Genomic DNA, 70,838 nt, shown 5'->3' with positions numbered 1-70,838 from the left:
ACTAGCTAGCTAACTTAGCTGATTCGTTTTTGCCCATGCGAGGAAGTTAGGCTAGCAAGCATTTTAGCTAGGTAGCCTATGAAAACTAAAACAAAAAACATACTGTATGACAGAGCCATAGACCGTTTTGCCAACATGAAAGAGAGGAGGATGGCATTGGCGTTCAACTAGTCTACAAGTAGGTTGAGTCACCGTATTTGTTTTTACTTGCGCGTGCACGCACGCAAGCACGCAGGGACACATACACACACACAGACAGAAATCAGTACCATGGTCAGCCACTTGAGATTTAGCAACATTGATTGGACTAAATTGTTTTTGGTATCTTTAAGTTTGTTTTCAGTGTATTAAACTAAGCATACAGTGCATTTGGAAAGTGTTCAGACCCCTTGACTTCTTCCACATTTTTCCACATTAAGTTACAGCCTTATTCTAAAACGGATTAACTGTTTTTTTCTTTTCATGAATCTACACACAATACCCCATAATGACAAAGCAAAAACTGTTTTTTATACTTTTTTTGCAAATGTATTACAAATAAAAAACAGAAATATCACATTTACACAAGTATTCAGAACCTTTACTCAGTACTTTGTTGAAGAACCTTTGGCAGCGATTACAGCCTTGAGTCTTCTTGGGTATGACGCTACAAGCTTGGCACACCTGTATTTGGGGAGTTTCTCCCATTCTTCTATGCAGATCCTCTCAAGCTCTGTCAGGTCGGATGGGGTGCGTCGATGCACAGCTATTTTCAGGTCTCTCCAGAGATGTTGGATCGGGTTCAAGTCCGGGCTCTGGCTGGGCCACTCAAGGACATTCAGAGACTTGTCCCGAAGCCACTCCTGCATTGTCTTGGGTGTGTGCTTAGGTTTGTTGTCCTGTTGGAAGGTGAACCTTCGCCCCAGTCTCAGGTCATGAGCGCTCCGAAGCAGGTTTTCATCAAGGATCTCTCTGTACTTTGCTCCGTTCATCTTTCCCTCGATCCTAGTGTTCTAGTCCCTGCCGCTGAAAAACATCCCCACAGCATGATGCTGCCACCACCATGCTTCACCGTAGGGATGGTGCCTGGTTTCCTCCAGACGTGATGCTTGGCATTCAGGCCAAAGAGTTCAATTTTGGTTTCATCAGACCAGAGAATCTTGTTTCTCATGGTCTGAGAGTCCTTTAGGTGCCTTTTGGCAAACTCCAAGCGGGCTGTCATGCGCCTTTTACTGAAAAGTTGCTTCCGTCTGGCCACTCTACCATAAAGGCCTGATTGGTGGAGTGCTGCAGAGATGGTTGTCCTTCTGGAAGGTTGTCTCATCGCCACAGAGGAACTCTGAAGCTCTGTCAGAGTGACCATTGGGTTCTTGGTCACCTCCCTGATGAAAGCCCTTCTCCCCCGATTGCTCAGTTTGGCCCGGGCGGCCAGCTCTAGGAAGAGTCTTGATGGTTCCAAACTTCTTCCATTTAAGAATGATGAGGCCACTGTGTTCCTGGGGACCTTCAATGCTGCAGAAATGTTTTGGTACCCTTCCCCAGATCTGTGTCTCGACACAATCCTGTCTCAGAGCTCTACGGACAACTCCTTCGACCTCATGGCTTGGTTTCTGCTCTGACATGCACTGTGGAACCTTATATTGGCAGGTGTGTGCCTTTTCAAATCATGTCCAATCAATTTAATTTACCACAGGTGGACTCCAATCAAGTTGTAGAAATATCTCAAGGATGATCAATGGAAACAGGATGCACCTGAGCTCAATTTCGAGTCTCATCGCAAAGGGTCTGAATACTTATTTAAATAAGGTTTTTCTGTTTTTTCTGTTTTATAAATTTGCAAAAATTTATAAAAACCTGTTTTCACTTCGTCATTATGGGGTATTGTGTGTAGACTGATGAGGGAAAAAAATGTATTTAATAAATTTTTGAATAATGCTGTAACGTAACAAAATGTGGAAAAAGTCAAGGGGTCTGAATACTTTCCGAATGCACTGTAATTTAGCTAATGAAGTTAGATAATGTTATTGCTGGTTATGTAGATAGCTATCTTTTGATAAAGAGAGGTAGGCTCTCTAACGTTAGCCTCCTCATTACAACATAGTTAGGTCATAGCTCATACAAGTTTATTGTGTATTGTCTAGATACTGCTGGTTATGTAACGTTATCATTTGATAATGCTAGCGAGGTAGGCTAGCTAGCGCAAAGCACAGCAACACTGCCTGAATGGGGAGCTGTGGCATTAATATGGAGTTGGACCCCCCTTATAACAGCCTCTACTCTTCTGGGAAGGCTTTCCACTAGATGTTGGAACATTGCTGCGGGGAGTTACTTCCATTCAGCCACAAGAGCATCAGTGAGGTCGGGCACTGATGTTGGGCAATTAGGCCTGGCTCGCAGTCGGCGTTCCAATTCATCCCAAAGGTGTTCGATGGGGTTGAGGTCAGTGCTCTGTTCCACACCAATCTCGACAAACTATTTCTGTATGGACCTCGCTTTGTGCACGGGAGCATTATCATGCTGAAATAGGAAAGGGCCTTCCCCAAACTGTTGCCACAAAGTTGGAAGCACAGAATCGTCTAGAATGTCATTGTATGCTGTTGTGTTAAGATTTCCCTTCACTGGAACTAAGGGGCCTAGCCCGAACCATGAAAAACAGCCCCAGACCATTATTCCTCCTCCACCAAACTTTACAGTTGGCACTATGCATTGGGGCAGGTAGCATTCTCCTGGCATCCGCCAAAACCAGATTTGTCCGATGGACTGCCAGATGGTGAAGAGTGATTCATCACTCCAGAGAACTTGTTTCCACTGCTCCAGAGTCCAATGGCGGCGAGCTGACTTGTTGGAAAGGTGGCATCCTATGACGGTGCCACGTTGAAAGTCACTGAGCTTTTCAGTAAGGACATTCTACTGCCAATGGTTTCCTATGGAGATTGCATGGCTGTGTGCTCGATTTTATACACCTGTCAGCAACGGGTGTGTGTCAGAGTGGTGTGGGTGGATAAGTAGGGAATCAGGCGCAGGAAACCAGGAGGACTCCAACAGAACTTTAGTAAAGTCCAACACAATAATAAGTCGCCAACCCAACCGGGTGGCGCGAACAATTACGCACGAAACAAAGTGCGGAAAACAACAAGAAAAGCGCACGCAGTGCGAACTCTCGAAAAACACAATGACGAGAGACACAAACTCCTAGAGGCAGGCTGACAAAAACAATCACGCATAACACCTGACCCAAACACACGAAACTAAATAGGGAAACAATTAAGACACAAATAAGGGACAGGTGTTATGAACAGACAAAACCAAATGAACATGAAACATAGAACGGTGGCAGCTAGTACTCCGGAGACGACGACCGCCGAAGCCTGCCCGAACAAGGAAGAGGAGCAGCCTCGGCCGAAACCGTGACAGTGTGGCTAAAATAGCCGAATCCACTAATTTGTCCACATATAAAGGGATTAATACTTATTGACTCATTTCAGCTTTACATTTTTTATTAATTTGCAAACATTTCTAAAAACAAACTTCCACTTTGACATTGTGAGGTATTGTGTGTAGATCAGTGTCGCAAAATCTCAATTTAATACATTTTAAATTCAGGCTTGTAACACAACAAAATGTGGAAAAGTCAAGGGGGGTGTGAATACTTTTTGAAGGACCTGTAGGCTTTCATTAGTTCAAGAGACAATTCTTCTTATGAATAGCTTTAGAATGCAATTTATTTGCTACATATCCTGAATGTGCAAGTGTGTGTTCTAAAGTTGAACATTTGTTCATTGATGTATGCAGAAAATAAGTAGAACTGTCTCTGTTTATGTTTGCCATGATAGAAATTTTTAAAATTTTAAAATTTAGAAACATTGTAACAATGTTCTAACTGGTAACTGATTTACATGTTTGCAATATTAGAAACATTGCAACAATGTTTCAAAATGGTACTCTAATCCTGAGTGGTCAATTGCAGCACAGATTATACATTATATTCGATCTTTATACTCTAGTGGCCGCTCTAACAATGAAAATACATTTCTTCAAAAATGGAAGGCAGTCGGGAGGAGGCAAGATCAGGTGGGACCATTCTAGCCAATGAGAGGGCAGATACGCATGTAAAAAGAGGCACAATGTTTTCCACTAGTTACCACAGCCATTTAATAGGATCTCTGTGGGCCTAGTCGTAAAGACTTGTCATAACACACCCAGTCATTATGTTTACATCGGACTGTCAAACAGACTTCAAAAGGTTTCCTTTACTAGGCCACCCGTGCACTTTCATCCACTGGCATCCAATTTCCAGCCTCCAAACAGTGGTGAATGGAAAGAGACATCTGCTACACAAAACACCAGAAAGTGTAATGACGTTTGGCGATTGTAAACCGACCAGAATTTATGTGTCCGCCACTCACCCCCGAGAGCATTTCAACCCTAGCAACTAGCAAGCAGGCAGCTCAGTGTTGCCAACTCCTCAGTAAGGAAAGTAGCTATTGGCTGTCCTAAAAGTCGCTAAATGGCGTCATCGCCTAATTTGCATAATTACCCATGTGCATGTAATTGTGATGGATGCTGTAGGAGAGAGGAATAATGTCGTGGGAGAGACAAAAAGTGGGTAAAAAACACCCTACATATGTTTACAACTACAAATGAACTTTCTTCTGTTTTTTTATTTCACAATTCCCACCCTCCTCCTTTATTCGGGCTTGGGACCGGCAAAAATGACCCAAAATAGACACTTTTTGTTTCGTTTTCTTAAGTTTGGTTTGGTTTGGTTTTTAACCTTATGGTCCACTTAGGAGCCTACAACAAGTCACAGTAAAATATGAACATTTTTAACCACAACATCTAAATGGACCAAAAAGAGACAATAGAAAAAACTGTCAATGGCAATGTGAGAAAATGATAGTAACTAGTCTGGCCCTAATTCAGGCTGTGCTGGCTCACAGAAAGAGTGGGTCATCGTCATTTTGGTCAAGGCTCTCTATGGCAGGTTCAGCAACTGAGGGAGCTGACTTAAATGAGTAAACAGCTGATGTGCCAAAAAGCTGCAAAACATTATCCGGCAGCTGGTGCTCATAGCAAGCCTCACCAGACAGCTTCAGTCCATATCGAATGTACAGGATGGAGTTAAGGACAAGGACATCTGATTTCTAAGTTTGCTTTTTACCACACTCATCTGGCTGAATACTCTCTCGACTTCAGCATTCGAGTGAATGCGGGATGTAGCTCATTTGATAGAGCATGGCGTTTGCAATGCCAGGGTTGTGGGTTCGATTCCCACGGGGGGCCAGTATAAAAAAATATGTATTCACTAACTGTAAGTCGCTCTGGATAAGAGCGTCTGCTAAATGACTAAAATGTAAAAAATGAGTGTCGCAAGGACAACACAGACACAGCAGCCATGGCAAGTTCTTGAAACGGGTTGATATCAGCTGCATCCCTGAACTTCCAAATCTCACTCCAGAAGCCCAGTGTGTTTTTTGTCTCATTCCATTTACTAAGATGGATGGTACGCCATTGCTGGACAGTCTTGTCTATCTCTGCAGGGGAGTAGCCAAGGAGCTTGGCTATTTTTTATATTTCTCCAGGGCTCTTATTGTGCTTTAGAGTTTCCTCCACATTGAAAACTGACATGTACTGCAATGCTTCGATGTTGTCCGGCAGTCTCACCCTCAACTCATTAGTGAGGGAGATGGTGAAGGATACACACCGCTTTCGGACATTGTTTTCATCCTCAGGCGCAAGGTGGAGCTCAGCTGCCTTTGAATCAAAAAAGGTAACCAAGGTACGGTTTGGGACTGATGTATCCATCTATTGGCCCTTTGAGTACATCAACATTTGCCAGTGGATTCAGCACCCTGCTGCTCACAGACTTGATCAGGCTAACCAAGCTGTCAAGTAGCTTAAGAGGATCTACTTGCTCTCCCTCAAAAGCCTATGTTTTGAGGATCACTGTACATGGAGTATAAAACCTCAGCCATGTAGCAGTGTTCACTGGACTTGGTGACTGCGAAATGCAGCCTAAGCTCCTCCCACTGGTCCAGAATGCGTGAAACCGCGGGTTCAATGGAGAGCCAACGTGTGGCACACACCTTGGTTATCTGTAAAGGTTTCTCCCCACAGTTGATGGTCTCATATATGGCCTTGTAGGCCTCCCTGCGCTTTGGAGACACTGAAAACCAGTTATAAGTCTCTCGTACCAAGTACTCCACACTACGGGGGATGGTGTCATTGGAAGCATGACTTACAGCAAGCTGCAGAGAGTGGCACACACAGCAAATAAGAACCAGATCTTTGAGGCCATACTCCTCCTTCAGCACTTTATGGACCCCATTGTTAATCCCCGTCATAACAGAGGCATTGTCAGTCCATATCCCCAGGAGTTTCTCTTTTTTAAGACAACACTTCTCGAGGAAACCCACATCAGCACAGGCTATAGATTTGGCATCTCCTCCCTCCAACTCAACAAGCCCCAAAAACGTTGATACAATTGTCTGCTTGGTGTCACTAAAGTACCTTATCACAACCCCCAGGAACTTAGAAACACTTACATCCGTGGACTCATTGAGGAGGAGGCTGAAACGCTGGTCACCCACATCTGCGACCAACTTTTTCAGAATGTATGGTGCTAGAACACCATTAATCATTTCTGTGCACTTTGTCCTGTGCATTTTGAAGTGGGTAGCAGCAGTGGAGTCTGAGAAAGCAGCTCTACATGCTTCTCCAATGTGATCACATGCCAGCATGGAACAGTGTTCAGCGATAGCTAATGCCATGGTGGCCTCTTTTTTGCAGAGTCAATTTTTTTAACCATAAATGGCAGCTTGTTTTGGGTGGAACTGTTATAAGGCTTTGCCTTTTGAGTATGTTTTTGAGTTGTCATGTGTTTTTTTACATCACTAAGTTTGGCGTAGAAATCAGCCTTACAATACAGGCAGTATGCCCGTGTATCATCTCCAATAAACGGCTTCAACCAGTCTTTGAATTCAGGGTTTGATTCCCACTCCTTTCTGTATTTTTGAGTGTACAGTTTAGACTGGGACATGATGAGCTAGCCAGCTAGATGTTTAGCTTATGTCACAGAGAGGCACACACACAGTGGATGAGGTGAGTAAGTAACTGAGGCTGTGTGAGTCAAATGCAGTGATTTATTTTTGTGCAGTGATTTATTTTAGACAAAGAACATTTAACATTTACATCCCGCCCTGAATGTAAGCCAAGAGGTTTATTTATTTGATGGAATAGATGTTTTGTAATGCTTAAGTTGTTACGAGTGTACTTTATTTTGGAGTTGTCTGGAGATGGCAATGCATATTCATGGCATGAGGCTAGTAGCATAGCCTCTCTCTCCATTGAATACAGGCGGTTGACATCAACAACCCTCATCAAATATTCAAAAAAGGATTACAATAATGAGATGTATCCATCAATCGAAAGTAAGGATAGGCGGGAGCTAGACAGGCTGCCGTGCCGCTTTGTGGACAACACCTCTCATTGTTAGCACGGAGACACATGTCTCTTGTCAGTATATCCATAATCTTTGGCTTTTCTCAACTTTGGTCCCACCCTGTTCACGCTCCCCTCGCACATGCTTGCGTCCCTCAACAGTCCCCCCCCCTTACAAAAAAAAGATTGCAGTTTAGAAACTGCAGTAAAAGTGCAGTAACTGCAGTCGACTGGTATTTTGGACACAGTATTTGCAGCTTACTGCAGTTATGCTGCAGTGTACTGTAGTTATACTGCACTCCACAGGAGGTTGGTGGCACCTTAATTGGGGAGAACGGGCTCGTGGTAATGACTGGACCAGAATCAGTGGAATGGTATCAGCTACATCAAACAGTTGGTTTACATGTGTTTGATGCCATTCCATTTGTGCAGTTCCGGCCTTTAATATGAGCTATTCTCCCATCAGCAGCCTCCACTGCTGCCCTCTGCAATCTTTTTTTCGTAAGGGCTGCCCACTTCACTTCATTGAAAATGAATGGGGCTCTGTTGTGACGGCATAGAAGTGAATAGGATGTCGGACGGAAAAAAGATGACGGAAGAGGATGATGAAGTGGATTCTGAATCTAATGGCGGTAGAATCAAGGAGAATTGGATATTGTCCAAAAGAAAGGAAAACAGAGCAAAGTAGAGTATAGTGATGAGAATGTCACTTCGTATCTTGTAGGAGTACGGTTTGTACAGTGAGGGAAAAAAGTATTTGATCCCCTGCTGATTTTGTACGTTTGCCCACTGACAAAGACATGATCCGTCTATAATTTTAATGGTAGGTTTATTTTAACAGTGATAGACAGAATAACAACAAATAAATCCTGAAAAACGCATGTCAAAAATGTTATAAATTGATTTTAATTTTAATGAGGGAAATAAGTATTTGACCCCTCTGCAAAACATGACTTAGTACTTGGTGGCAAAACCCTTGTTGGCAATCACAGAGGTCAGACGTTTCTTGTAGTTGGCCACCAGGTTTGCACACATCTCAGGAGGGATTTTGTCCCACTCCTCTTTGCAGATCTTCTCCAAGTCATTAAGGTTTCGAGGCTGACGTTTGGCAACTCGAACCTTCAACTCCCTTCACAGATTTTCTATGGGATTAAGGTCTGGAGACTGGCTAGGCCACTCCAGGACCTTAATGTGCTTCTTCCTTTGTTGCCTTGGCCGTGTGTTTTGGGTCATTGTCATGCTGGAATACCCATCCACAACCCATTTTCAATGCCCTGGCTGAGGGAAGGAGGTTCTCACCCAAGATTTGACGGTACATGGCCCCGTCCAACGTCCCTTTGATGCGGTGAAGTTGTCCTGTCCCCTCTGCAGAAAAACACCCCCAAAGCATAATGTTTACACCTCCATGTTTGACGGTGGGGATGGTGTTCTTGGGGTCATAGGCAGCATTCCTCCCCCTCCAAACACGGCGAGTTGAGTTGATGCCAAAGAGCTTGATTTTGGTCTCATCTGACCACAACACTTTCACCCAGTTCTCCTCTGAATCATTCAGATGTTAATTGGCAAACTTCAGACGGGCCTGTACAGTGAGGGAAAAAAGTATTTGATCCCCTGCTGATTTTGTACGTTTGCCCACTGACAAAGAAATGATCAGTCTATAATTTTAATGGTAGGTTTATTTGAACAGTGAGAGACAGAATAACAACAACAAAATCCAGAAAAACGCATGTCAAAAATGTTATAAATCGATTTGCATTTTAATAAGGGAAATAAGTATTTGACCCCCTCTCAATCAGAAAGATTTCTGGCTCCCAGGTGTCTTTTATGCAGGTAACGAGCTGAGATTAGGAGCACAAACTTCAGACGGGCCTGTATATGTGCTTTCTTGAGCAGGGGGACCTTGCGGGCGCTGCAGGATTTCAGTCCTTCGCGGTGTAGTGTGTTACTAATTGTTTTCTTGGTGACTATGGTCCCAGCTGCCTTGAGATCATTGACAAGATCCTCCCGTGTAGTTCTGGGCTGATTCCTCACCGTTCTCATGATCATTGCAACTCCACGAGGTGAGATTGACAGTTATTTTGTGTTTCTTCCATTTGCGAATAATCGCACCAACTGTTGTCACCTTCTCACCAAGCTGCTTGGCGATGGTCTTGTAGCCCATTCCAGCCTTGTGTAGGTCTACAATCTTGTCCCTGACATCCTTGGAGAGCTCTTTGGTCTTGGCCATAGTGGAGAGTTTGGAATCTGATTGATTGCTTCTGTGGACAGGTGTCTTTTATACAGGTAACAAACGGAGATTAGGAGCACTCCCTTTAAGAGTGTGCTCCTAACTCAGCTCGTTACCTGTATAAAAGACACCTGGGAGCCAGAAATCTTTCTGATTGAGAGGGGGTCAAATACTTATTTCCCTCATTAAAATGCAAATCAATTCATAACATTTTTGACATGCGTTTTTCTGGATTTTTTTGTTGTTATTTTGTCTCTCACTGTTCAAATAAACCTACCATTAAAATTATAGACTGATAATTTCTTTGTCAGTGGGCAAACGTACAAAATCAGCAGGGGATCAAAAACTTTTTTCCCTCACTGTAAATGAGGAGCAGCTGATTGAAATACCTATCTTGAGGAATCCATTTGAGATATCCAAACTGGTGGAGAGAGTGCTGGGTAGAGTGAAGGCTGTGAGGATCACGAGAGGCGGGCTGGTTTAGATTTTTTTGTGCTTCTGAGGATCAGAAGAAACGTGTTCCGATTTGATACGTTTGAAGTGTCGTGTGTGTCTCTTAGGAACAGGGCACCCCTCAAGGGGGTTATATTTGGAGTCTTGTGGGAAGTAGATGTTGAAGAGATGAAAAATATTATTGGAGTGATTGATGCACGTCGGATGAATCTTGTGGTGAATGAAGAAAAAGTGAAGAGTCTATCTGTTCTTTAGTTTTTTGATATGGAGTCTCTCTCTACTCAAGTGCAGTTAGGGTATATTAACTATAGATTCAGTGCATTTGGTCATGTTTCAAGTGTTTGCAGAAGGGAGAAGCCGAGATGTCCAAGTTGTGGAAAATATCATATTATGTGTTATAAAAGTGATGAAAATGTAACATGTTGCAATTGTGGTGGGAACCATGAAGCCACGTCTTTCGAATGCCCCACAAAGGTGAAAGAGAATGAGGTGGCCAAAGTCAGGGCCATCCAGAGCATATCATATGCAGCAGCTGTTAAAAGGGTTGAGGAAAGTGGAAGGGGGAAAAAGTAAAGAACTTGTCTGTCGGCCTTGTATTAAAGAATATAACTGGTTAAAGAAAATTGTGATAAATAAAAAAGTATACCAGTTTCATTTAAGGACCAAAGGATTGACAGCCGTCCCATATAGATTGCAAAATAGTTGGGAAGAGATTTTTGACGTACCGATTCCATGGCATAGTATTTATGAATTGATACGCAAAACGACACCGGATTCAAAACATATAATTTTTCAATTTAAATTATTATATAAAATTCTTGCTACCAATAGAATGTTATTTATATGGGGGATACAATCTTTCCAGCTCTGCAGATTTTGCTGTGAAGAGACAGAATCATTAGATAATTTGTTTTGGTACTGCCCATTTGTAGCTTGTTTTTGGACACAGGTCCAGGAATGGCTAAAGGATTGCAATATTTACCTGGAGCTAACCCTGCAGATAGCACTACTGGGTGATCTGAAAAGTCATAGTCAATCGATCAATAATATAATAATACTTTTAGCAAAAATGTTTATTTTCAATTTACGATCTGTAGAAACAATGAGAATAGAAAGGTTCAGAACTTTGGTAAAACATCACAGTACAGTTGAAAAATATATGGCAAATAGAAATCCAATATGGATGGTGTTAAGAGATAGATGGGAGGTGTTGAATGGAGCTGAAGGATGGGAGTAATAACAACAACTGATAACAACAAGATAACTAATGTAAAGCATACTGTGTCCATAATAAATATATAGGTTATAGGTTGAGAGCTTTTGTGAAAGCACAGTTAGAAAAATATGGCATATAGACATCATGAAAATGATTGGAGGAAGTTCAGGAGTAAAAACAAACAAAATATAATTATTGTGGAATTTGACTGTGTCCGTAAGGTGTATGTGGTATGTGTGGGCTGGAAGTGGAGGCCTGGGCGTTGTTGTTCACTGGTTTGCTCCAATTGGGGAAGGGGAATGACAGACCTCTACATGCTTTGTAAGTAGGAAAACCTGCAAAATCGGCAGTGTATCAAATACTTGTTCTCCCCACTGTATGTATATATGTATGTACAGTAGGGAGATCAAGTATTTGATACACTGCCGATTTTGCAGGTTTTCCTACTTACATCATTTTACATTTTAGTCATTTAGCAGACGCTCTTATCCAGAGCGACTTACAGGAGCAATTAGGGTTAAGTGCCTTGCTCAAGGGCACAACGACAGATTTTTCACCTAGTCGGCTCGGGGATTAGAACCAGCGACCTTTCGGTTACTGGCACAACGCTCTTAACCACTAAGCTACCTAAAGCATGTAGAGGTCTGTAATTTTTATCATAGGTACACTTCAACTGTGAGAGACGAAATCTAAAACAAAAATCCAGAAAATCACATTGTATGATTTTTAAGTAATTAATTTGCATTTTATTGCATGAAATAAGTATTTGATCACCTACATTTACATTACATTTTAGTCATTTAGCAGACGCTCTTATCCAGAGCGACTTACAGTTAGCGAATATTTTTTTTTTTTCATACTGGCCCCCCGTGGGAATCGAACCCACAACCCTGGCGTTGCAAACGCCATGCTCTATCAACTGAGCTACATCCCTGCCGGCCATTCCCTCCCCTACCCTGGACGACGCTGGGCCAATTGTGCGCCGCCCATGAGTCTCCCGGTCGCGGCCGGCTGCGACAGAGCCTGGATTCAAACCAGGATCTAGTGGCACAGTTAGCACTGCGATGCAGTGCCTTAGACCACTGCGCCACTCAGGAGTTCATACCAACCAGTAAGAATTCTGGCTCTCACAGAACTGTTAGTTTTTCTTTAAGAAGCCCTCCTGTTCTCCACTCATTACCTGTATTAACTGCACCTGTTTGAACTCGTTACCTGTATAAAAGACACCGGTCCACACACTCAATCAAACAGACTCCAACCTCTCCACAATGGCCAAGACCAGAGAGCTGTGTAAGGACATCAGGGATAAAATTGTAGACCTGCACAAGGCTGGGATGGGCTACAGGACAATAGGCAAGCAGCTTGGCGAGAAGGCAACAACTGTTGGCGCAATTATTAGAAAATGGAAGAAGTTCAAGATGACGGTCAATCACCCTCGGTCTGGGGCTCCATGCAAGATCTCACCTCGTGGGGCATCAATGATCATGAGGAAGGTGAGGGATCAGCCCAGAACTACATGGCAGGACCTGGTCAATGACCTGAAGAGAGCTGGGACCACAGTCTCAAAGAAAACCATTAGTAACACACTACGCCGTCATGGATTAAAATCCTGCAGCGCACGCAAGGTCCCCCTGCTCAAGCCAGCGCATGTCCAGGCCCGTCTGAAGTTTGCCAATGACCATCTGGATGATCCAGAGGAGGAATGGGAGAAGGTCATGTGGTCTGATGAGACAAAAATAGAGCTTTTTGGTCTAAACTCCACTCGCTGTGTTTGGAGGAAGAAGAAGGATGAGTACAACCCCAAGAACACCATGCCAACCGTGAAGCATGGAGGTGGAAACATAATTCTTTGGGGATGCTTTTCTGCAAAGGGGACAGGACGACTGCACCGTATTGAGGGGAGGATGGATGGGGCCATGTATCGCGAGATCTTGGCCAACAACCTCCTTCCCTCAGTAAGAGCATTGAAGATGGGTCGTGGCTGGGTCTTCCAGCATGACAACGACCCGATACACACAGCCAGGGCAACTAAGGAGTGGCTCCGTAAGAAGCATTCAAGGTCCTGGAGTGGCCTAGCCAGTCTCCAGACCTGAACCCAATAGAAAATCTTTGGAGGGAGCTGAAAGTCTGTATTGCCCAGCGACAGCCCCGAAACCTGAAGGATCTGGAGAAGGTCTGTATGGAGGAGTGGGCCAAAATCCCTGCTGCAGTGTGTGCAAACCTGGTCAAGACATACAGGAAACATATGATCTCTGTAATTGCAAACAAAGGTTTCTGTACCAAATATTAAGTTCTGCTTTTCTGATGTATCAAATACTTATGTCATGCAATAAAATGCAAATTCATTACTTAAAAATCATACAATGTGATTTTCTGGATTTTTGTTTTAGATTCCGTCTCTCACAGTTGAAGTGTACGTATGATAAAAATGACAGACCTCTACATGCTTTGTAAGTAGGAAAACCTGCAAAATCGGCAGTTTATCAAATACTTGTTCTCCCCACTGTATATATATGTGTGTGTATGTATGTATGTGTGTATGTGTATATATGTATGTATGTATATATATATATATATATATATATATATATATATATATATATATATATATATATATATGTGTGTGTATATTTGCGAGAGAAAAAAACATATATGGGGGATTGGAAGTGATGCAGACAATTACATTGATGGAAGTTACAATCTATCTGAAATATTAAAGCTGATCTACCCCCTAAAAAAAAAAGGGTTGAGGGTTTGAATGGTGCACTTGGAAGAGTCCATGGTGGTGGATAGGCCTTCACTGCAGGCTGCAGGGGTTGCCTTTCACCAGCAGGATCCTGACATTTTAAAGGTTAAGAAGGTGGACTTTGTGGCCTTTATAGAGCTATGGTGATAAATGGCACTGCCAAGGTGGAGAGAAGGTCCAGGAAGGTAGAAATCATTGTGGAAGTGGTGGAGTGGTTTCTGGGGCTGAAAGATTTCTCAGCAAAGGAATTACATGGAATATTGTCACAAGCCGTACCACCCTCTCAGGCCCTAGAGCCCAAGAAGAGAGATATGGAGAATTGAAAGAAGGAAGAAGTGGGAGTTTTGTTTTGTCAATGTACAATTTTATTTGGGTGGATTATGTTAGTTTCCCTATCATGTATAGATTTTATTTTTTACCTTGTTTTGGTTTCAACCCGTCCAGTTGGTAGCGGCAATACACCCTTTGGGGTTGTAGTCCGCCATAAAACCCACAGAAGAAGAAGGGGCTCCGTTATGTCATAGCCCAAAACATGTTAGATGGATTTCCGGTGTCATCTCTGCCTTAGCAAAATGTCTGTTTTCTCATCGAACCACATCGCATTTTGGCGCAGTAGGCTATACTGTACTACATGTTTTCAAATCAAATCGCAAATGTTCCATGCCTCTGACATGCGGTAATGATAAAAAGTGGTGTAATAGCCTACTAAAATGTTGTTTCAATTATTGTGATAGGCTCATAATTTACGCCGTACCCCCACTATGGAATTCTGAAATTCGAGCTGGGTCGACGGAAACCCGGGCCAGCACAGCCCAGTTTCATAACTGGTGCCAGCTCGATTAGAATTCGGGCTGGTGACGCCGTTACTATGCAACCACCAAGCTGATCACTGCTGAATGCTGACACAACGTTTAGCTAGCTCGTCTGGGGTTGTTGCTGTTAGCTAGTACATGGATAAGTAGTACTGCAGTAGTAAGACATTACACGAATTACCACCATAGCAGGATCCTTCATTCATTTTTGCACTACACAAACTTTTATGAGAAAAGTCAGCCCTCAAATGCTAGCTACCTATCATTAGCTAGCAAATCAGAGTTGAAACAAGCTAGGTAGCGAACGTGAGCTAGCATATATTTTAGCTGGCCAGGTCGTATTGAACGCTAGCTAGCTACATCATATCAATGATTGAATTGTGTTATCAGCTAGTAATTTTGCCCTCGTAGAATTTAGAGGACAGCGTCTAGAAGTCCGTTTATGGAGGTTCTGAGTACTGCTGTTTTTCTGTTCTACTTGATAATTATTGCACCCACCTGGTGTCCCAGCTTTACCAGTCCGTGATGAGAAGACTACAGAAACTATAGCAATGGAACTGAAGTAATGGAATAGCAAAACTATAACGTTAGCATTGGGAATATGGAGTCGAAGTCATTGGCTGCTTAGATTTCTTTTTTATAATTTTTTCCTTTAAAAACAACAAAAACAACTAAGTGGAACTCTTAAAGAGTGGAACCCTCGCTCTCCTAATATAAAGTTGAACCCAATCCACCCCATCCTCTCCCTTTTTTTGTCTTCTCTCTCTTTTGTCTCCTCACTGATCCTCTCCTTCCTTTCCCAAAAAATTCTCTCCTTTCTCTTTACCTGAAAAGTAAAAAATAGTGTCTGTGGATGGATATGTTAGACCTAGCACTTGTGGAGATGTTTGGATAGGTGTAAGTATTATGATAATGGATGATACAACCCTAACCCTTGTTTGATTGGTTAGTGTGTAGTCCTAGATGTTTTATCTGCTGTGTTTAGTGTGGTGTTTTGTATGTTAGGATGTGTTAATGATATTTACGTGTGTGTGTGGGATGTAGCTCAGTTGGTAGAGCTTGGCATTTGCAACGCCAGGGTTGTGGGTTCAATTCCCACGGGGGGCCAGTATTAAATTTTTAAAAAATAAATACACAAAAAACAAACAATTAAATAATAATAATGTATGCACTCACTATCTGTAAGTCGCTCTGGATAAGAGCGTCTGCTAAATGACTAAAATGTAAAATGTTAACTCCTGATGTTCCTTCTTTTTTTTACCTTGTTCCCAGCATCTGGGTTTTTGTACTTTTCTCCTCAGCCTCCTGTTCTGTCAGAGACAAACCACACCACAAATACAATAGGATTTGGAAAAAGTTTTATTTGTCAGAGGCCATATTGTAGAATGGAAATGTACCGTAGATAATCATAGAAAACTATCTTTATTTTGACAGTATTCTGGAATAAACTCATTGTCCACAGTATGGGCTGGTTTCCCGGACTCAGATTACACCTTGTCCTCCTGGACAAAAAAAGCATGCTCAATATAGATTCAATATAAAATATTGTATTTGTCCAGGACTAGGCTTAAGACAGGAGAGGAGAAGAAGAGGGTGAGATGGAATATACTTAGCTTAGGTACAAGCATGCTAGGGGGTGCGGGGAGTGGCTAGGGGTAGGCATGCCCAGGGGTCCTCAACCGCAGTCCAGGATCAGCAGCACGTCGAGGTAGGTTTGGGCCAGGCACGTCCGGGAGTTATCAGATGTAGAAAAGGACAAAAGAAGGGGGTTAGTGGGAGCATGCTTAGGTACATCAGATAAGACACAGTACAGTACACCAGATGAGACAAACTGACCATGGGCCCTAGGCAACTAGGCAAAAAAAAACTTGCAGCATAAACACTGGAGACTGGGACAGGGGGATCGAGAGACAATGTGGCCCCGTCCAACACCACCCGAGTGCAACAAGCCAGAGATTCAGACCCCGTAATAGAGTCAATGGTATGGAATCCTAGTTGAGAGTGGGGAGCCGACCAAGCAGAGACAGGAAGGATGGTTCATCAGTCCATACCTTGGAACCTGATGTCTCTCAGCATTAAGGAATTAGGAAACTAGCGCCCTGTCCAGGGGGTATAGGCTACTTGTACATCAAGCTGCCTTACGTGACAGAAACAGGAGTTAGGCTTCTGCCCATATAGGCCGTTCATGCTCAGACAATGATTATTTGTCCAAGGTTTAGCTACGTAACGTTACTTACTTTAATTTACAAGACTGAAACCAAGTCTGATTCTCTTACATAAAAGAGGAGCTCTGTAGGAGAAAGACCTGTATCCATCTGTTTTCTTAGATATTGGGGGAACAAGGAGTCCTGCATCTTGTGGTTCAATTCTGTTGTCCCTTTCTAACACATACCCTTCTCAACCTCTCACCTTCTCTCATCTCTCTGTGAGGTGAGGTTCTATTTTCTAATAATTGGATTGAAGTGATGAATGGCTTAGAAGGAATGCATTAATGAGGAGCATAGGTTTGAACTATACTGATATAAATTGTTTCACATAACAGGCTGTGATTCATGTGAGGAACGTTAGGGGCTAGGATGAGATAAAACTTGTATTTCTTATAGATAAGACTTGTATTTCTCACAGATACGAGCACTGCTTCATTGTGATCTGTGAACCTTCCAAGGACATGGGTACTGCAAAAAAAGTGCTAACTCCACAGGTTGTTATGATAAACTTATGCCTGGCAACAGTGTGCAACAAATGGAGCGCCGAGGGGTTGGGACCAACCCGTGCGCCAACGGATTGGCTGAGTAAGTCTAAACCACGCTCAGTCTACTCTGATTGGTCAGCAGAGAGGTGGGAACTCTCTCTCTCTGTCAGAGTATTTGAAGAAGAACCTGTAACAATGGATTCAGTTCTCTGTCTGCCCTGCGTGGTATTTCAGTGAGCCCGTATACGAACCTTCATACTTATCATACATACATTTTGCATATAATAAATTTAGCTTGGATTGAATATCTCTTGATTATGTTTTCTCTTATTCCAATACCAGATTTGAATTACGCAATTTCTAACATCTCCCTTCCTGACACACACACACCCTCCTCCCAATAGCAGTCAATCATAATGACCTTTATCGTAACATTAGCTAATTTACCATTTGTGTTTCCCCTCTTCTTATCACTCATATGTTTATCCTTGCCTTGGTGGCAGGCGTAGGTTCTCCTACCGACCACCAGGAAGGGGGTTCCATCATAGGGAACATATTTGAGTTCCCAATGCAAGTTTTTTCACGATGCGAAATCTGAGAAGTTAAACAACTGACACAAGTTAGAATAGCAGTCCATATCTATAGCTAACTTGATGGACAATCTAAAATCGATTAATAACACACACGTCTGTCTACTTAACGACCTAGATTAATATCACTCCTTGATTAAATTCGAACTCACCCTTCTGTCCAGACGCTTTATCATTTTTGTTTACAACAAAGCTGGTCCTTGTCTCCTGTTTATAATGGTTCAGATGGTCTTCAAAAGCTTGCAGGCTAGTAAAATACTATTACTGAGACAACTCTAGCTACGTCGGCGCGAGTGGCGCAGACCGGACTATGACGTCACTTTTACAAATTCGGTATCCCGTCTAGCCATGACCGTGCACCCGATTAGACAACGGATGGGGTGATTGTTGTCTTTATCCGGTGCATCATCGCAGAGCGCGGAAGAGAGAAATCCCAGCATGCTGCACTCTCCACCTAGCGAATAACGTTACATGGAAACGAATTGTATTCATCCGACATTTCACTAACTTGCAACCGTTCCGTCTCTCCTAAATCATAAATTAAAAACGGTGTTATTTATTTAATATTGATAAATTGAAGGACCATTACCAAGCTTGGGCAATATATTAGTAGCTTTTTTAAGGTACTCTTTTGACCGCAAATTCATTAAACCACAAAACAGGATAAACTGCGCAAAAAGATGTCGACCGAGGCAGCTACTCCTGAGAAACCAGGCCAGGGGTAACGTTTCGTTTCATTCATTTATTATTATGTTAACTGGCCGGCTAACTGGCTAGCTGGTAACATTTATTTTCATTATCCTGCTCGCTAAGGTTTTGTTAATTTGAATCCGTATTGTTTTGAGAAATGACCAACTAAATGGTTATCTAGCGAACTACCTGACTAGCTGGGACTACCTAGTAAATCACTAACTTTACCAACGCGTTAAGTAGGTACAGTAGCTAGCTACTGTAGCTAGTTACAGTGGAACTGACAGCATTTTAGCAACATTAAACATTATAAAAATGTGTTCATATACACCCCCAGGAAGATTTTTTTGTTGTACATTTTCTGACAAGCGAGCACTTAGATATGGTAATCAATTCTTAGAATGTTTGGGAATTACGTATACTAAGGCATTTGTGAAAATGTATATAGTAATATAGAGTTGGAAAGCAGCTGTGTGTTTGGACAATAAATAGACACTGCAGTAAATAATAATAATAATAATAATATGCCATTTAGCAGACGCTTTTATCCAAAGCGACTTACAGTCATGCGTGCATACATTTTTGTGTATGGGTGGTCCCGGGGATCGAACCCACTACCTTAGCGTTACAAGCGCCGTGCTCTACCAGCTGAGCTACAGAGGACCATAATAAATCCTCATAAAAACATCTCTCTGGTCCAGGAGTCTATGCAGACCCGTGCGCCACAGCCAATCAGAGCTACAGTAGGCCTTTATGCAAACAAGCCATTTGCCCCACAGGCCTGCCATCATTCACTTTGATCTGGACTGTGTAACTTTAGATCATTAGAACGCATTAGCCAAAAGCCACAAAATACCACAGGAGACCTCTTACATTTTGGAACTTTACAGTCCTATCGATCAAACCATGAAAAGGAAGGCTCTCTCCCTCAGTTATGCACATCAACAACAAGATCAACAACAAGATCAACAACTAATGCTAGCCAGAGGAAGATGTGCTAAAATCTAACGAAGGAACATTAGATAAACACTCTTAAACTTTTTCAGCTAGTTGACCATCAAAATTGCACTGATAAACAATGGGGAATTGTAACCTACTCGTCCTTCTGTAGCTTGCATGCCCTTGTCCCAACCAAGCACCCAAGCTAGCTGGCTAAAGTTGGCTGGCTTGCTAGCTAGCTACTTCCAGACACAAATGAGAGAACACCTCACTCTGACTATTTTACTCGCCCTAGCAGAGTTGGTTATCTAGAAAGTTTGTGACTAACTATTACTTTTTTTGCCTACATTTACTGACACTGGTCACATTCAGCGGGTGTTGCGCGTTCGTAAATTAATCCGTTATTCTGCGCTCTGGCACACTCAGACGAGTGCTCTGAAATCAAAGTAGCTAGCTAGATAGGCAGGGGGAATTTGCGAATGCAAGAGATATGCTAGCTAACTGGAAAACAGTCGTTGAAGTTCTTGCTAGCTACCCAAATGACACCTGCATCTCTAGCTGTGTATATCCACCAAAAAACGATGAGGGGAAAAAGTCAGTCACTCACCCACTACTCCCAATGACATCCTCCTAGCAGCTAGCTAGCTATCTAGCTAACGTAAGGCTCCATGTTTTTAGTTTGCTACATAAATAGATACGCTAGCCTATTAGCCACTTTATGACTGACTTGTGATCATTGCCCTTGCTAGTCTGATTGTATTGACATTCCCAGCCTTAGTTACATTTGTCAGTTTTTGTCCAAAATATTGAGTCATTGAAACTAAAACCGTGCATCCCGAATGGAGGCAGCAAACAATGTACCAGACCTGCTGTGATTTACAACCTCAGAAAAAACAGTAATGTAGGTAACTTTATTTAGGCCTTGGAGAGCTGTGGTGTCATTTAAAAACAAGGAACTGATTTAATAAATATCAGTCGCGGGGAGAGGACCGAGAGGCTAGAGCGGATGTAGCGAGGCGAGGAAGGGGGGAGCAGAGAGATGCGGGGAACGGGCGTAAGTGACGTACACACACTCAGCAGCAGCCGGCGGAGGGGGAGCCGTGGAGAGGGAGAAGACTGCACAGCTGAGCTGGCACACACACAAACAGGGATGTCGCTAAATCAACCAAAAGTCGCTGGGGCAGCCTTAAAAAGTAGCTACATTTGTCGCTATACAATTTTACCAATAGAAGGCGCTGGAGGGGTCTGAAATCTCACTAAATCTAGTGACAAAGTTATTAAGCTGGCAATACTAGTATGTTGAGTGGGAACAAACCAAACAGATTCGGTTCAGTCAGTCGTCCATAGCACGGTGTTAAAACATGTCAAATAAAGTTTTAATTTCGATGGGCAAGGGAGAAATAACTTGTAGTATTGGTCACCATCTCGATGTCACCATGACATGCTAATTAGCTAACGTAACGACAATCCGGTATGAATGACCAGTGCAACCAAAGATGGACCACAGCCTGTTGGTTCCAATGGGAGCAAATTAATCATAGTGGGTAGAACAAGCAAGGAGGTGGGCAGAGCCACAATCACGAGCTTGTGAGATCCTATTAGCGCGTTCTAGCATGTATTTACATATTTCCGGTAGGGAATGCCTACTCTGAAGTGTGCGTGGGCAATAAACCAATTCACCCTTGCACTCCTAAACAACGCAATTTTTTGAAACTTTGGCAAAGGGTAAAGTCTACACAATTTATTCCACTCTGTTCGTAACAGATTATAGTTTTGGGAACAGAACTCTATTGAAATCAAATCAAATCATCGATGAGAAAATTAGCGGAATGTAGGCCAAAATCCAACTCGCTCCATCTTCTCCCAATACCGGCCACTTGGCTTCCTCTCATCACAATATTTGGTGGTGAGTGGAAATGCCAACTGGACGCTTCAGATTTATACATCTGGTGAAACATCTGGCTGATTGTTCTATCTGTGGTACAACAGTGTTGTATTGTGGTGCTTCCCAGTTCCCACTGTTGCTTCCCACTGGGCAGAAGTTGCTTCACCTGGCAGGTGTTTCACATGTTGCTGGCGGTAGCTATGTGGCCAATCTCACTTAACTAGAAATAACTTGTAATATTGGTAGTATAGTAACTATCTGGATGTCACTGTGATACAGTCTAATGCTCAATGGGGAGAGTATTGTGTCATGTGTGGCTCAGTTGGTAGAGCATGGCACTTGCAACGCCAGGGATGTGGGGACCAGTACAAAAAAACAAAAAAAGGTAATAAAATGTATGCACTCACTACTGTAAGTCGCTCTGCATAAGCGCGTCTGCTAAATTACTTAAATGTAAATGCGAGAGTTTGTGCTGCAAGCCGGCAACACAACACAGGGCACAGTGTGTCCTTCGCTTCTGCTTGCTGAGCATTTTTGTCCTGCAGTAAGGAGAGGGAAGTAGCTAGATATACTGAACAAGTGTTGGTCCCATGTTTCATGAGCTGAAATAAAAGATCCCAGGAATTTTCCATATGCACAAAAAGCATATTTCTCTCATTTTGTTCACATCCCTGTTAAGGAGCATTTCTCTTTTGCCAAGATAATCCATCCACCTGACAGGTGTGGCATATCAAGAAGCTGATTAAACAGCATGATCATTACACAGGTGCACCTTGTGCTGGGGACAATAAAAGGCCACTAAAATGTGCTGTTTTGTCACACAACGCCACATTTATATTTTTGTTCAGGTGTAGTTTAGCCAATATCAGGCCAGGTTGACATCTAAAGCACATTTATTGTAGTGATTTTCAACTGCATTGTCAACAAACAAAAAAACTATTATTCAGAAAATTATTATTCAGATAAAGCACAATTATTCCGATGTTATTCTGAACACTGTCCAAAGTCCCAAATTTGGCATACAAGTTTCCAATTCTCGCTGAAGTTTCTAGCCACAAGCATAAACTAGCTAGCTGGTGAAGGCTCATTAGGACAACTGACTGAACTGAATCTGTTCGTCCCCCACTCAGCTCTCGCTGCGCAACATGCGTCATACATTTTCGGCACCAGGCAAGTTTTTAAACCCAGAGACGCAACATTGTGAGACTTCCGGAAACACTTGCGAAACAGACCAAGCAGGCCGGGGTTTGGGGTAAAGGTCTTCACTGGTCCAAAAAAGTTGGACCCGTTCCAAAATGGATCCGTGGCTTTCCCACCCTACCCGATATATGCATACATTTATTTTATTTTTAACGGAGACCCGTTCCGAATGGACCCGAGGACAGTCAGACCCGTTCCGACAAGGCCTGTGGAAAAACACATCTGTGCTGTTCGAATCCGAGAGACTCGTTCAGATCCGAGAGAGAGAAAGAAACCTGTGACTGGGCGCTGCCAGCGGCATCAATAATAGAGCGAAATTGGCCAAATGCTTGTTACAAATTCTAGCTAGGGGTTACGTTTAGGAGTTAGGTAAAAGGGTTAGGGGAAGGGTTAGCTAACATGCTAAGTAGTTGCAAAGTAGCTGAAAAGTAGTAAGTAGCTAAAGTTGCTAAAATGCTAAAGTTGTCCATGATGAGATTCGAACTCGGAACCTTTGGGTTGCTAGACATTCACGTTATATGCAGTAACCATCTGTCTTGTGTAACCATACCAAATGTAACATATCATACTAATTTGAGTGTCCCGGATTTACATTTACAATGTTACGTCTAGTCTGAGACCAGGCTGAGTATTGAAACATGCTCCAACATGCACTTAGTGAATGTTATTTCTGTGTGGTGTTTTGGGAAACAAATGTTACATCTTCGGCCATTCTAGGAAAGATGCATCGTTAAAACACTTGTAAGCCTAAATTCCAGGTAGCTAGCAAAGCGGTCTGATTTGTTGCAGCTACTCTTAATGAGTATATAATCTATTGTCATATGTTTTGGTAACTATAGATAGCTAATGTAATGTGTTCTTTCTTTCCAAAGGGAAATGATTGGCAAGGCCAAGCATGAACCTAATAATACCAGGAAGGAGAGGCCCCAGAAGCGTGGAGGTGGTCGCTTTGAGCCCTATGGAAACCCATCAAAGAGATACCGTGTGTTTGTCAGCAACATCCCATACGATGTGAAATGGCAGGCACTCAAAGATCTAATGAAAGAAAAAGGTAAGGTGTTAAGAGTAGTGTTGGATCCGCTATAGATATTAAGTCCAGCAAGGCTAATAAAGCCTCCCATAACGGGTCATTTGGGTTGAACCACTTCACCACGTTGACTGGAAGGCTTCTGGCCTGTAAAGGACCCAAGTCGCAATTCGTAGCTATGAGGTTCTTGGTATGCGGACTAGGCGGCAAAACTTGAAATGGCAGTGGCCTTTCCATGGATTGGCCTGTTCTGCTTACTCCCTGGGATGATTCAGATTTCAGAACAGTTCTCTGTGATTTCTGCCTTCAGCTAGGTAATTTTTATAGTGCTACGAATAGCATTATACATTTGTACTTTGGAGTGATGGATTTCTTCAGCTACGCTTGATTAGACAATGGGAATCTACAAAATAAAGGGAGCTCTTCAAATGAAATACAGTGCTTATAGTATATGGGCCATCAATTGCACTGTTGTGTTGGGTTTTGCGTGGTATATAGCAAATTGCATTTCTCACAGAAAAACATCCTAATTGCCTTGAGACAATGAATTGCTCTCAGGTGCTTACACTACGATTGTTAAAGCAGGTCTTGCTTATGTTTTCTGTGTGATCATTTTCTTAGAGATTGTCAAATTTAGAATTCTATCATGTTTGAATACTGGTGTTCTGTAATTGAATGTTAATTTGCAGCATGGGCCAGTTGTCAACTTCTTTTGTCTTAAATTTGAATCCTGCAACAAAAGGAACGGTGTACTGTTCATCTAACAGTTTCAACAGTTGTTTACATGGCTTTGGCAAAGCTATAGATATGTTAGAACTAATATAATAAATTAATAATGATAAAGCATAGGTGTTCTGAGAGGTTACCAATGCTTTTCAGAAACATAATTTAGTGTTTGGATATGATTGAATGTGGTGTTAAATTGCATTCTCTTTTTTAGGTTTGTTGTTTCCGCAGATGTTGTACCAATCACGGATGTGTGTTTTGGGATTTCTTGGGGTACAGGTCTACAAAATTAAGCAGCTTCTTACGCCTGTTCTTGTTTCAGCTGAGGATTGGTTCATGTCCATTTATGGTGTCGACTCATTTGCTGGAATTAGCTATGGTGGTCCCTCTGTTAGTTAAAAATGTGGACACTTGTGCCTCTCCGTGTCCAATGGATGTACATCTTTCCAAAAATGTTCTTCAGACATTGGAGTTAGCGGAGTTGGTACAATTTTAGTTTTTGTGTGTATTCATTCAAAGGTGCGGCAGAACAGTTGTATCAGTCAGTGGTTCTAAATACATTTAACAAGGAACGTGGATTTTGGAAGGGTAGACTCGTGGTTTCAAAAGCCTTTGCAAACTTTCATTCTGTAAAGTAAGTTTATCTTTACTTAGAAAAGGGTTCCTTCATGATGGCAATTCATCCGATTACAGGGCTGGTAGCTGTTTGACAATTGTTCTCTTCAATATATTGGTCTTGGTGTTTTTAGGGCCTTGGCAAGGACAGAACCAGAAGTCATTTTAAGATCCAATAACAGCTTGCCTTTTGTAGACCTGTACCAGAATTGGCTACTGAGGTGCTTGGGGGGAGGCTCTGGAGTAGCAGGCCCGAGCTCACGGTCACCAGCCGCTTGTGTGTCTGCTCTAAACCCCCATTGTTCTCTCGGCTTCTCTCCCTTGGTGTGTGTCGTCTGGAATCTGATTTGTAGTGGGTGAGGTAACGTACGTGGAACACTTAATGGATGGAGAAGGCAAATCAAGGGTAAGTGCAATAGTCAGCTTGAGTTTCCTTTTCTTTCATTGTGGGGATTTTCAAACATGGAGTTTTGATGAAAGTGTGTCAAGTGGGTGACACTGAACAGAAAACATGGTGCAGTCTGTGGCACTGATGCTGCTTTTCGACTGTAACATCAGTGTTACACTAGTGTATACACCCTGATGTCATACTAGGGAAATTGTTTCCATGACTAGGGCTGACGGTGAGGAATTGTGAAGAGCAGAATCAACAACCTCTACATAATCAAAACAGTTGCTTTGTGAGAAGGTGTTAACCGTCGAAGGTGTAAACCCATGTTCACACTTAGCCATTATGAAAAGCTCCAGCAGCCTTGCCTTGGCCCCAAGTCAGAGCAGGTCCACTGAGGCCATGGCCCAGTGAGTCCCAGGAGCCGGGCTGTGGAGGTGGAAACACAAAAGTCTGAGGCTTTTTGGTGAAATACCCGGGGTAAATCCTCAGTGGAAATGCACCATGAATGAAGTCATCTCCTGGGTTGGTGTCTTATTGGGAATTCAGGTTTCAGTAGCTGAGAAAGTACAGTTTGCTGCGGATTTGTTCATCTGGGACTTAATCTAAAATGGGGCCCAGCCCCCAACAGGTTGTTACATTGTTGTTACATGTAATAGATTTGAGTCTATTTAATTGTTTTTGTGGAACATATATTTCCAATTTCCATCAAGGGAGTCCATTTTGTCAATGGGACTTCTGCTTTTGATGTGGACAATGTTTTAAGGGTTTAGATTCACCAGACCTCTGCATTTGTTGACCAGCTTTTAAACAGTCTAATCATTTTTAAAGAGTAAATGACTGTTCAAGGCTAAGGCCATACAAGTGAGTAGAATGTGTGTTTAACCTTGTTATTGAATATGGAAGAAGGTCATTAGATGGCTTTCATAACATGAGCTATTCTGCCCCCTGAATAGCATTGTTCTCTACATTGCGAAGACTGATTACTAACTTGAACATTGTTTTTCTACTTCAATGATGCTGTTGTGCGGTCTTCAATCAACAAAGGGTTGCGCGTAAGTATTTTCTTCATTCAATCTTTATTCTAATAGATGTCTCAAAGTTCTTCTAAGTTCCATATATTCATCATGATGTTTGTCTCAACAGGGTTGTTGAGTTCAGGACTGAGGAGCTGATGAAGAAGGCTGTGGAGAAGGTCAACAAGTACAACCTGAATGGTCGGCCCCTGATGGTTAAAGAGGTAAGTAGTATTTTTTAAATCTAACAATAGGCTTGTATTTCCTGTTTAGTAATGTTGGCAATGTCTCTCTCTTCCTCTTTCCCCAGGACCCAGATGGTGTGATTGCCCAGAGGGATTCCCACAGGGCCCAGGGTGGTGGAGGTGGTGGCGGCCCCCCCGGCGGCCATGGTGGAATGAACATGGGGATGGATCGCATGAATATGGAGAGGATGAACATGGGCCCAGGACCGGGAGCCCCACCCATGGTCAACATCCCCCCCAGTCTCATGAACAACTCTAACATCCCCAATGAGATCATCCACGGGCTGCAGGCCGGCAAGATCGGAAGCACTGTCTTCGTAGCTAGCGTAAGTCGGAGATTGTAGTCCAGAATGCCAATATGCATAGTTTTATTTTGTATAATTTGAAATAATATATTGCAGTACACGTTATTGCAATAATTTTAACCATGTCAATGCCATGTTTTGTGTTTCCAGCTGGACTACAAGGTTGGCTGGCAGAAGCTGAAGGAGGTGTTTGGCATGGCAGGAGTGGTGGTGCGTACTGACATCCTGGAGGACAAGGATGGGAATAGCAGGGGCATGGGCACTGTCACCTTTGACATGCCTATTGAAGCTGTCCAAGCCATCAGTATGTTCAACGGTCAACTGCTGTACAACCGGGTCATGCATGTCAAGCTGGTAAGCAATATAATCTAGAGATTGTACACTCACTAAAATGAACAAATGTTACAATCTGTGTAAACATTTTGAATGTATTTTAAGCTGTGCTCTTGTTGGGTATTTCAGGATGAGAAGTCCTTGCCAAAAAGAGACTTTGCACCACCTGAGAGACCCCCAGCACTACCCCGTAAGTACACGAGAGCCCCCCCCCTGTAAACAGAAGCCAATGAAAAGCTGAAAGAAAACTGCCATCTCTGTCCAACACAAAAATATTGAGTATGTTCAAGCCTCGCTTCCACAGGCTCTTCAATAGAAGGGCCGGTAGTATTTCTTCTTTCTTTCAATCATCCATTGCTTTTCCCTCAGGTGGACTGAGTGGCATTGGGCTGGGACTGGGGCCTGGTGGCCAACCCATCGACGCCACCGCACTGAACAGAGGAGTTGGAGGAAGAATGGGCAGCATGGGACCTGGAGGTAAGGGGCTGTCTTTGTGATCCTCCTTCACATCAAACTTTAATTTGGCTTGGTTCAGTCACTCACTAATGTTTGTTTTGGTTTGTAGGCATGGATGGCATGGGCTTCGGTGATGGCATGGGTAGAATGGGAGGTATGTACGTTTTTGTACTGCATCCATTGATTGGGTAGAGTTAATCAAAAAATATTTGCATGGTGTTTTTTCTTATACATTTAAATTTTAATTTCCTCATCATAATTTCCCCCCCAGGTGCGGATGACTTCGGTGGAGGAATGAACAACATGGAGTGCTTCGGACCATCTGGAATGGGCAGGATGAATGGTAAGGAAATTAATTTCACACATTACAAATTCACGCTGATGTGAAACATTCACGTTTGGCTGGTCTTCTAATAGTTTCATCTCGTGTTGTCAGAGATGGACCGTGGGATTGGTGGTGCTTTTGACCGGGAGTTTGGTCGAAATGAAATGGGCATGTCTCGCAATAATTTTGGAGAGTCCTTTGATAGAGGAATGGGTTAGTACTTTAAGGATTTGCCAAATGTCTTGCTAACACGTTGAACATGACTGATGCTGATTTCTCACAGGACCTAAACTCTCTCACTAGTCGTGTTGTGTTTTCCCTCGACTTACAGGTAGCTCACTGGGCATGGACCGCATGAGCTCTGGCATGGATCGCCTGGGTGGTGGAATGGACCGTCTGGGCGGGATGGAGCGCATGGGAATGGAGAGGATGGACCGCGTGTCTGATCTGGACAGGCTGGGGGGGTCTGGCTTTGACAGGATGGGCTCTGGGCTGGACCGGCTGGGGCCCAGTATGGATAGGCTTGGTTCTGGCATGGATCGTATGAGCTCCAGCGTGGACCGCCTGGGCCCAGCTGGGTTTGACCGCCTAGGCCCGTCCAGTTTAGACCGCATGTCTGCCGGCCTGGACTTCGCCTCCCCCATGGGCATGGCGGACCGCATGAACACCGGCATGGAGAGGATGGGAACCAACTTTGACCGCATGGGGTCTGTCGGCATCGACCGCTTTTCCACCACTGGGCTTGACCGCATGGGCTCCACGATGGTCCGCATGGGCGCTGCCGGTGTTGGAGGCCAGTTTGACCGGCAAGCTGAGATGGAGCGTGGAGGCTTCGGAGGAAACAGCTTTGGAGGAGCCGGGGCTGGAGCCAACGCCAGGAAGGGTGGTCAGATCTTCGTCAGAAATGTAAGTGTCTCTTTAGAAATAATTATCTTACGTGTCCCCATTGGTGTGGTTGGAGCATATTCAGCATATTGATTTTAAAGGAACGTTCCACAGCTTGTCTCCACGACTCCACAGCAAGTTGTTAGTGGCCCTAGTTATCTAAATTGCCCGGAAATGTAAAAATAAATGCGCAAATAAGCGGTAAAATAGGCTTTTGTCGAACCAGGAAGTAATATGTTAGAATGAGATTACTACAGCTTCCATGGTGCTTTGCGTCTGGAAGGCAAGTACGGAGAGGTGCGTCTAACCTCGATATATTAACTAACGATACACAACTGCAATGCACACATCAGCACTGTGAAATTATGCCGATATAAAAACATTAGCTAGCAGCAGAGCATATGAGCGGAGTGGAGCGGTGAGAATCTCAGCTCCTCGCTCACGGAGCTGTTCAACCCTCCGCTCCCCCCGCTCAAAGCCACATCAGGCCAGTCCGCTCATTATCGCTCAGCGCTCAACGCAGTTTGCATCGCGCTCCACTCAAATCGCCCCCCGCTCACTCCAAAAAAGGAACAAAATCTGCATGTATTTCACTTTTAGCTTAAACCACAGCCTTACTTTATCTCCCCGAATTTGTTGCATACAGACTCATCTCGGATTATCCATTCTGTCTTGAAACGGGGATCTAACACTGACGCTAAAATGAGATGTTAATCAGTATAGTATATTCCATAGCGAATTGACACATTGTTTGCCAATGTTTCTGCAAAAGCAGCGATGCCCATTGGAAGTGCAGCGTGAGTGTAATCGGTGAGCAGGGATTTGATTTCTGTGACAGCAGAGAGGATCATCCCCAGGTTCCCCAGCTCCTTCTGCATTTTGTCTGTGAGGTCTGCTAGTGGTGTCAGCACACTGACAAGGTGCGTCAGCTGCCGTACTTGATTCAGGGTGATGTTAGCAACATTAGACTTGAGTTTGTTTTACCATAACGGGTATTTTTGGAACAACCGGATGAACGACTGAATCATCCGCAGCTGGCTGCTCCATCGAATGGCGCAGGCATTTGTGGGGCGGACACCTAATTGGTCGGTTTCCTCTGTGCTCTTGCGTACACTTTTCACCAGGTGCCCGACTTTCACTAACAGCCTATTAATGTTGTCGTGCTTGTTAACGGCGTTTTTGATCGCCAGCTGAAGCATGTGAATGGGGCATCTCAGATGTAAATTTGACAAAGTAAAGTACTAATTTATCATAGTTTCTTGGGGGGGTGTAGCCCGGTTGAGCTACGCTGGCGAAGTGTTGCATCCCTTCGCGTTCTCCTTTACTCAGCGGTTCATAGTCCATGAAAATCATTTAAAAAAATGCTACATCCAGCTCTCTTTTTCTCTCCCTTGTTATGGTTGGGCCTTTACGTGCAGTGAATAAACGTTTGAATTCCTCAACCCTTTTCTCTTGTTGCTGCTGCTGCTCCTCTCGCTCTATAAAATACAAATTCATGGACGACACAAATTAAAATTAAACAGATGGATTCTGGGTCAGGCTTGAGCATGCTTCAGACTCGTGGTGTGAGCGAGCGAAATTGGAGCGGGACATAGGGCGACACTCCGTCCTTTTAAAAATGCCGCTCTGCGCTCTGTCAAAATCCGTCCGCTCACGCTCCACGCTCGCTCCCGCTCCACTCCGCTCATATGCTCTGGCTAGCAGGCGCAAAACACTTACTCCATTGTCATCTGTCCTCTTGGCCCCCCGGGTTTAGGCTGTTTATCTTCTGGATACTGAAGGATGTCTCCAACACAGGGTTGAAACTCGGATGATTAATCAGTCTGTCACCTTCTTGGCTGGAAGTGGCAATGGTAGACAACAACAACTGCGCCCGGTCCCACTCATTACAACAAACACAATCTGTCTCTGTAGCCATTAATGGGCTTTTTCCACATGGACACACTACCAGTCAGTGTTCGCGCTAGCCTCCCCGGCTTCACCAGCGGATTCATCTTCGGCAGCAGACGCCGCTGCATGATTAGCCAGATATTCCTCTCCTCGTCTTATTTACTCCTCGCTGTATTCTGGCTCAAAAGTTGTAATCGTCCAACTCTGTGGGGGGTCATCGCTTGCAGCACCCATTCTACACACGATCTGTGCTATAGGTTCTCTAACTGTAGTAATGAGAGCTCTGACTGACACAGAACTACAGTCTCAGGGCTGTTTAACTAGGAACGGCCACTTTTTCAAATTCCCTGTGTTCGGGGTGGGACACGTGGAGATCAGGAAATCAACCTCACTCCTCCCTTAAGCTTGTTGTAGTTTTCATAAAACACGTGATTACCCCCAAATACATAATTGAGGGTAAAATATGGGAAATAACCATAGCTAGCTATTGATCTACAGAATGCATTTAGAAGCTGTTTTCACAGACCTACATGTTCGTAACGTGATCTGGACAACGATTTTGAGGTCAATGGCCGGAACGTTCCTTTAAGACTAATCTTGAAGCTAGTATTCGACAGGCACCATTGTAAACTTCAACTGTTCAATTTGACTCTTCTCTTGTAGCTGCCCTTTGACTTTACCTGGAAGATGCTGAAGGATACCTTCAATACATGCGGTAAGAACATAATCTACTCATCTCTCTCTCTCTGTGTATGTGTGGAGGCTGCTGACGGGGAGGACGGCTAATAATTATTGCCGGAGCGAATGGAATGACATCAAACATGGAAACCATGTATTTGATACCATTCCACTCCAGCCATTATCATGAGCCCGTCTTCTCAAATTAAGGTGCCACAAACCTCATGTGATATATATATATATATATATATAGAGAGAGATACTACCAGTCAAAAGTTTGGACACACCTACTCATTCAAGGGTTTTTCTTTATTTGTACTATTTTTTACATTGTAGAATAATAGTGAAGACATAAACTATGAAATAACACATTTGGAATCATGTAGTAACCAAAAAAGTGTTAAACAAATCAAAATATATTTTGTATTTGAGATTCTTCAAATAGCCACCCTTTTCCTTGATGACAGCTTTGCACACTCTTGGCATTCTCTCAACCAGTTTCATGAGGTAGTCACATGGAATACATTTCAATTAACAGGTGTGCCTTCTTAAAAGTTAATTTGTGGAATTTCTTTCCTTAATGCGTTTGAGCCAATCAGTTGTGTTGTGACAAGGTAGGGGGGGTATACGGTAGGGGGGGTATACAGAAGAAAGACCTATTTGGTAAAAGACCAAGTCCATATTATGGCAAGAACAGCTCAAATATGCAAAGAGAAACGACAGTCCGTCATTACTTTAAGACATGAAGGTCAGTCAATACGGAACATTTCAAGTTTCTTCAAGTGCAGTCGCAAAAACCATCAAGCGCTATGATGAAACTGCCTCTCATGAGGACCGCCACAGGAATGGAAGACCCAGAGTTACCTCTGCTGCAGAGGATAAGTTCATTAGTTACCAGCCTCAGAAATTGCAGCCCAAATAAATGCTTCAGAGTTCAAGTCACAGACACATCTCAACGTCAACTGTTCAGAGGGGACTGTGTGAATCAGGCCTTCATGGTCGAATTGCTGCAAAGAACCACTACTAAAGGACACCAATAATAAGAAGAGATCTGCTTGGGCCAAGAAACACGAGCCATGGACATTAGACCGGTGGAAATTTGTCCTTTGGTCTGGAGTCCAAATTTGAGATTTTTGGTTCCAACCGCCGTGTCTTCGTGAGACGCGGTGTGGGTGAACGGATGATCTCAGCATGTGTAGTTCCCACTGTAAAGCATGGAGGAGAAGGTGTTATGGTGTGGGGGTGCTTTGCTGGTGACACTGTCTGTGATTCGTTTAGAATTCAAGGCACACTTAACCAGCATGGCTACGACAGCATTCTGCAGCGATACGCCATCCCATCTGGTTTGGGCTTAGTGGGACTGTCATTTGTTTTTCAACAGGACAATGACCCAACACACCTCCAGGCTGTGTAAGGGCTATTTTACCAAAAAGGAGAGTGAAGGAGTGCTGCATCAGATGACCTGGCCTCCACAGTCCCCCGACCTCAACCCAATTGGGATGGTTTGGGATGAGTCGGACGGCAGAGTGAAGGAAAAGCAGCCAACAAGTGCTCAGCATATGTGGGAACTCCTTCAAGACTGTTAGACAAGCATTCCAGGTGAAGCTGGTTGAGAGAATCTCAAATATAAAATGTTTTGATTTGTTTAACACTTTTTTGGTTACTACATGATTCCATATGTTATTTCATAGTTTTGATGTCTTCACTATTATTCTACAATGTAGAAAATAATAAAAATAAAGAAAAACCCTTGAATGAGTAGGTGTGTCCAAACTTTTGACTGGTACTGTTATTTATATATTAGGGACTTTCTTGCGCCCAAGAGACCAGTGATGTAGTCAAGTCACTAAACCTCGAGGTAGAGTCCCTAGTGTCCGAGTTCTTTATACTGAAGTCACGATTCGCGTCTCAATTCCCTAAAAGCTGTGGTCCAACCATTTTTAAAATCTGAGTTATGTTACATTGTTGCACATTGTAAGGATAACACGATAATACAGCTCTCTTAACATTTGCTGTTGTAGCTAGTATGTTAAATATGCAACCAAGAGATTTGACAGTCACTACTGGTTGACTTGGAGTCATAAAATTAATCTTAGACTCGAATACTACAACAATGCAAGAGACTATTATGTGAAATGTAATTCAACAGAATTGAGAAGCATGCTAATTGGATTGTTTTGAAGTTAGACCACAACATTTTCCCATTTGACAATGACACCATGGTGAAGTCTTTTTGACCCAAGATTCAATTGGAACTTTAATCAAAATATTTCTAACCCCACCAATGTGCTTTCTTTTGCAGGTCTCGTCCAGTATGCTGACATCAAGACGGAGAATGGCAAGTCCAAGGGCTGTGGCGTGGTTCGCTTCGACAACCCGGAGACTGCAGAGAAAGCCTGTCGCATCATGAATGGCTACAGGCTGAATGGAAGAGAGATCGACGTCAGAATTGACAGAAACGCATAATCGTCAACAGATCCACTGTCATTTTGACCCTGATATTTACATATTTCTTGGTTTGTTGGGGAGTTGTAACAGTGCAAATGTGTACTTTTAGTTATGCTCGTCCCTGCATTTTTTGTGACAATTTTTTTATTTTTTATTTTACTTATACTGAACAAAAATATTAACACAAAACGTAGTGTTGGTCCCATGTTTAATTTGCTGAAATAAAATATCCCAGAAATATTCCATACGCACAAAAAGCATATTTCTCTCAATTGATGCACAAATGTATTTCAATTGACTGATTTCCTTAAATGAACTTTAACTCAGTAAAACCTTTGAAATTGTTGCATTCATATTTTTGTTCGGTGTATAATGCTTCACTTTTTGCCTTGGTTCTAAGGTTTTTTTATATCAAAATTGGAATTTTGTCCACCCTTCCTTTTCATTGTGCCGACAACATCATAGGGGCATCCCCAGATACTGAACCTAGCAATATAAAATGATTGTCTGTTCACACTGGAAAGTCTGGCAATTTCTCCAAGCTTCTCTTCTGGACGAACTGCGGCAGGTGCAGATGGCTGTTGTGCCGTGATGTTGAAAGTGTTGCTAATCTCACGTTTGAAAGACCATAGCCTCACAGATATATCGGTCGCATTGTTCTTTCACCGGATTTTGAAATGTGAAGCATCCGGTTTGCGTTTCCACTCACTACCAAATATGGTGGTGAAAGAAAGCACAGTGTCCGGCAGTGGGAGATGGATTTCGGCCAACGTTCTACTAATATTCTTATCAATGAAACGTTTGAGCTCAATACAGTTTTCTGTTTCCAGAACTATCATCTGTTACGAACAGAGTTGACTAAGTTTTGTAGACTTAACCTTTTCCCAAAGTTGTATAAAATTGCGTTGTTTAGAAGAAGTGCAAGGGCGAATTGAGTTATTGTACAAATATGCGCAAGTTTTTATGTAGTAGCACAAACTCATGGGCCGGGTTGCCAGGTGTAAGCTAAAATGTATATCCCAATGACACTCAAAACCCGGCCAAAATGCCTGAAAACTAGGCCTGAAAACTAGGCCAAACATATTTTTGCACAGCAGGAGAGGAGTCTTTACCGTTCGGCCATCAGATTTGCCACCAATGCTCCATATAGGACACATCACTGCACTCTATGCTCCTCTGTATACCCGTCGCAAGACCCTCTGGTTGATGCTTATTTATAAAACCCTCTTAGGCCTCACTCCCCCCTATCTGAGATACCTACTGCAGCCCTCATCCTCCACATACAACACCCGTTCTGCCAGTCACATTCTGTTAAAGGTCCCCAAGGCACACATCCCTGGGTCACTCCTCTTTTCAGTTCGCTGCAGCTAGCGACTGGAACGAGCTGCAAAAAACACTAAAACTGGACAGTTATCTCCATCTCTTCATTCAAAGATTCAATCATGGACAGTCTTACTGACAGTTGTGGCTGCTTCGCATGATGTGTGGTCTACCTTCTTGCCTTTGTGCTGTTGTCTGCCCAATAATGTTTGTACCATGTTTTGTGCTGCCACCATGTTGTTGTCATATGGTGTTGCTTCCATGGTGTGTTGTCTTAGGTCTCTCTTTTTGTAGTGTTGTGGTGTCTCTTGTCGTGATGTGTGTTTTGTCTTATATTTTTTATTCCAGCCCCCGTCCCTGCAGGAGGCCTTTTGGTAAGCCATCATTGTAAATAAGAATTTGCTCTTAACTGACTTGCCTAGTTAAATAAAGGTGCCACATTTATACAATAAACAATTTTTTCCAGAACGTTATCGAGCCAATTAAGAAAGACGTAATTTGTAACTATGTTAGAAGCAAAATACGATTTTCATCAAAACAATAATTGCGAACTTTTATTTTTTTTAACGACTTGGTCTATTTTCTGGCAATTGTGCCTTTATTATGTGCCAGATGTTAAGACTACAAACAGTTATAAATGGCCCATTTGCGAGATTACCATAGGCTACAGGTTCCCTTGGAGAGTTCATCAATGAGCTTGACGCCTTGATAAGTTCCTTTCCTGAGGATGGCTCACCCCTCACAGTTCCGGGGGACTTCAACCTCCCTACGTCTACCTTTGACTCATTTCTCTCTGCCTCCTTCTTTCCACTCCTCTCCTCTTTTGACCTCACCCTCTCACCGTCCCCCCCTACTCACAAGGCAGGCAATACGCTTGACCTCATCTTTACTAGATGCTGTTCTTCTACTAATCTCACTGCAACTCCCCTCACTGCAACTCCGACCACTACTTTGTATCCTTTTCTCTCTCGCTCTCCTCCAACACTACTCACTCTGCCCCTACTCAGATGGTAATACGCCGTCGCAACCTTCGCTCTCTCACTCCCGCTACTCTCTCCTCTTCCATCCTATCATCTCTTCCCTCTGCTCAATCCTTCTCCCTCCAATCTCCTGATTCTGCCTCCTCAACCCCCCTCTCCTCCCTTTCTGCATCCTTTGACTCTCTATGTCCCCTATCCTCCCGGCCAGCTCGGTCCTCCCCTCCAGCTCCTTGGCTTGATGACTCATTGCGAGCTCACAGAACAGGGCTCCGGGCAGCCGAGCGGAAATGGAGGAAAACTAGACTCCCTGCGGACCTGGCATCTTTTCACTCCCTCCTCTCTACATTTTCTTCATCTGTTTCTGCTGCTAAGGCCACTTTCTACCACTCTAAATTCCAAGCATCTCCCTCTAACCCTAGGAAGCTCTTTGCCACCTTCTCCTCCCTGCTGAATCCAAACCAGTCAGGTTTCAAGACTGGTCATTCAACTGAGACTGCTCTTCTCTGTGTCACGGAGGCTCTCCGCACTGCTAAAGCTAACTCTCTCTCCTCTGCTCTTGTCCTTCTAGACCTGTCTGCTGCCTTTGATACTGTGAACCATCAGATCCTCCTCTCCACCCTCTCCGAGCTGGGCATCTCCGGCGCGGCTCACTCTTGGATTGCGTCCTACCTGACCGGTCGCTCCTACCAAGTGGCGTGGCGAGAAGCTGTCTCCGCACCTCGTGCTCTCACCACTGGTGTCCCCCAGGGCTCAGTTCTAGGCCCTCTCCTATTCTCGCTATACACCAAGTCACTTGGCTCTGTCATATCCTCACATGGCCTCTCCTATCATTGCTACGCAGACGACACACAACTAATCTTCTCCTTTCCCCCTTCTGATAACCAGGTGGCGAATCGCATCTCTGCATGTCTGGCAGACATATCAGTATGGATGACGGATCACCACCTCAAGCTGAACCTTGGCAAGACGGAGCTGCTCTTCCTCCCGGGGAAGGACTGCCCGTTCCATGATCTCGCCATCACGGTTGACAACTCCGTTGTGTCCTCCTCCCAGAGTGCGAAGAGCCTTGGCGTGACCCTGGACAACACCCTGTCGTTCTCCGCTAACATCAAGGCGGTGACCCGATCCTGTAGGTTCATGCTCTACAACATTCGGAGAGTACGACCCTGCCTTACACAGGAAGCGGCACAGGTCCTAATCCAGGCACTTGTCATCTCCCGTCTGGATTACTGCAACTCGCTGTTGGCTGGGCTCCCTGCCTGTGCCATTAAACCCCTACAACTCATCCAGAATGCCGCAGCCGGTCTGGTGTTCAACCTTCCCAAGTTCTCTCACGTCACCCCGCTCCTCCGCACACTCCACTGGCTTCCAGTTGAAGCTTGCATCTGCTACAAGGAGCTGTGAGGGGAACGGCACCTCCGTACCTTCAGGCTCTGATCAGTCCCTACACCCAAACGAGGGCATTGCGTTCATCCACCTCTGGCCTGCTGGCTCCCCTACCTCTGCGGAAGCACAGTTCCCGCTCAGCCCAGTCAAAACTGTTCGCTGCTCTTGCACCCCAATGGTGGAACAAGCTCCCTCACGACGCCAGGACAGCGGAGTCACTCACCACCTTCTGGAGACATTTGAAACCCCACCTCTTTAAGGAATATCTGGGATAGGATAAAGTAATCCTTCTACCCCCCCCCCCCAAAAAAAAAAAAAACATTGTAAAGTGGTTATCCCACTGGCTATAAGGTGAATGCACCAATTTGTAAGTCGCTCTGGATAAGAGCGTCTGCTAAATGACGTAAATGTAAATGTACAGACTAAAATCTGGGTTTATGATTGTAATTAAATGTTGCCATGGTTTGCTTAGATAGCCTATAGCCCCTATAGCAGGTAGCTTAGTGGTTAAGAGCGTAGTGCCAGTAACCGAAAGGTTGCTGGTTCTAATCCCCGAGCCGACTAGGTGAAAAATATGTCGATGTGCCCTTGAGCAAGGCACTTAACCCTAATTGCTCCTGTAAGTCACTCTGGATAAGAGCGTCTGCTAAATTACTAAAATGTAATAGGCCTACATCTTATTTCAGACAGTCTACAGTAGCCTAGGCAAACTGTAAACTGTACGATTTAGCAGCTTGCTTAGCTCAAATTAACAGACTATGGGCCCCGTGTAGCTCAGTTGGTAGAGCATGGCGCTTGCAACGCCAGGGTTGTGGGTTCGATTCCCACTGGGGGCCATAAATGTGTGCACGCACTAACTGTAAGTTGCTCTGGATAAGAGCGTCTGCTAAATGACTAATACAAAAATACAAAAAAATATAATACAAACAAAATAAATTATTCAACATGAATAGTTTGGCGATTTCGAGTTAAGTGCTTGTGTTTCCTAATAGCCTGCTGGAATAGGCTACTGAGGATGGGATCGTACGTAATTTCAATCACTGAATTCAATATTAATAATATGTATATGAACTGAATATGCTTGTCAACAACTGCCAGTATTCTAATTAATTTTTTATTTTTTACCTGTAGCCTATTTTGACTGATTGTTGACGTCAATCTAATGCGTTCTAACAATTGATCGGCAATTTCAATGAGGACTTTACCCCAAAAACAGAAACACGTGAGGGAGTTCCATAACTTATATTAAAAAAATTCCACTCGCGCATAATGACAAGTTAAATAGCCTACCTACAACTGGTAAAAAAAGGTTGTCACGACTTCTCCTCACTCACGTGACTCAACCAATAGTGGACTAAGAGCCAATTTATGCTTGATTTGGAAGCCAAATTGAGGTCTGTACCGCATCGCCATGCGCCTCCAAAATTATATATTTTTAACAATGTGGAGGCCTTCATATAGCTCCGCATTGACATGATTGGTATAAACACAAGCTCACTTCCTTGCAGGGGTGAAAGCAGATTTAATTTCTTACCGATATGGGACACCCAAGTGCGCACATGCATTTAAAAAAATACTACAAACATTTCAGGGTAGCCTACTCTGCTGACACTGACAAACAGATCAATAAACACGATATTGTCTGATCCATATAATTGGCCTACCAAAAAGGGGGGACACAAATTCAATATGATGTCCATCTAACCTGGAGGAGGAAATTATTGTCCAAAAACAAACAAAAGTGGCATTGACCCAATGACAAAGACCGTGAATATGCACACTCACTGGGGATATGGCCGATGTTCTCCGCTAGTGCCAATATAATAGGCTTCTGTTCGCTCAATTAAGTTAAGAATTTTGATAACTAAAAGACAGATTGTTAACTTTTCATTGTCATCTCTTTAGAACAATAGCCATTTGCTTCCCAAACAGTTTTTCCGCTATTGTATTTTTTAATATTGCGATATGCCAGCGCACACTGCCTAAATTGCGGGCCCTTCTGATAGACTATGCGATTTAAAACAATCCACTTATTGTTTAGAAGCTAATGATCCTCTGTTGCCAAATCATGCTTTCTGGTGTAGTAGACTATTTTGAATGATTTTATGTACTTCTGGCTAGACAGTAGTTAGCTAATTAGGCTATATAATTTTGGCAAATCAATTTACTCTAGGGAAAGTTTAGCTTCCCTTAACATTATGGACAGCCTATGCCTTTTAATGTGGCATAAAAACTTCACGCTGACCCTGAGTATTTCACCACACCTTCCACCTCCGACACATCACCCTCATTCACTTCCTGTCTTCAGCTCACTTTGTTTACATTTCCTACCTTTAACAAACCTTCTCCCTTTTTCCCGCCATTTTTAAACAGACTCAAGCTCACAGTCTTCCTCCCTCTCAGACCGCCTCTGCCTCTCTTTTTCCCCTCCATTCATCCAAGTATACGTTTCCTTATCATTTTACATTTTAGTCATTTAGCAGACGCTCTTATCCAGAGCCACTTACAGTTAGTGAGTGCATACATTTTTCATACTGGCCCCCCGTGGGAAACGAACCCACAACCCTGGCGTTGCAAACGCCATGCTCTACCAACTGAGCTACATCTCTGCCGGCCATTCCCTCCCCTACCCTGGACGACGCTGGGCCAATTGTGCGCCGCCCCATGGGTCTCCCGGTCGCGGCCAGCTACGACAGAGCCTGGATTCGAACCAGGATCTCTAGTGGCACAGCTAGCACTGCCTTAGACCACTGCGCCACTCGGGAGATATGATATGCTAATACTGCACTTCTCCTGACATACATCTGTTTCTTGCTTTCTCAAGGGACTCCATTTACCTTCCTACTCTCCCTTTCTACACTTATTCATAGCGCTTAAATTTGAGCAATAAACTTCGGTCCTTCTTCGCTACCTGGGCGTCCTTTACTCGAGCTCTCCGCACCAAACTCCCACACGTCACCTGCCATGGGGTAATAATAATACTAATAATATGCCATTTAGCAGACGCTTTTATCCAAAGCGACTTACAGTCATGCGTGCATACATTTTTGTGTATGGGTGGTCCCGGGGATCGAACCCACTACCTTAGCGTTACAAGCGCCGTGCTGTACCAGCTGAGCTACAGAGGACCACGTTTGTGCTCAGCTGCTCCTTATAAACCAACCGTACTCCTACTAGATACGAAGGGTCATTCTCATCACTGTACCCTACTTTGCTCAGTTTTCCATTCTTTTGAACAATACTCAAATTCTTCTTAATTCTACCGCCATTGTATTCAGATTCCACTTCATCATCCGCTTCCGCCATCTTCCCCACATCGAACTCTATCAATGCCACGCCTTCTTAAACCCTTAACTCCATGCTCTCGGAGTTTGTGCTATTAGTACAGATAAACATAACTGCTTATTTGGACGTAGCTAGCTATTTTACAGTGAAAAAGCGAGGTAAGTTTATCGGATAAATTATCAATAATCTAGTATTTTCTGTATTTCGGCCCGCATAATTCTAAACAATTGTATTGTAATCAGTTACGTGTATTGCTTTATCATCTTGTAGACGGGAAGTGATCTTTATTCGCTCTGGCCAACAGTGTTGTTGTATGCTAAAGTTAACGTTAGCTGGCCTTTTAGCTAGATGTTTAAAAATCTACTAACTTATCATTTATGTAAAAAGACAATTATATAAATCGTGTAAGCACATGGAAATACTTTTTAGCGAATTATTTATTTATTTCAGACTCATATGACTTAAAAGTGGCGGGCTGTGGGTGACGGACTGTGAAACTCAATCTCCCATGACTCTGTAGTCCCGAAACTGACACTGTTGTTATAATTTTTTAACATTTTATTTATTTATTTTGTTTGTATTTTTAGTAATTTATTTTTACAACATTTTGTGTTTTTCTCTGTGTTGTCATTTGTGCATCGTTTTCGTGACGTTCTCAGCTTACTCATCTATGGCCTCTCCAAACGGATGCATTTCTCCGGCCAGTTGGTGGCGACAACATTATACCATTTGAGGGTAGTTCGCCATAAAACCCAAAGAAGAAGAATTCATCCGCCATTTCACTAGCTAGCAGCCGGGCAGTCTCTCCGAAGTCATACATTAAAACCGATATTTATTCAATACTGGTTAAGTGAAGGCCCACTGTCAAACTTCGGCAATATTTTAATAACGTTGTTGAGGTACTCTACTGACCGCAAATTCATTCAGCAACAAAACAGCGGAAATCGGATAAGCTGCGAAGATGTCGACCGAGGCCGCTGCTCCGGAGAAACCAGGCCAGGGGTAACGTTTCGTTTTATTAATTTATTCTTTTGTTAGCTAGTTGGCTAACTTAACTAGCTAACTCACGTTCCTGCTCGCTAAGGTTGTGCAACCTGTACGTTATGTCCCCAATTAGCTAGTAGCAACTAGCTAAATTGTTATCTAACTGGCTAATCACCACTAACTAGCTAAACAGTTGATTCTACTAGCCACAAATGGGCGCTTCGTGCGTGCACCGGCATGAGGTTAGCTACAGTAACTAGTTAGCCCCCCCAAAAAAAGTATTAACTAGATAACTGACCAACCTGTCCTCTCCCTCCATTTTTTTTGTGAAGTACGTCATCACGTGCAACACTGAACAAAAATATAAACGCAACATGTAGTGTTGGTTTCATGAGTTGAACTAAAAGATCCCAAAAATTGTCCATATGCACAAAAAGCTTTTCTCTCAAATGTTGTACACAAATTTGTTTACAACCCTGTTAGTGAGCATTTCACCTTTGCCAAGATAATCCATCCACCTGACTGGTGTGGCATAGCAAGAAGCTGATTAAACAGCATGTTCATTACATAGGTACACCTTGTGCTGGGGACAATAAAAGGCCATTATAAAATGTGCAGTTTTGTCACACAACATAATGCCACAGATGTCTCAAGTTTTGAGGGAGCGTGCAATTGGCAAGTTTACTGCAGGAATGTCCACCAGAGCTGTTGGCAGATAATTTAATGTTAATTTAGCTACCATAAGCCTCCAATGTCGTTTTAGAGAATTTGGCAGTACGTCCAACCAGCCCAGGACTTCCACATCCGGCTTCTTCACCTGTGGGATCGTCTGAGACCAGCCACCCAGACAGCTGATGAAACAGTGGGTTTGCTCAACCGAATAATTTCTGTACAAACTGTCGGAAACCTTCTCAGGGAAGCTCATCTGCGTGCTTGTCGTCCTCACCAGGGTCTTGACCTGACTGCAGTTCGGCCACGCTGGAGAAGTGTGCTCTTCACGGATGAATCCCGGTTTAAACTGTACTGGGCAGATTGCAGACAGCGCGTATTGTGTTGTGTGGGACAGCAGTTTGCTGATGTCAAAGTTGTGAACAGTGCCCCATGGTGGCGTTATGGTATGGGCAGGCATAAGCTACAGACAACGAACACAATTGCATTTTATCGATGGCAATTTGAATGCACAGAGATACCGTGACGAGATCCTGAGGCCCATTGTCGTGCTGTTCATCTACCGCCATCACCTCATGTTTCAGCATAATAATGCATGGTCCTATGTCGCAAGGATCTGTACACAATTCCTGGAAGCTGAAAATGTCCCAGTTCTTCCATGGCCTGCATACTCACCAGACATGTCACCCATTGAGCATGTTTGGGATGCTCTGGATCAACGTGTACGGCAGCATGTTCCGATTACCACAGCCATTTAAAGAAGAGGGGGACAACATTCCACAGGCCACAATCAACAGCCTGATCAATTCTGTGAAGATGTCGCACTGCATGAGGCAAATGGTGGTCACACCAGATACTGACTGGTTTTCTGATCCACGCCCCTACATTTTTAAAAAGGTATCTGTGATCACCGTATGCATATCTGTATCCACAGTTATGTGAAATCCATAGATTAGGGCCTAATGAATTTATTTCAATTGACCGATTTCCTTATATAATGTGTAACTCTGTAAAATCTTTGAAATTGTTGCATGTTGCGTTTTATATTTTTTGTTCAGTGTATTTGGACACGCATAATAGCCAACTAGCTAGTTATTCAAACACACTAGATGGGTTGGTTGTTTAGCAACAAAACTGAGGCATGCGCAACTATGGGGCAAAACAGTCTGGGTTGGCTTAGGTTGTTGACATGTAAGCTATATTTCGTCTTATATATTTATTTTTGTTACAGGTGGTTAGCTAGCAAATTTTTGCCATATTGACATGAAATCAGTCAACACCTCAAAACAAGACATGGTATCAATAAGATGAAACGAGACAGTTTCATGGCAGTTTCTTGTCATTCTTGCTAGTGATCTGGCCATTCTGAATCACAACAACACGCTGACTTCTGCTCCATGGAAGTGCGCACATCGTTTTTGTGACGTTGTCCGCTAACCCATCTTCGGAATATATCGCATATCAGGAAAAGGGGCGACAGTAGCAGACTAAACTCCTCCACAATTTACGATTGAGTTGAGCGGGGACTAGTGTGGGCGGACTGGAGCGCCGACATCACATAAAATTGCAGTTTTTATCAATCTTCTGATTAGCACCCAAAGAATAGCCCGCAATTACAGAGAACAATGTGTGTAATTTTAGGGCTATTATTTGGGTGCTGAAATCAGTTTATGATAACTACATTTTGTGACATCGGAGCTCCAGTACGCCCACACTAGTCCCCGCTCAACTCCATCGTAAATCTTGGAGTTGAGTTTAATCAGCTAGGGCGAAAGGGAAGTTGAGCTCTTTTCAGACTGCCAGTGGAATATTGCAGAGTTCCCCGCCGAGTACGCTACTTGTCCCTCTAGTCAAAGCGGCTAGTGCCTTCAAACACGAGGGCGACGGGCGCCAGTGACCATAGCAACGAAATAAACATGATTGATGCGCAAAAAAATTAGCACTTTAACACCATAAACATGCATTAAATGCATTTACATGCAACATAAATTATTAATAAAAATTATTGCTAGCTAGTGTGGGCAAGTTAGCTGGTACTGCTGTTGGACATATAGGCTGACGTTTTTACTGTGATTGGTCAACGACTGCACCGCTTGAAAAATAGAGCAGAATCCTATTTCTCCGCCTCTGCTGAGCGGCTTCCACGGGCACGAGCACCGCCGACCACTCCACCTGGATAGAATTACCAGGCCAGAAATACTCGGACATGCTCTTGATGAAGTTGCCCTAAGAATAACCAGTACAACACTAATGAGGAGTTTGCATTTAGCTAGCTAATAAATTACAGCTACATTTCTAGACAGCAATACCAAGGGTGGCTAGCTATTTTTTTGTTAAGTGGACGTTTCAACTCTTGTTCACCATCAGACTGACTCCATCAATCACTAGCTACAGATTGTAACACCAGATAATGTGATTTAAACCAAAAATATTTGGACCATTATACTAGTAGTTACAGGTGTGGCTATACAAAACGTCACCAGAGATTTTTCAACTAACCTGGTATTGGCGATACCATCTTCATCCTTGATTCGTGGAGACGGGTGTCATATAATGTCTGTGTCCCGTTGCAGGGGGTATGTTAAGAAAATGCTGCGTTATTAAAATAAAATGTTTGGTCAATTTAAGTAATCCAACCATGTGTACTCCGCCATCTTGTCTTTGAAGTATTCTCTCATTGATCAAGAGAAGATTTGAAAATACTGGAGATATTTTTACATCACTGGTTAGAGAACAATCAGCTACATTTTGGAATTTTGCATTTTGATTCGGGATCACCAAAAGAGAAAGGCAACACTTGTCAGCAATGTTCCCTCAGATTTTTTGGGCCACTGAGCAAATTGTAGGTTTTGTGAGCGGAAACTATAGAACGTTGTGAGAATATTGTGCTACTTCCGGCGCACGTTTACATTGAACACTGAGGCTGTACCCTTACAGTTTTAGACAGTAGCCAATAGGCCATTGTGGCTATTTGAGCAGAATGTAGGCCTACCAACAAAACCAATGGAGCAAATCCCATAACATTTCCACATGGAAATAGCGTTTGATTTCTATGATATAGCCTACAGGAGCCTTTATGTGGTGATCAATGCAGGCTTACATTGCATGATACTTTTAAAAACGTTTTTACATTATGAAGGGCTTGACATTAATTAAATATATTTTTTACTTGGTCTGTAACACCATGGGCCAAATAGGTGACTGTAAATTGCATTGTGTTTGTATGATGCAAGAAACCACTTTACAAACATAAAGGTCATTAATACCATGCAGAGAATTAGACAATGTAGGCTACCCCTCTGCCTGTTGGCTTATTTGCATATTCAAGCCTGTCTCAAAATACAACACTGCCCCTTTAAGACAAGCTTTTTACTTGACTGACTTTTCAAAGAAAATAGCCTACATGTTTTGTGCTCTTGTAGGAAGCAGTAACTCCCCATTGCTGACCTAGACTTATCTATAACTGGCAAAGAATATCAACAAATGTGCACACGCAAGGCTCTGTGCTCTGATCTAAAAAGCGCATTCACGTGGGGTAATTGCAAGATATCCCCACCAATAGAATTCTACTCCATTGCGCTCTGGCTCTGCCTACAACAAAATCAGACTAAATCTTGCAAAGTTTGGTTTGGTTTGTTGCATTGGAAAGGGGCTAATATAATGTTGATTCGATTACAGAGAATTTTGATCTACAGTGCCTTGCGAAAGTATTCATCCCCCTAGGCGTTTTTCCTATTTTGTTGCATCCCCCTTGGCGTTTTCCTATTTTGTTGCATTACAACCTGTCATTTAAATTGACTTTTATTTGTATTTCATGTAATGGACATACACAAAATAGTCCAAATTGGTGAAGTGAAATTTAAAAAATAACTTGTAATTAATAAATAACGGAAAAGTGGTGCGTGCATATGTATTTTGCTATGAAGCCCCTAAATAAGATCTGGTGCAACCAATTACCTTCAGAAGTCACACAATTAGTTAAATAAAGTCCACCTGTGTGCAATCCAAGTGTCACATGATCTCAGTATATATACACCTGTTCTGAAAGGCCCCAGAGTCTGCAGCACCACTAAGCAAGGGGCACCATCAAGCAAGTGGCACCATGAAGACCAAGGAGCTCTCCAAACAGGTCAGGGACAAAGTTGTGGAGAAGTACAGATCAGGGTTGGGTTATAAAAACATACCAAACTTTTAACATCCCACGGAGCACCATTTTAAATCCATTAGTAAAAAATTGAAAGAATATGGCACCACAACAAACCTGACGAGAGGGCCGCCCACCAAAACTCACGGACCAGGCAAGAAGGGCATTAATCAGAGAGGCAACAAAGATAACCCTGAAGGAGCTGCAAAGCTCCACAGCGGAGATTGGCGTATCTGTCCATAGGACCACTAAGCCGTACACGCCACAGAGCTGGGTTTTACGGAAGAGTGGCCAGAAAAAAGCCATTGCTTAAAGAAAAAAATAAGCAAACACGTTTGGTGTTCACCAAAAGGCATGTGGGAGACTCCCCAAACATATGGAAGAAGGTACTCTGGTCAGATGAGACTAAAATTTAGCTTTTTGGCCATCAAGGAAAACACTATGTATGGCGCAACCCAACACCTCTCATCACCCCGAGAACACCATCCCCAAAGTGAAGCATGGTGGTGGCAGCATCATGCTGTGGGGATGTTTTTAAACGGCAAGGACTGGGAAACTGGTCAGAATTGAAGGAATGATGGATGGCGCTAAATACAGGGAAATTCTTGAGGGAAACCTGTTTCAGTCTTCCAGAGATTTGAGACTGGGATGGAGGTTCACCTTCCAGCAGGACAATGACCCTAAGCATACTGCTAAAGCAACACTCGAGTGGTTTAAGGGGAAACATTTAAATGTCTTGGAATGGCCTAGTCAAAGCCCAGACCTCAATCCAATTGAGAATCTGTGGTATGACTTTAAAGATTGCTGTACACCAGCGGAACCCATCCAACTTGAAGGCGCTGGAGCAGTTTTGCCTTGAAGAATGGGCAAAAATCCCAGTGGCTAGATGTGCCAAGCTTATAATTGCTGCAAAGTGTGGCTCTACAAAGTATTGACTTTGGGGGGGTGAATAGTTATGCATGCTGAAGTTCTGTTTTTTTTGTCTTATTTCTTGTTTGTTTCGCAATAAATATTTTGCATCTTCAAAGTGGTAGGCATGTTGTGTAAATCAGATAATACAAACCCCCCCCAAAATCTATTTTAATTCCAGGTTGTAAGGCAACAAAATATGAAAAATGCCAAGTGGGTGAATACTTTCTCAAGCCACTGTATATAGTGCGAACTCAGTGAAGTTCAATCTCTGCGCATCCTGGCATTTGTTTTGCGCAGCAGTCCTGCAGGAGGTGCGCGGCCACGCACAGCTTAGAGGGAACATTGCTTGTCAGTTACTCATTTGATTTCAGCGTGATAATCATTGCACAACAGGGGGGAGATGAGGTTGCGTGTCCTGTTAAAACTAACACAGCTCAAAAACCACACGGAATAGGGGAATAATGTGTACATCACTGGTTAGAGGACAATTTGTAGAAGACATCTAGCTACATTTTCAAGTGTTGCATATTGAGTCAAATGGGTCGCCAATGCAGTAAGTGTAACTTTTTTTTTGTTAATCACTTCCATCGATATCACGCTAAAATCAATAGAATGCGGGGCAAACATTTGGAGTGTAGCGCTATTTAAAACAAACTATTCAAAGTAGGGCTGGGCGATATCGAATTAATGTTTTAGTGCGATATTCCAAATGCCTATATCGCAAGAATCAAGTTCTTGTTTTATTTGTTTATGAGCTTTTATGTCCCCTTGTTCTCATGTTGTCTTTTTGGTCTTGTCTCCTGTGCCATGTGTACCTTCCCATTTACTCACACACACACCAAGCCCCTCCCCCCTGCCACTCACAACAACAAAGATGAGAGATCACTTCATCTCTGACAAGAGGTTTTAACTTGCTATTTGAGGTTTGGTCCAACAGAATCGGTAATTTGTATTTATTTTAAGGCAGCAGCTTCTCTTCCTGGGGTCCATTAAAATTGAGGCAGTTATATACCACTTAAGAAACATTACAATACATTTCACAACACATTAAGCGTGTCCCTCAGGCCACTACTCAACTACCACATATCTACAACACAAAATCATATGGACACCGAAATACATTTAGACTTTATTTTACTGTAATAGCGGAGTAGTTAACCTTTCTAGCGATACCTTTTTTTTTTTTTTGTTCATGTCTCAACTTCTACATGGTTAGTTAGATGAGAACTTGTAGAAGGCTTATCTATATTCAGGAATGTTGGTTTTGGGAGGCAGCCATCATGGAAAAGGGAACAAACACTTTTTCTGTTAACTTCAACTAATCACGACCCGCCATAGGATATCAACAGTGACAATGGTTGGCTGCTATTTAAGTGATAGTTTGGCTGTCAAATCAGTGTATTGGTGTGTGGCCAGCTACTTTTATAGAGAGGCTTGGGCGGTATACCGTATACCGGGGTATTTGGAAATGGCCACAGGATGGTTTTTCAATACTGTTAACTTTCTTTGAAGTTGAATACATTTGAATCTTTGTAGCTACATTTTAAGTAAATATCTGCAGTCAACTTGTGCAATACGTTAGAAGATAAAGAAGATTGCGTTCTTAATTTCATCGGTCACAATCTTTCATTATGAAGCTTACCGGTCACGTGGTGTTTGTTTTACAAGCGCAAAACGATGAGAGCGTAGCCTTGTGAGTCACTCACTGTTGTGCAGCACGCACTTGGTGATCTAGTTACGGTATGGAATTCACAATTTAAATGTTTGCCAGCTAGATATCTTATAACTTAACTGTCTAAAATGTGTTAAGTGCACTGCAGTTGTTCATTTGGTTTGCTAATTTAGTAGCTATGTAGATATCTAGATAAATGGTTTCTTCCAAAATCATGCTTGGCTTCGTAACAGCAAAACATCCTCTCCTGGTTCAAGAGCCTTGCCGTCTAATACTTGTTTTGTGCGTGCAGCAAACTGTAAGTAGCATCTTTGAGTTAATTTGTTAAATGGGATGTCTGTCCTGCAAATAGTTTAGGTTAGAGACTATAAAATGTTTGCAATGCACTCGTTAGCATTCTCTATGGGATTTCACATATACTTGTTAGCATTGCTAATCCCCCCCAATTCATTGTGGTCAAAACGTCAGCTTGTGTAATGTCGTAACGCATACTGTCCGCATCATGGAAAGTAGCGTAATATACATTAATTAGATATGGTAAAATTATATCTTAATTTGGTCTGATAGTAAATGAAGCAAACTCTCAGATTTTATAAATACTTACATTTCCCATTAGTTTAGCCATTTTAGAGATTTAAAAAATGCTCTTACGCACAATTTAACCGGGCGCTCTACAAAGAGCGCCCCATAATGACTGTGCAGCAGCCCATTCATTCGACTTCCCTACCATTATTGTGGGTGCGATATCAGGCTCCACTCCAGGTAGCTAGGCTTATCGGTTGGGTAGCTAGCAAAGCGATCTGATTTTGTTGCAGCTAATGAGTTCATCTATTCTTATGTATTAGGTAACTGTCTAACTAATGTGGGTTTTTTTTCTTTACAAAGGGAAATGAACGGCAAGGCCAAGCATGAACCCAATACCAGGAAGGAGAGGCCCCAGAAGCGTGGAGGTGGTCGCTTTGAGCCCTATGGAAACCCATCAAAGAGATATCGTGTGTTTGTCAGCAACATCCCATATGATGTGAAATGGCAGGCACTCAAAGATCTAATGAAAGAAAAAGGTAAGGTGTTAAGAGTAGTGTTGGATCCGCTATAGATATGAAGTCCAGCAAGGCTAATAAAGCCTCCTATAACGGGTCATTTGGGTTGAACCACTTCACCACGTTGACTGGAAGGCCTCTGGCCTGTAAAGGACCCAAGTTGCAATTAGTAGCTATGAGGTTCTTGGTATGCGGACTAGGTGGCAAAACTTGAAATGGGAGTGGCCTTTCCATGGATTGGCCTGTTCTGCTAACTCTCCGGGATGTTTCAGATTTCAGAACAGTTCTCTGTGATTTCTGCCTTCGGCTAGTCATTTTTATAGTGCTGCGAATAGCATTATACATTTGTACTTAACTTTGGAGTGCTTTAGCTCTTCAGCTACACTTGATTGAACAAAGGGAATCTACCAAGTAAAGGGGGCTCTTCAAATGAAGTACAGAGCTTATAGTATATGGGCAATCAATTGCACTGTTGTGTTGGGTCTTGAATGGTGTGTGTATATAGCAAATTGCGTCTCACAAATGCAGAAAAATAGAAAAACGTACTTATTACCTTGAGACCTAATGAATTTCTCTCAGGCGCTTACACTACAATTGTTAAAGCGGTTCTTGCTGCTTATGTTTTTCTGCGTGATCCTTTTCTTGGAGATAGTCAAATTAAGAATTGTATAATGTTTAACGGGTTCTCTGTAATTTTATCTTAATTTGCAGCATGGACCAGTTGTCCTCAACTTCTTATCTTCAATTTGAATCCTGCAACAAAAGGAACGGTGTACTGTTCATCTAACAGTTTCAACAGTTGTTTACATGGTTTTGGCAAAGCTATGGCTATGTTAGAACTAATGTAGTAAATAGCACCTGCTTTTAATCATGATAAAGCATAGGTGTTCTGAGAGGTTACCAATGCTTTTCAGAAACATAATTTAGTGTTTGGATATGATTGAATGTGGCCTTAAATTGCATTCTCTTTTTTAGGTTTGTTGTTTCCGCAGATCTCCATGTTGTACCGATCACGGATGTGTGTTTGGGATTTCTTGGGGTACAGGTCTACAAAATGAAGCATCTTCTTACGCCTGTTCTTGTTTCAGCTGAGGATTGGTTCATGTCCATTTATGGTGCCGACTCATTTGCTGGAATTGGCAATGGTTGTCCCTCTGTTAGCTACAAACAAATTTGGACACTGTTGTGCCTCCAGGTCCAATGTATGTACAGCTTTCCAAAAATGTCATTCCATGTTCTTCAGACATTGGAGATAGCTGAGTTGGTACAATTTTAGTTTTTGTGTGTATTCATTCAAAGGTGCGGCAGAACCGTTGTATCAGTCAGTGGTTCTAAATACATTTAACAAGGAACATGGATTTTGGAAGGGTAGACTCGTGGTTTCAAAAGGCTTCGCAAACTTTCATACTGTCATTCTGTCAAGTTTGTCTTTAGAAAAGGGTTCCTCCATGATGACAACGCATCCGGTAGCTATTTGACTATTGTTCTCGTCAATATATTGGTCTTGGTGTTTCGGGACTCGGCAAGGACAGGCTAAGAAGTCATTTTAAGATCCAGAAAGAGCTTTTTGTAGACCTGTACCAGAATTGGCTACTGAGGTGCTTGGGGGGAGGCTCTGGAGTAGCAGGCCGAGCTCACGGTCACCAACCGCTTGTGTGTCTGCTCTAAACCCCCATTGTTCTCTCGGCTTCTCTCCCTTGGTGTGTGTCGTCTGGAATCTGATTTGTAGTGGGTGAGGTAACGTACGTGGAACACTTAATGGACGGAGAAGGCAAATCAAGGGTAAGTGCAATAGTCAGCTTGAGTTTCCTTTTCTTTCATTGTGGGGATTTTCAAACATGGAGTTTTGATGAAAGCGTGTCAAGTGGGTGACGCTGAACAGAACATGTTGCAGTATGTGGCACTGAATGAGGTCATCATGGGTTGGTGTCTTATTGGGAATTCAGGTTTTAGTAGTTTGGAAAGTCCCTTTTGCTGCAGATTTGTTCATCTGGGACTAAAATGGGGCCCAGCCACCAAGAGGTTGTAACATGCAATAGATTTGAGTCCATTGAATTGTTTTTGTGGAACAAATATTTCCATTTGAGTCCATTTTGTCTGTGGGACTTCTGCTTTTGATGTGGACAATGTTATTAAGGGTTTAGATTCACCAGACCTCTGCATTTGTTATATTGTCTGGTGACCAGCTTTTAACCTGTCTACTCATTTTGAAAGAGTAGCTGACTGTTCTAGGCTAAGGCCATACAAGTGAGTAGGATGTATGTTTAACCTTGTTATTGAATATGCATGAAGTCATTGTTCTCTACATTGCGAAGACTGATTACTAACTTGAATGTTTTTCTACTTCAATGATGCTGTTGTGCGGTCTTCAATCAACAAAGGGTTGTGCGTAAGTGTTTTCTTAATTCAGGCTTTATTCTAATAGATGTCTCAAAGTTCTAAGTTCCTGATATTCATCATGGTTTTTGTCTCAACAGGGTTGTTGAGTTCAGGACTGAGGAGCTGATGAAGAAGGCTGTGGAGAAGGTCAACAAGCACAACCTGAATGGTCGGCCCCTGAAGGTTAAAGAGGTAAGCAGTCTTTTTTTTGATGCTACTGACTTAACACCAGAAGGAGAAAAAAACAAATCAATAGGCTTGTATTTCCTGTTTGGTAATGTTGCCAATGTCTGTCTTTCCCCAGGACCCAGATGGTGTGATTGCCCAGAGGGATTCCCACAGGGCCCAGGGTGGTGGAGGTGGTGGCGGTGGCCATGGTGGTATGAACATGGGGATGGGAATGGGGATGGGGATGGGGATGGATCGCATGAATATGGAGCGGATGAACATGGACTGCATGGGCCCAGGACCGGGCGACCCACCCATGGTCAACATCCCCCCCAGCCTCATGAACAACTCCAACATCCCCAATGAGATCATCCACGGGCTGCAAGCCGGCAAGATCGGAAGCACCGTCTTCGTAGCTAACGTAAGTCGTGGATTGTAGTCAGTGTGCCAATATACATCATTTTAACCATGTCAATGCCATGTTGTGTTTCCAGCTGGACTACAAGGTTGGCTGGAAGAAGCTGAAGGAGGTGTTTGGCATGGCAGGAGTGGTGGTGCGTACTGACATCCTGGAGGACAAGGATGGGAATAGCAGGGGCATGGGCACTGTAACCTTTGACATGCCTATTGAAGCTGTCCAAGCCGTCAGCATGTTCAACGGTCAACTGCTGTTCAACCGAGTCATGCATGTCAAGCTGGTAAGCAACATATTCATTTTAGAGAGTGTACAAACTACACATTTTGAATGTATTTTAAGCTGTGCTCTTGTTGGGTATTTCAGGATGAGAAGTCCTTGCCAAAAGGAGACTTTGCACCACCTGAGAGACCCCCAGCACTACCCCGTAAGTACAATGTCGTCGTCGTCCCCAAAGTAAACCGAAATCAATGAAAAACAGGCCGGTAGTATTTGTTCTTTCTCTCAATCATCCATTGCTTTTCCCTCAGGTGGCCTGAGTGGCATTGGGCAGGGACTGGGGCCTGGTGGCCAACCCATCGACGCCACTGCACTGAACAGAGGAGGAGGTGGTGGAGGAATGGGCAACATGGGACCTGGAGGTAAGAGGCTGTCTTTGTGATCCTCTTTCACATCAACTTTTGAATTTGACTTGGTTCAGTCAATCACTAATGTTTGTTTGGTTTGTAGGCATGGATGGCATGGGCTTTGGTGGTGGCATGGGTAGAATGGGAGGTATATACTTTTTGTACTGCGTCAATTGAATGGGTAGAGTTCATCAAATCGTTTGCATTATTTTTACTTTTTTTTATACATTTGAGTATTGAAGATTACATTTTGTTATGATTTTTTCCCCCCTAGGCATGGATAACTTTGGTGGAGGAATGAACAACATGGAGCGCTTTGGACCATCAGGAATGGGACGTATGAATGGTAAGGAAATTAATTTCACGCTTGATGTGAAACATTCACGTTTGGCTGGTCTACTAATAGTTTCATCTCTTGTGTTGTCAGAGATGGACCGTGGGATTGGTGGTGCTTTTGACCGGGAGTGTGGTCGAAATGAAATGGGCATGTCTCGCAATACTTTTGTAGAGTCCTTCGATAGAGGAATGGGTTAGTACTTTAAGTACTTGCACAATTTTTATCAATCAAATGTATTTTTACATCAGTAATTTCTTGCTAACGTGCTGAACACGCCTGATACTAATTTCTCACAGGTCTAAACATTCTCTCACTAGTTGTTGTCTTTTCTGTGTTTTCCCTCGACTTACAGGTAGCTCACTGGGCATGGACCGCATGAGCTCTGGCATGGATCGCCTGGGTGGTGGAATGGACCGTCTGGGCGGGATGGAGCGCATGGGAATGGAGAGGATGGACCGCGTGTCTGATCTGGACAGGCTGGGGGGCTCTGGCTTTGACAGGATGGGCTCTGGGCTGGACCGGCTGGGGCCCAGTATGGACAGACTTGGTTCTGGCATGGATCGTATGAGCTCCAGCGTGGACCGCCTGGGCCCAGCTGGGTTTGACTGCCTAGGCCCGTCCAGTTTAGACCGCATGTCCGCTGGCCTGGACTTCGCCTCCCCCATGGGCATGGCGGACCGCATGAACACCGGCATGGAGAGGATGGGAACCAACTTTGACCGCATGGGGTCTGCCGGCATCGACCGCTTCCCAAACAGCGGGCTTGACCGCATGGGCTCCACCATGGACCACATGGGCGCTGCCGGTGTTGGAGGCCAGTTTGACCGGTCAACTGAGATGGAGCGTGGGGGCTTTGGAGGAAATGGCTTTGGAGGTCCTGGGGCTGGAGCCAACGCTAGGAAGGGCTGTCAAATCTTCGTCAGAAATGTAAGTGTCTAGAGAAATTACGATCTTAAAGTTCCCCATTGTTGTCGATAGAGCAGATTCCGCATATTGAACTAGTATTCGACAGTCACCATTGTAAACTTCAACTGATCGATTTGACTCTTGTCTTGTAGCTGCCCTATGACTTCACTTGGAAGGTGCTGAAGGATACCTTCAGTACATGCGGTAAGAACATAATCCACTAATTTGTATATATGTAGGACTTTTTAAGGATAAGTAGAATTGTTGTTGTAGCTAGTAAATTCAAATATGCAACAGATTTTCAGACGAAGTCCCCACTGGTCGAGTTCTAGTGACTCGAGTTGGTTAAGTCTGATTCCTGGACTCAAGTCCCTTGCAATGTTGAAGTACTCATCTTAAATGTAATTGAACAGAATTGGAAAACATGCAAATGGGATGTTTTGAAGTTACGCCACATTTTCCCATTTCGCAATGACACCATGGTAAAGTCTTTCTGCCCCAAGATTCAATTGGAACTTTAGCCAAATTAATTAACCCCAATGTGCTTTCTTCTGCAGGTCTCGTCCAGTATGCTGACATCAAGACGGAGAATGGCAAGTCCAAGGGCTGTGGTGTGGTTCGCTTCGACAACCCGGAGACTGCAGAGAGAGCCTGTCGCACCATGAATGGCTACAGGCTGAATGGAAGAGAGATCGATGTTAGAATTGACAGAAACGCATAATTGTCCACAGATCCAGTGTAATTGTGGCCCTGATATTTGCATATTTCTTGGATTGTTGGGCTTTTGTAACAGTGCAAATGTGTACTTTTAGTTATTGCTCGTCCCTGCATTTTTTTTAGTGACCAAATTTGAATTTCTTTAATTTTACTTAATTCTTCACTTCATTGCCTTTGTACTGAGGTGTTTTGATAATAAATAACATTGGAATTTTGTTTTCTGTCCATTTTCCTTGCCACTCAAATGTACTACCGTAGCTTGTATGAAATGAAACACTGGTATCTAAACCTATTTCATAAGTACTATGCCCCCTTTGGGGGCTGTGTTTGAGTAAGAGATGGGAGAACCAACCAGTATAAAGGCACGGCACAGCCCCCCCCTTGTGTCAACATATGGGCCTCACAAGTCAGGAGTTCACGACCCTTCCCTTCCACAAGCTTCTCTGCCACCCACTACCAACACAAGTGCTAGCAGAGCAGCAAAGAGGCCCTGCAGTTACTTCAGCATCAGTCTTGTGACCATGTTATACTTCTAGCGTCTAAATCTCAGAAGTTCCCTTAACGGGTAATACTCTACAGTCATGTTCATAAGTTTTGAGAATGACACAAATACTAATTTTCACAGTCTGCCTCAGTTTGGATGATGGCAATTTGCATATACTCCAGAATGTCATGAAGAGTGATCAGATGAAAATGAACTTAATCCCCCAAAAAACATTTCCACTGCATTTCAGCCCTGCCACAAAAGGACCAGCTGCCATCATGTCAGTGATTCTCTCGTTAACACAGGTTAGAGTGTTAACAAGGACAAGGCTGGAGATCACTCTGTCATGCTGATTGAGTTACAATAACAGACTGGAAGCTTTAAAAGGAGGGTGGTGCTTCATTGTTAACTATGGTTACCTGCAGGGAAACACGTGCCGTCATCATTGCTTTGCACAAAAAGGGCTTCACAGGCAAGGATATTGCTGCACCTAAATCAACCATTTATCGGATCATCAAGAACTTCAAGGAGAGAGGTTCAATTGTTGTGAAGAAGGCGTCAGGGCGCCCAAGAAAGTCCAGCAAGCGCCAGGACGGTCTCCTAAAGTTGATTCAGCTGCGGGATCGGGGCACCACCAGTGCAGAGCTTGCTCAGGAATGGCAGCAGGCAGGTGTGAGTGCATCTGCACATACAGTGAGGCGAATACTTTTGGAGGATGGCCTGGTGTCAATAAGGGCAGCAAAGAAGCCACTTCTCTCCAGGAAAAACATCAGGGACTGACTGATATTCTGCAAAAGGTACAGGGATTGGAGTGCTGAGGACTGGGGTAAAGTCATTTTCTCTGATGAATCCCCTTTCCGATTGTTTGGGGCATCCGGAAAACACGTTGTCCGGAGAAGACAAGGTGAGGGCTACCATCAGTCCTGTGTCATGCCAACAGTAAAGCATCCTGAGACCATTCATGTGTGGGGTTGCTTCTCAGCCAAGGGAGTGGGCTCACTCACAATTTTGCCTAAGAACACACCATGAATAAAGAATGGTACCAACACATCCTCCGAGAGCAACTTCTCCCAACCATCCAAGAACAGTTTGGTGACGAACAATGCCTTTTCCAGCATGATGGAGCACCTTGCCATAAGGCAAAAGTGATAACTAAGTGGCTCGGGGAACAAAACATCGACATTTTGGGTCCATGACCAGGAAACTCCCCAGACCTTAATCCCATTGAGAACTTGTGGTCTCAAGAGGCGGGTGGACAAACTCCAAGCATTGATTATGCAAGAATGGGCTGCCATCAGTCAGGATGTGGCCCAGAAGTTAATTGACAGCATGCCAGGGCAGATTTAAGAGTTCTTGAAAAAGAAGGGTCAACACTGCAAATATTGACTCTTTGCATAAACTAAATGTAATTGTCAATAAAAGCCTTTGACACGTATGGAATGCTTGTAATTATACTTCAGTATACCATAGTAACATCTGACAGAAATATCTAATAACACTGAAGCAGCGAACTTTGAAGACCAATACTTGTGTCATGCTCAACTTTTGACCATGACTGTACTGTTTAAGACAACCGGGCTCTTTGGCACTTCACTACAAATGAGTGCCACTGGGTGATAATCAAGCATGTCACCATATAGGTATTTGGCAGTGGCATTAGTAAGGTAGTTGAAACATTTGGGGACATCTGACGGGTAACTGAAATAAAATAAAAACGGGTGCCAGCTGATCAGCGCAGGCACCTTCCGCTTATTTGTGCAAAACAAATATGCAAACGCAACTTGTCACTCCGTGCAAAAATAAAAAAACAAGTACTATAGAATATATAAATTAGAAGCCCAGTAATTTAAAACAATTGTCTGTTCACAGTGGAAGGTCTGGCTATTTCTCCAAGATTCTCTTCTGGGCGAAATAAAGCAGGAACTGCGGAAAGTGTTTCTAATCTCACTTTTGCTCCTGCACATCAGGCTCATTACTGTTGTCCTCGCTGTTACTCACACGGGGGCTGAGGTGGGTCTCTTCAATATGTGAGGTGATGTCATCTGATGCATCCAGCATAATCAGAAGCAACAGTATCCTTCAACACAGAAACAACAATTAATAACTGGCTAGCTACGATCTGAAGAACGTTAATCTGGCTAAGCAAGAAATTACTGAGCTTGTGTGAGTAAATCATTATGGAATAGAGTGGAGAAGCCATTTGGTTATAATAGCAACATGTGATAGCAGCTAAATCTACTTTGCTCAATGAAATTCAGTTCAAATACCTTGGGGGTCAGGAGGTTAGAAATGGTCTCCCTCGTGTGAGGCTCTAAAGTGTAGTCTGACAGTTATTTTTGTACAACAGCTTCCCGAAGAGGGAAGTTTGTGAGTTCAGAGAGTCCCGTCTTTTCTTTCTGAGTTATTTATCTTAAAGTAATGTTTGTAAACTTATGGTATTGGGGAAACGTTTGCTAACTAGTTAGCTTGCTAATGTTGGATAAATATACAGCAAACTTGACCTCGAGCCTGTCGCTGCAGTGTCCAAACTTTCACCCATCTTGTACGGTTTCGAGTTTTTTTTTTTAACAACCGCTTCTTCTTTTCTTTGTCATTCAGCATATTGACCAGAGCCGAAAGCGCCAGTGATACAGTACTTGTGCATAACTTATTTTTAAAGGAGCCAAATATTCTTATAACTAACCCTGTGTCCGAGCCATAGTTGGCGCTACTGCTAGCTCCTGGTCTGGATTTTTGTTGTTAAAAAGATCAATATATTTTTAATCATGATGCATGAATCTACCTATTTGACAAAGTTGTTGCATTCTAACCGAAATATTTATTTTTCGCTTAAGGCAAAAATGTCGAATCTTCCACATGTACGTCAGAAGGTCATCAGCGGAAAAGGTCACAGGCAATGCAACCAAGATGGCGGCCTCCTTGTGTCAGTGTTACCAGGTTAGTTATCATTAAAACATATTTTTCCACGTTGTCTTTTAACCAGAAATAATTCAGGTTACTTATTATTGAAAATAGCGATGGAATGCCTATATACTCAAACCGTCTTCTCCACTGCAATACGGTTTAACGCCGAATCAGACTAACTTAGCAGCAAGACTTAACTGAATGGAATCTCGTGTCATGTCAGTGTTTGGCTCTTGATTCATAACCGTATAAAATGTGTACCAAGCAATAGTTTGTTGCTATCTGTATGCACATTTCGAATATGCGTCATTTACACTTTTGCACACGTATTACATTTTTGCAATCGTAATCTCTGAGGTGGCAATATCAATTGTCTTGGGCACTTAAATTGTAGGTCTAACAAAACTTATCAGCCAATCATAATGTGGCCAGAACAAAATTTGAGTATTTCTAATTGTGCATTTCTTTCTCCAGCTGTGTGTCAGAAGAAGTTTGTTTGTGTCCAGTCCTTCATATTTTTTCCTACACAACAGACCTCATGTATACAGGATATGTGCGCCCCTCACAAGTTCTTCACAGGTAACCGTGAATGTTCTGCTTGTGATAATCATGCTAATCATTAATTGCATACTAGTAGACAATTTGAATTGTACCCTGCTTCCCTTCAGTTTAACAGTTGAGTTCTTATTTTTAACATTCAAAGTGCTTAGATCGCAGCCTGTCTGTAAATCCCATTTCTGTTTTAGCCAACTTGTCCTTGTCCAACAATGTAGCGTTGTTGAATGCAGAAGTAGTCAGATAACCACAATTCTTTGATTCCTATGCAGAAATACATTACATGACCATAAGTATGTGGACACCTGCTTGTCATACATCACATTCCAAAATCATGGGCATTAATATGGAGTTGGTCCCCCCCCCATTGCTGCTATAACAGCCTCCACTCTTATGGGAAGGCTTTCCACTAGATGTTGGAAAATTACTGCGAGGACTTGCTTACATTCAGCCACAAGAGCATTAGTGAGGTCGGGCACTGATGTTGGGCGATTTGGCCTGGCTTGCAGTCGGCGTTCCAATTCATCCCAAAGGTGTTCGATGGGGTTGAGGTCAGGGCTCTGTGCAGGCCAGTCAAGTTCTGTTGCCACAAAGATTGAAGCACAGAATAGTCTAGAATGTCATTGTATTCTGTACCGTTAAGATTTCCCTTCACTGGAACTAAGGGACCTAGCCCGAACCATGAAAAACAGCCCCAGACAATTATTCCTCCTCCACTAAACTTTACAGTTGGCACTATGCATTGGGGCAGGTAGCATTCTCCTGGCATCCGCCAAACCCAGATTTGTCCGTCAGACTGCCAGATGGTGATGCGTGATTCATCACTCCAGAGAACGTGTTTCCACTGCTCCAGAGTCCAATGTCGGCGAGCATTACACCACTCCAGCCGAAGCTTGGCATTGTGCATGGTGGTCTTAGGCTTGTGTGCGGCTGCTCGGCCATGGAAACCCATTTCATGAAGCTCCCGACGAACAGTTATTGTGCTAACGTTGCTTCCAGAGGCAGTTTGGAACTCAGTGAGTGTTGCAACCGAGGACAGATTATTTATATGCGCTTCAGCAGTCCTGTTCTGTGCGCTTGTGTGGCCTACCACTTCGCGGCTGAGCCGTTGTTGCTCCTAGACGTTTCCGCTTCACAATAACAGCACTTATAGTTGACCAGGGAAGGAATTTGACGAACTGACTTGTTGGAAAGATGGCATCCTATGACGGTGCCACGTTGAAAGTCACTGAGCTCTTCAGTAAGGCTTTTCTACTGCCAATGCTTGTCTATGGGGATTGCATGGCTGTGTGCTTGATTGTATACACCTGTCAGCAACGGGTGTGGCTGAAATAGCTGAATCCACTATTTTGAAGTCGTGTCCACATATTTTTGTGTATGTTCCGCTTTCTTCAACTCATACAATGCCCATATCTTGCTCTAGGTACGGTATGCATCAGACAGGGGAGGTGGCCGAAAAGGCTTCTTTGGGGGGTTCTTGGACAACCTCAAGCAGGAGCTCAGCAAGAACAAGGAAATGAAGGAGAACATCAAGAAGTTTCGCGAGGAGGCCAAAAAGTTGGAGGAATCAGAAGCTCTGAAGCAAGCTCGGAGGAAATATGTGAGTGCTCCAATCCATTGAACAGCTCTATTCATTCATCTTTGGGTGGGCATTTGTGGCCCAGCAAATTAATATTGATGCGCATGTCAAATGTTGTTTCATTGTCACATTGAACAAAGGATGTTGTTAGGCAGGTTGGATTCAATAATTACTTGATTTCTTTCCTTCACTATTTTACTTTCTTCCTTAGCAAACCATAGAGTCTGAAACTGTGAAGACGTCTGAAGTTCTGAAGAAGAAGTTAGGGACCTTCTCAGAGACTGTGAAAGAGGTACATGGATTGCTGTAGTCACACGAGTTCCGTCATCAAGGCTGATGAGTATGGTAAATGTAGAGCTGCATGTTGTCAATTAAATGGCAACATTGACATGAATTACATGCAGTGCCTTCGGAAAGTATTCAGACCCCTTTACTTTTCCCACATTTTATTACGTTAGCCTTATTCTAAAATTGATTAAATACATTTTGTTACTCATCAATCTACACCAATAGCTCATAATGACAAAGCGAAAACAGGTTTTTACAAATGTTTGCTAATTTAAAAAACTAAACCGTGATTCCTTATTTACATAAGTATTCAGACCCTTTGCTATGAGACTCGAAATTGAGCTCAGTTGCATCCTGTTTCCATTGATCATACTTGAGATGTTTCTGCAACTTGACCGGAGTCCACCTGTGGTAAATTCAATTGATTGGACATGATTTGGAAAGGCACACACCTGTCTATATAAGGTCCCACAGTTAACAGTGCATGTCAGCGCAAAAACCAAGCCATGATGTTGAAGGGATTGTCCATAGATCTCCGAGACAGGATTGTGTGGAGGCACAGATCTGGGGAAGGGTAAAAAATTAATAATAATCTGCAGAATTGAAGGTCCCCACGAACAAAGTGGCCTCCATCATTCTTAAATGGATTAAGTTTGGAAATCTTCCTAGAGCTGGCCGCCCGGCCAAACTGAGCAATCAGGGGAGAAGGGCCTTGGTCAGGGAGGTGACCAAGAATCCGATGGTCACTCTGACAGAGCTCCAGAGTTCCTCTGTGGAGGTGGGAGAACCTTCCAGAAGGACAACCATCTCTGCAGCAGCAGGGACTGAGAGACTAGTCAGGATCGAGGTAAAGATTAACGGAGCAAAGTACAGAGAGATCGTTGATGAAAACCTGCTCCAGAGCGCTCAGGACTTCAGACTTGGGTGACGGTTCACCTTCCAACAGGACAACGACCCTAAGCACACAGCCAAGTCAACGCAGGAGTGGCCTGCGGAACAAGTCTCTGAATGTCCTTGAGTGGCCCAGCCAGAGCTAGGACTTGAACCTGATCGAACATCTCTGGAGAGACCTGAAAATAGCTGTGCATCAACACTCCCCATCCAACCTGACAGAGCTTGAGAGGATCTGCAGAGAAGAATGGGAGAAACTCCCCAAATACAGGTGTGCCAAGCTTGTAGCGTCATACCCAAGAAGACTCTAGGCTGTAATCGCTGCCAAAGGTGCTTCAACAAAGTACTGAGTAAAGGGTCTGAATACTTATGTAAATGTGATATTTCAGTTTTTGCTAAAATGTCTAAAAACCTGTTTTTGCTTTGTCATTATGGGGTATTGTGTATAAATGAGGGGGGGGGAAACGATTTAATCAATTTTAGAATAAGGCTGGAAAAAGTCAAGGGGTCTGAATACTTCCCGAATGCACTGTATGTATGCCTTCGTCATGTCAGCAGAAAGTGTGTGAGTGTCTCAGACAAAGTTCATGTGTCTGTTTTATTTGTTTTTAGGGTCTGGAAGAGGTCAGTCGTACAGATATAGGGAGGAAGATCAAGGAGGGAGTGGAGGAAGCAGCAAAGACAGCCAAGACGTCTGCAGAGTCTGTGTCCAAGAGTGGCGAGAAACTGGGAAAGACTGGTGCCTTCAGGGCAATATCTCAGGTGAGAATGGATGGGTTCTCCCAAGGTCCAAAAAGGACCAATTCAGCACTTCAAAGTCAAATACCGGGTTCGGTCATGTTCACTGCATTATAGCAATCACTGGCTCCATTTGTTGTCACTGCATAGACCAAGCAAGTCAAATGATCAGGAGGGAATGTACAGAACCAACCCATTGCTTAGGGAGCTCATCACAACAGCCCATACATTTCCCCTAAAGCCTGCTGTATGTGCACACACAGGGTATAGAGAGTGTGAAGAAGGAGATTGATGACCTTAATCAGAGTGGGCCCTACCGGGCCCCCAAGAGACTACGGAAGAGGAGTGACTTTTCGTCTAAGGCTGCAGAAAATGAGAACAAGGTCTTCGAGGCCAATGAGTACGTGCTGGCAGTCTCCCACTCTCATTCTGTTTCGGTAGAGCTCTAGATTTGTATTTGAGTCAATATCACACCATGTTTTTCAGTGCCCAAATTGCACATGCGGGTATAATTTGGATGCACAGCCAGGGTGAAAGTCAGTTCTAGTCTAGATAAGTGTGTGTAGTGGCATGGCCGTGAGCACTGAGCAGTGATCTGTTTTCTAGGGAGGCCATGGGGGTGGTGCTGCACAAGGACTCCAAATGGTACGCACAGTGGAAGGACTTCAAGGACAACAATATGGTTTTTAACAGTAAGGACAGCCTGTCTCTATCAGTTTGTTAATCTTTCTGATGTCTGCGGTAGTCATTGCAGTCTAAGTATCACCCTTCCGAATCATAATGTAGGAGGATGATATGTTATTTATATGATGAAGACAGAGCGATTCCTCTAAAATATTACATTATTGCTACATCAAAGAATGGTAAGAATGTCTGCTGCTGTAAAACGTTTGTCCAGTAGATGGGGCTAAGTGCAAGTGTATAACAATCAGTGGCTTAGTGCTGTGAATCAGGCTCTGTGGAAACCATGCCCATATACAGTGGCTTGTTGCTCTGCGGGGCGTGGTGCGTTTGTTATCTTTACCAAGTGTCCTTTACGTTTGACTTTACCTTGAACATGAACTTTTGTCCATTTCCAAATTCAAACTGTCGTCATGGTTGGCAGTCAAATGTTCCGGTCTCCAAAATCATAAAGTCTTGAGGGTGCACATTGTAAGGGATCCAAACCTAGTGTAGATGGGGCTCCCTCTGCTAGCTGATTGACTGCTGTATCAGCCTGGTGAACAGTGTCCTGCTCCTATTAAAACCTTTGTGCTAATGGTCCCCCACTAACGAGCAGCAGGTAATGGGAGCCCAGGCACTTCCTAGGCGTCGGGTAGGAGAGGCTGGGGAGCAGTGTCTTTTTACTAGGTGCCTTGAAAACAACTGTTCCTGTTGTTGGTTTTCACCGTAGCCTTATACAGGGAGCAAGCAATTAAGCATTACCTAAGGAAACTGCACCGACTATAAATCATGTTTCTGAATTGTGAAAAGGAACTATGATATACAGGAAGGACATTGTACAAAGTCAATAGAAATAAATTGTATCAAGTTTCTTATTGTCACATCACAATTTACATTTTTAGTCATTTAGCAGACGCTCTTATCCAGAGCGACTTACATTTAGTGAGTGCATACATTTTTCATACTGGCCCCCCCCCGTTGGAATCTAACTCACAACCCTGGCGTTGCAAACGCCATGCTCTACCAACTGAGCTACACAGGGCCTACTTGCCTGACACTGTAAATACATAATGGAATCCAATCTGGGTATGTTTGTACTGCATGTGTTATCAGAGAATGTGCCAGCGAAGTACAGTAAGTAATCAATCACACAGCAGAGCGATACTGTACAACGACCCACAGCTCAGTCCCAGTGTTTGATCCATATGATACAACTCAATGCCCTGACCTTGGGGAAACGCTACTTATGCTGAGTCCAAAAAAACTCTTCCCCCAGCCTGTTACTCTTTGTTTGACGTTGATACACTGCAATTACATGAGATCACTCACACTGCACTCCCCATTTGCACTCTCTTCCAAGGGTTCTTCGAAATGAAGATGAAGTATGATGAAAGCGAGAATGCCCTCGTCAGAGCGTCTCGTGCCGTCACTGATAAAATGACCGACCTCCTAGGTAACCTACTAACTTCTCCATGCCACCAACCCTAACCCCAATCACATGTTTTTGGTAGGTGGGCTCTGTCTTTGTTCTTGTCTAAAGTTGTGTGTGCATGTCTGGTCAGGTGGGCTCTTCTCCAAGACAGAGATGTCTGAGGTGCTGACAGAGATTCTGAAGGTGGACCCGTCGTTCGACAAAGATGTGTTCCTCAAGCAGTGTGAATTTGACATCATACCAAACGTCCTGGAGGTAAAGAAATATCTTTCCTCCCCTAACATTTGTGTGGTACAGATTGTGTTGAAGGCATACAGTAGGAAAACTGGTTTTCTTTTTGAGCTGAAGACACTTGGAAATAAAACCTTCCATGTAACACTGAGTTGTATGTCACTGCAGTTAATAGACACTAGACAAATTATTCGGTCTGCGATCTTCAACATTAGTTGAAACAGTCTGTCTCACTTAAATCTGATGAATATCCAGACAAATTGTAAAATCAATGGAGCACTTCTTTCTCCACTGTCCAGATACATTTTATTGCTCTTTTTGTCTATATCTGCAGTGCCTCATGAGGTGTGGATATCACACTAGTCTGACCTCTCTGGTTGCTTTACCTCTCTCTGTCTCTTTCTGTCTGCAGGCCATGATCCGAGGGGAGCTGGAGGTTCTGAAGGACTGGTGTTATGAAGCGGTAAGCACTCTTTTATTGACCAGTTTATTATCGACTATTCATTTGTACACCGACTGAAGATAAATTGATTATTTGTGAAGCACTGTAAATGTAGACCTGCAATAGTGGTGCTGAGATGTTCTGTATTTTTTTTCCTGCCCTTGCTGTTCTTAGCCCACACCTCTCTGTCTTATGTGTAGACTTACAGCCAGCTGGCCCACCCTATTCAACAGGCCAAGGCTATGGGCCTGCACTTCCACTCTAAGATCCTGGACATAGACAACATTGATGTGAGTTACCCTTTACAACAGTCTCTTCCTAATATTTGTTTGTGGGATTTGCTTTTCTAATAGTCTTTAATTGTGTGTGTGTGTGTGTGTGTGTGTGTGTGTGTGTGTGTGTGTGTGTGTGTGTGTGTTCAGCTGGCCATGGGGAAGATGATGGAGCAGGGCCCGGTGCTGATCATCACCTTCCAGGCCCAGCTGGTCATGGTGATCCGCAACACTAAAGGAGACGTCATAGAGGGAGACCCTGTGAGTAGAATACACTCTCCATCTCTACTCTGGAAATGAGGATCATTTGTAAAAGTATTAAAACAGGGCTCTGTTTGTCTCTGAGCTTGGCTAGTCAGATATGGCAATGTTTCAGACCTGGGGTGCATCTCTTATAGTCTAAAGTGGCTTCCTTCCCTTGTCTTTCAAAGGAGCGAAAGAGAGGAAGCCAGACTAGACTACTGAGACCCTGCTGACTGTCAGCCAGGCTCCACATGAAAGCCTCCTGAGCTGTAAATCTGTCTGATAGGCCAGTGAGGGCACCTCAGGGAGGCTTTGGATTGGGGGAGGGGGAGGGCTGGGCATAATGGGAGCCGCAGGAAACTGGCATGCACCCCCTCAGTCTACCGCAAGGCACTGCCAGGGGATTTATGGAGGCTGGGCTTTTATTTGTTCTATTGTTGATGATGCAACTTTTGTTCCCCCTTGTCTCTCACTGAGAGAATAGGCTGGAAAGGCTAGCAGGGAGGGTTGTACAATTTGGACACCTGTTCAAAAGCATTGAAAGTGACTTAATTTTTGCAACTTGCCATTACCTTTGTCTGTTTGGCCCACAGGACAAGGTGCTGAGGATGATGTACGTGTGGGCCCTGTGTCGAGACCAAGAGGAGCTGAACCCCTATGCAGCCTGGAGACTCCTGGACATCTCTGCCTCCAGCACTGAACAGATCCTCTGAGGCCAACACACACACACACACACACACACAGGGCTGGAAGACCAAGGTGAAGAGGGGAGGCAGGCTGGACGGGGCATGGAATTACCACAGGGACATGAACAAGCAGTGCTGACACTTTCGGCAACCCAGCTAACCCCTCCACCACCATGGCTTTGGGTGGCCCACTGTGGACTGCCTCTTCTGGTTGCCCCTCATGGACCGGACTGGTAGTGTTCACAGACCAGGATAGAGGAAACCCAGACTGGATAGACATGTGTTCCCACTGGGTGACTCTAGGGGCAGTAGTCCACTCAAAGCAGTCGCCCTGTCCTCCTGTCTGTCACACCATGGTCAGATAAGTTGATACTTGTCCTCCTCCTCTCCCAGAAATAATGTTCACTGGAGGATGTGAAGGGTGTCTTTTAATGCTTCTCTGTTGATCCCTTCCCAGTTTGGGGAGGACATCTTGGATGCCATGTGGTCCACCAGTGCCCTAGACACACATTTGTATGATAGCCCAGTCTAATTATTGAATTGAGAAAGTCTATATTTATTATGAAAAAATCTAATAAAAATGACACCAGGTTCACCTCTTCAGACATTTTGTTTGAGGAGTTTTGTTGTACCCATTTGCTGTAAAATGTTTAGGCTTGCCTTAAATAAACTTGGAGATATCTGCCAATATTTTTGACGGCAAACTGTTTATTATTAAAACCTCAACGAAGTGGGTCTTCAATGTATGGCCATGAGATTTTCTTTATTTTAGAGGACACAAATCCTAAAAGATTTTCTGTTGCTGCAAGTGTTAACAGTATTGTTTTAGTATCACTAATTAGCATTGAGCGTCTGCGAACTTGAAGTGATATGGCACACAGATTTGGAATTCTATTGTTTTTTAGAAGGCCTCCAGACAACGCCATGCTGCTAAACAGTCCTAACACAATGGTGCCACACAGGGGGTGACATAGGTTTATGTACACGTGGATCCTCCACTGTTCTGACAACTCATTGGATTGTGATTTGCTGCTATTTAGCTTTTATCCCCCCAGAGATCAGTGAATGTCATGCTTGAGTTTCTGTTTTTATATCAAGCACGCTTGGCAGAGAGAGAAGGCGCCACTTACTGGTGATTTTTTATGGTTGTAGTTTCTCACTACGTCATGGCCAATATGAGTCAACTTAATAAACATTTCTGAATTCCAACCATGTTATATTTGTTTTTAATGCCAGACTTGTTGTTTTGGTTTATGTAACTTATTGAACTTCAGCCCATGAGTGTCATAACATGTAGATGGCTGCCATTTTGAAATGCGTGTAAAGCTTCCCAACTGAGGATGTGCACACTTTTGATTCTCTGACCGAATAACAGAATATATTTCAAAACAGTTCAGAGAGATAATATTCTCTATAGACTCCCTGTAAGCCAGTGTCCTTACTTGTCCTTTCCTGCAGGTGAAAGTCTCACTGACTGTAGAGCACGCTGCAATACATGGAAAGGGGGCCTTATCATGACTGATGTCACCCATTACCCCTGTGAGGGCGGCCAGCACAGCTAGTGGAATGCAGAGCAGCGGGGCCTGCTGAGGACAGTGGGTGGATGTGGATGCTACCAGCTCTGATGCACACGGATTGATTACCCAGGCCTTAGGAAACCTGATGAACAAGCCCACCTCCTGCCTATTGATTCATACATGGCAGTAAGTAGCCAACCTATTCCAGGGCTGTCTGCGACGATGGATCCCCCTAGCTGGTGAGCTACACAATATTTGCATGACCCAACGCGGAATGCCTGGATACAGCCCTTAGCCGTGGTATATTGGTCATATACCATAACCCCCTGAGTTGCCTTATTGCTATTATAAACTGGTTACCAAAGTTATTAGACCAGTAAAAAATACATGTTTTGTCATACCCGTGGTATACGGGCTGTCAGCCAATCAGCATTCAGGGCTTGAACCACCCAGTTTATAAATATACACAGGGCATTCGGAAAGTATTCAGACCCCTTGACTTTTTCTACATTTTGTTGCGTTACAGCCTTATTCTAAAATTGATTAAATAATTGTTTTTCCTAGTCAATCTACACACAATATCCCATAATGACAAAGCGAAAACAGGTTTTTAAACATTTGTGCAACTGGATTAAAAACAGAAATACCTTATTTACATAAGTATTCAGACCCTTTGCGATGAGACTCGAAGTTGAGCTCAGGTGCATCCTGTTTCCATTGATCATCCTTGAGATGTTTCTACAACTAGATTGGAGTCCACCTGTGGTAAATTCAATTGATTGGACATGATTAGGAAAGGTACCACAGTTGACAGTGCATGTCAGAGCAAAAACCAAGCCACACGGTCGAAGGAATTGTAAGTAGAGCTCCTAGACAGGATTGTGTTGAGGCACAGATCTGGGGAAGGATACCAAAACAGCCATGCAATCTCCATAGACAAACTTTGGCAGTAGAATGGCCTTACTGAAGACCTCAGTGACTTTCAACGTGGCACTGTCAAAGGTTGCCACCTTTCCAACAAGTCAGTTTGTAAAATCTCTGCCCTGCTAGAGCTGCCCCGGTCAACTGTAAGTGCTGTTATTGTGAAGTGGAAACATCTAGGAGCAACAACAGCAAAGTGGTAGGCCACACAAGCTCACAGAACAGGACTGCCGAGTGCTGAAGCGCGTAATGCGTAAAAATCGTCTGTCCTCGGTTGCAACCCTCACTATCGAGTTCCAAACTGCCTCTGGAAGCAACGTCAGCACAATAACTGTTCGTCGGGAGCTTCATGAAACGGGTTTCCATGGCCAAGTAGCTGCACACAAGCCTAAGATCACCATGCGCAATGCCAAGTATCGGCTGGAGGGATGTAAAGCTCACCGCCATTGGACTTTGGAGCAGTGGAAAAACGTTCTCTGGAGTGATGAATCATGCTTCACCATCTGGCAGTCTGACGGACTAATCTGGGTTTGGCGGATGCCAGGAGAACACTACCTGCCCCAATGCATAGTGCCAACTGTTAAGTTTGGTGGAGGAGGAATAATGGTATGGTGCTGTTTTTCATGGTTCAGGCTAGGCCCCTTAGTTCCAGTGAAGGGGAATCTTAACGCTACAGCATACAATGACATTCTAGACGATTCTGTGCTTCCAACTTTGTGGCAACTGTTTGAGGAAGGCCCTTTTCTGTTTCAGCATGACAATGCCCCTGTGCACAAAGCGAGGTCCATACAGAAATGATTCGTCGAGATCAGTGTGGAAGAACTTGACTGGCCTGCAAGTTGGCTG

At 43.5% G+C, this 70,838-nt stretch overlaps 3 protein-coding genes across 8 annotated transcripts; all 3 read left to right on the top strand.

The window, feature by feature from the left end:
• Positions 1-18,544: 18,544 nt before the first annotated feature.
• LOC311131132 (heterogeneous nuclear ribonucleoprotein M-like) lies at positions 18,545-34,551 on the top strand. Of its 3 annotated transcripts, XM_084163956.1 has the most exons (15): positions 18,754-18,876; positions 23,742-23,920; positions 25,591-25,643; positions 26,673-26,680; positions 26,772-26,865; positions 26,952-27,212; positions 27,342-27,545; positions 27,654-27,714; positions 27,894-28,001; positions 28,090-28,134; positions 28,252-28,323; positions 28,417-28,518; positions 28,637-29,211; positions 31,744-31,795; positions 34,061-34,551. In XM_084163956.1, exons 1-15 carry the CDS (start codon positions 18,836-18,838, stop codon positions 34,222-34,224), a joined length of 2,019 nt encoding a protein of 672 aa, XP_084020082.1. In that variant the 5' UTR covers positions 18,754-18,835; the 3' UTR covers positions 34,225-34,551. The 3 variants fall into 3 exon arrangements, with proteins under 3 accessions (XP_084020083.1, XP_084020084.1, XP_084020082.1); XM_084163957.1 differs by lacking the exon at positions 26,673-26,680 and having other exon boundaries at positions 18,545-18,876; positions 25,591-25,647; XM_084163958.1 differs by lacking the exons at positions 26,673-26,680; positions 28,417-28,518 and having other exon boundaries at positions 18,601-18,876; positions 25,591-25,647.
• A 7,285-nt stretch (positions 34,552-41,836) lies between these two features.
• On the top strand, positions 41,837-56,362 carry LOC311131536 (heterogeneous nuclear ribonucleoprotein M-like). Of its 3 annotated transcripts, XM_084164574.1 has the most exons (15): positions 41,837-42,179; positions 50,444-50,619; positions 52,328-52,380; positions 52,980-52,987; positions 53,076-53,169; positions 53,282-53,566; positions 53,640-53,843; positions 53,927-53,987; positions 54,091-54,201; positions 54,290-54,334; positions 54,461-54,532; positions 54,614-54,715; positions 54,876-55,450; positions 55,582-55,633; positions 55,987-56,362. In XM_084164574.1, exons 1-15 carry the CDS (start codon positions 42,139-42,141, stop codon positions 56,148-56,150), a joined length of 2,043 nt encoding a protein of 680 aa, XP_084020700.1. In that variant the 5' UTR covers positions 41,837-42,138; the 3' UTR covers positions 56,151-56,362. The 3 variants fall into 3 exon arrangements, with proteins under 3 accessions (XP_084020700.1, XP_084020699.1, XP_084020698.1); XM_084164572.1 differs by lacking the exons at positions 41,837-42,179; positions 50,444-50,619; positions 52,328-52,380 and having other exon boundaries at positions 52,496-52,987; XM_084164573.1 differs by lacking the exons at positions 41,837-42,179; positions 50,444-50,619; positions 54,290-54,334 and having other exon boundaries at positions 51,911-52,987.
• A 2,401-nt stretch (positions 56,363-58,763) lies between these two features.
• On the top strand, positions 58,764-68,761 carry LOC311130430 (mitochondrial import inner membrane translocase subunit TIM44-like). 2 transcript variants are annotated; one of them, XM_084163152.1, is made up of 14 exons: positions 58,764-58,793; positions 59,465-59,567; positions 60,009-60,113; positions 61,513-61,689; positions 61,880-61,960; positions 63,460-63,609; positions 63,849-63,985; positions 64,192-64,277; positions 65,609-65,701; positions 65,811-65,935; positions 66,324-66,374; positions 66,554-66,643; positions 66,776-66,886; positions 67,462-68,761. In XM_084163152.1, exons 2-14 carry the CDS (start codon positions 59,487-59,489, stop codon positions 67,579-67,581), a joined length of 1,407 nt encoding a protein of 468 aa, XP_084019278.1. In that variant the 5' UTR covers positions 58,764-58,793; positions 59,465-59,486; the 3' UTR covers positions 67,582-68,761. The 2 variants fall into 2 exon arrangements, with proteins under 2 accessions (XP_084019278.1, XP_084019279.1); XM_084163153.1 differs by lacking the exon at positions 67,462-68,761 and having other exon boundaries at positions 66,528-66,643; positions 66,776-66,864.
• The last annotated feature ends 2,077 nt before the right edge of the window (positions 68,762-70,838 follow it).

This window comes from Coregonus lavaretus (assembly GCF_964263955.1).
Source record: "Coregonus lavaretus genome assembly, chromosome: 6".
In the NCBI taxonomy this organism is placed as follows: Eukaryota; Metazoa; Chordata; class Actinopteri; order Salmoniformes; family Salmonidae; genus Coregonus; species Coregonus lavaretus.
The sequence above is the reverse complement of the archived record's forward strand: the minus strand, read 5'-3'. Positions and strand labels throughout refer to the sequence as shown.

Bases quoted from the DNA above. Each gene is read 5' to 3' on its own strand.
- LOC311131132 (XM_084163956.1), top strand. From the start codon at position 18,836: ATGTCGACCGAGGCAGCTACTCCTGAGAAACCAGGCCAGGG. The intron at 23,921-25,590 runs GTAAGGTGTTAA...TCTGATTTGTAG, and splicing joins AGATCTAATGAAAGAAAAAG to TGGGTGAGGTAACGTACGTG. The intron at 27,213-27,341 runs GTAAGTCGGAGA...TTGTGTTTCCAG, and splicing joins GCACTGTCTTCGTAGCTAGC to CTGGACTACAAGGTTGGCTG.
- LOC311131536 (XM_084164574.1), top strand. From the start codon at position 42,139: ATGTCGACCGAGGCCGCTGCTCCGGAGAAACCAGGCCAGGG. The intron at 53,170-53,281 runs GTAAGCAGTCTT...GTCTTTCCCCAG, and splicing joins GGCCCCTGAAGGTTAAAGAG to GACCCAGATGGTGTGATTGC. The intron at 54,202-54,289 runs GTAAGAGGCTGT...TTTGGTTTGTAG, and splicing joins GGGCAACATGGGACCTGGAG to GCATGGATGGCATGGGCTTT.
- LOC311130430 (XM_084163152.1), top strand. From the start codon at position 59,487: ATGTACGTCAGAAGGTCATCAGCGGAAAAGGTCACAGGCAATGCAACC. The intron at 61,690-61,879 runs GTGAGTGCTCCA...TTTCTTCCTTAG, and splicing joins AGCAAGCTCGGAGGAAATAT to CAAACCATAGAGTCTGAAAC. The intron at 66,887-67,461 runs GTGAGTAGAATA...TTTGGCCCACAG, and splicing joins ACGTCATAGAGGGAGACCCT to GACAAGGTGCTGAGGATGAT.